This window comes from Gobio gobio, assembly GCF_949357685.1.
Source record: "Gobio gobio genome assembly, chromosome: 5".
NCBI lineage: Eukaryota > Metazoa > Chordata > Actinopteri > Cypriniformes > Gobionidae > Gobio > Gobio gobio.
Genome location: NC_137101.1, coordinates 32,349,629 through 32,410,576, shown reverse-complemented (window position 1 = coordinate 32,410,576; position 60,948 = coordinate 32,349,629). Strand labels below are relative to the sequence as shown.

Below are 60,948 nucleotides of genomic sequence, written 5' to 3'. Positions count from 1 at the left end.
AATAATAATAATAATAATAATAATAATAATAATAATAATAAATATATATATATATATATATATATATATATATATATATATATATATATATATATATATATATATATATATATATATATATATATATATATATATATATATATATATATATATATATATATATATATATATATATATATACACATTTTTTTATTATATTCAATGGGAAAAAAATGGGTCATAATTATTGCATAAATATTAATTGTAAATCATACAATTATCTCAAAACACCAAAAAAGAAAAGAAAAAATATTATTGAACAAAAATATAATTCATTGATTTTACTCAAATCTTTTTTATCTTAATCCCGCCCTCTGGGTCCTGAGTGTGACCCATAAATGAAGTACCCCAGAGGGTTAAATGCTCAAGCTCTATAAAGTCAGGTGGTTTCTGATTGGCTGCATATGTTTTATCATTCAATAGTTGGAAATAAATTGTTCTGAAAGTGATTCCAACGATACAATTTCTTTGTGTTGTTATCGTCATAGCTGTGGTGTGGACTTCCCTGTTCTCATGGAATTAGAACAATTAATACTTTTTTCATCCTTGGTATGAACTGCCCTTAACAACATAGAAAGTCTTCAGGTACCTTCACATGCTGTGGCTCTGAGAGGTCACCGCTTCATGAGGACAAAAACCAGCGTTTATACTCCTCTGGAGGTGCAGAACTTTATTCAGGCTTCCAGAAAGGCACTAAAATCAAAATGAGGGAGGCTAGATGAAACTCATGAGGAAATACACATGGTGGTCTGAGAGGATACAAACAGAACATTCCAGATACACAAACACAACAGCACACAGCTAGCTATAGCACTGAACATTTCAATTTAAGAGAGGTTGAGACGCTCTTATTTGAGTGCGTTTCATCCTTCATTGTACGGATTCTTCAGAGAGAACACAACCTCCAGCTACAGTTCATGCTTTAGTGTCTTCTCGTCATTCTGCTTCAATAAATATGATGAGGTGTGGTGGTCCCTTGAAGCCACTCTGACAGGACTGGTAAACTCCATCATGTCAAGGAGCAGCCAGGTTAAGACGATGACGTTCCCAATACTGTCATGGCTCTGTTCACAGTTCATCTTTGTAGAACCCCAACTTGGCATTGGACATCTCCTTCCGTAGCTGCATTACCTCCCAGAACATCTGCTCTGCTTGGAAAAACACAGCATCATGTACATATTAGAGGGGAAACCTTCAAAAGAACAAACATCTGCTTCTGCACATTTACTTTTACCACTTGCTGCATTTACATGGACCCTATTAATCCGATGGTAATCGGACTAGTAGCACAGAAAACTGGCCGATTCCGATACCGATTTCCGAATTATTATTATTTTTTTTTTTACACAATAAAAGAATGAAAGTATACATGAACAAGATGGTATTTAACAGGCTAAATTGGCTTTTGGCTAATAAAAACAAGTCCGCAATCTGAAATTAACGGGAAATTGAATTGGAAATGAAAAGGCTGAAAGGTGAAATTAAAGACAACTATTGCATATTCTGCAATCCAAACAAAGATGTTACTTAAATCAGCATTTGTTTTTAAATTCAGTGTAAAGAAAAAAAGTCTTTACCAGTGAAATTAAATAAAACGTATATAATTATAATATAAAGTAAAAGTATATAAAAAAAGTATATAATTGTTCCAAAATGTTAAATCAAATAATGTTTAGTGCAACGAAAAAAACTAAGATGCTACAGCAGGTGCTTTTTAAATCAAATTAAGTCAATGTAATTTTAAGGTAAAATAAAAATGATCATCCTATAGGCTACAGAACTGATAGTATTTCATTTCAAAAGTGCAAGCAGTGTATCTCGTCTCTTCCCTTAGTTCTCCAGTTTCTGTTTGTAAAACACAAGTGACATGTTCGCGAATGATTGCAATATAGGTGTATGTGCACGCGGGCGCACTTCCGGAAAAATCGGCAGAAAAATACAAAGAAAACCGGCCGGTTGCCGATCGCGCGCTAAAATCAAAAACCGGCCGGTTCCGATTTTTGGCCGGTCAACCGGCGCATCCCTAGAAAATGATACATTTAGTCCTGGTCCTGGTTAGTTCCTTTCACTGGAACTAAGGGGCCAAGCCCAACCCCTGAAAAACAACCCCACACCATAATCCCCCCATGGAAACCCCTTCCATGAAGCTCTCTACGCACCGTTCTTGAGTTAATCTGAAGGCCACATGAAATTTAGAGGTCTGTAGCTATTGACTCTGCAGAAAGTTGGCGACTTCTGTGCACTGTGCACCTCAGCATGCGCTGACCCCGCTCTGTCATTTTACATGGCCAACCACTTTGTGGCTGAGCTGGTGTTGTTCCCAATTGCTTCCATTTTGTTATAATACCACTAACAGTTGACAGTGGAATATTTAGTAGTGAGGGCATTTTATGAATAGACTTATTGCACAGGTGGCAACCTATTACAGTACCACGCTTTAATTCACTGAGCTCCTGAGAGCAACCCATTCTTTCACAGATGTTTGTAGAAGCGTCTGCATGCCTAGGTGCTTTATTTTATACATCTTCGGCCATGGAAGTGATTGGAACACCAGAATTCAATGATTTAGAGGGGTGTCCCAATACTTTTAGCAAGATAGTGTATATAGCTTCGAACCATGTTTATAACATTTACCAAGTCTATAAGACAGATAAATTATTATCTTACCATCTTGTTGTTTGACTAGTCCTTGGAGGATGTAACGGATGTAGGTGAAGAAGTTGCAGACAGATGTAATCTGAGGTAAGTAGAGAAGAAAAGTGAAAGTCATTCACATTCAAATCTCAGCACTACACATGGAAACAATGCGACGATAACATTCAAAGCGTAGAAACTGAACACTAAAATGCTAACTTATTAATTGTAAATTAATTTACAATATTTATCAAGACTGGATTATGTAAAATTAACATAAACATTTTCCAAACAAGGATGAAATGAGTTTCTCTGAGGTTTGTAGGCAGTTTTCTTTCTCAGTTGCAAAGTTGTGGGCAGATTTAGATGGTAATGTTTCCGCAGATTTTGCTATCTGTTTGTATCTCAGTGCATATATTAGTTAAACTTCCAACACAAGATTGTCTTTCACAAATTTCAGTACATTTATGAACCGCTTGTCCTATGTTGTCAGGGTTGGTTCAAATGAAGTGAGATGAGGATCTTTTTCCAAGCAGATGAAAATAAGAACAAATAAAGGCAGGAGAACTGGAGCACAGGATCGCAGAAAACCAATCCATGTCTTTATAACATTAATAATGGAAAACAAACTCGAACTGAAAGATACACAGACTAAATGACAGGTGAAACAAGGAGCAGGGGAGGTAATCAATGACCAAAGGAGTAACCATAGCAACAAATGAACAGGAGCTAAACAACGAAACACAAATAACTAAACTAAGCAGACTAAGGGACTGTTTACACAACGCCGTTTTAAACTAAAAACTGAAGTTCATGTCCATTTTCCTCATTGGAGGCTTTAATCTAGTCACTTTCTCAGAGGCCAAATCTGCTGAAACGAATGTAGATTTCACGGTTTCTTTGCCATTCTGACAGTAATTCTCCCCATTATCTCCATTCAGCTTGGTTCCTCAACCATAACTCCTTCCAGGACAGCCAGGAACCTCAGAGTTGTGATTGATGATCAGTTAAACTTCACTGACCACATTACTGTAAAAACCCGGTCCTGCAGATTTGCGTTATACAACATTAGGAAGATTAGACCCTTCCTATCAGAGCGGGCCACACAACTCCTGGTCCACGCTCTTGTTCTCTCCAGACTGGACTACAGTAATGCTCTTCTAGCGGGCCTTCCGGCATGCACAATCAAACCCTTGCAACTGATCCAGAATGCAGCGGCAAGGGTGGTCTTCAATGAGCCGAAGAAAGCGCACATCATGCCTTTATTCATCAGTCTGCACTGGCTGCCAATAGCCGCTCGCATCAAATTCAAGGCACTAGTGCTTGCCTACAAAGCAACCACAGGCTCTGCACCAATGTACCTAAACTCGCTTGTCAGATTGCTTCTATTGCTCTCCTCACTTGCAAGTCGCTTTGGATAAATGTAATTTTTTGCAATTGCTCTTTTTTCCCACTTGCTCAATTTGGTAAAATGGTCTGAAGTCAAATACATTTGACTTTGATATTCAAAACATTCATTCTATAACTACTGAAATATAAATATGCTTTAATTTGAATATTCAAAATAATAATAATAATAATAAATACATAACATCTGAACACCTACCAAATCTACCCAAGCATCAATATTTCACTAAACCCCAAGATGTGTTTCTCAAATCATTTAGACAGATGTTGTGAAGCCTATCCACCTTATTTTTAATGCAAGACTGGGAGCGGCCATTTGTAAATTAAACGCGTCTTGGATAACAAGCCAAAAATGTGATACTCACCCGATAGCGGCAAAACGGCGACACGTAGTAATAGTTGCTAGAATCACCAAACTTGATTCTGTGCTTGCAGGTTTTGGTTTGACCACACAGGGCACATTTCCTAAACAGCAGGAAAGAGATGGAAAGCAATTAGAAATATATTATAGCACAAACTTTATGGACATCTGAGGAGGGATTTACGACTATAACACCTGGGTGAATAACTAAATGAAGCACACACAAACAGTTCTGAGGCACAACTCCCTGAAACACAGACACAAGGGAAATCAGGACATAGAGGGCGACACGGGCCAGATCAGAAGGACTGAGGGTCCAATGAAAATTCACTTACACAAGAGTCTGTGTCATCCTGCCACAGGAAAAGCCCATCAGAAAAAGAAACAAAACCAACAAAAGAACACAAATACAGAAAAAAAAGAATGATGAATGAAAGTCATGCAGACAGACATGAAATAAAAAATAGCAACATTAGAGAAATTACATGTATTAAATGTAAATTAATATATAACGGAAAGAGAATATATTACATGCAAGTTTTTTTTGTTGCAATTTTAATTTACACATGATCAAAAGCTGTTTCCTCCTGCAGCATTAGTATCTGTCTGTGTTTTTTGTGTATTGTGTAGTTTCTGGTGAAGTTGCCCACTGTTCATGATAGGTCCTGTAAGGTCTGCGGTTTACCAGCATGCTCTGCAAGTTCTTCCTTTCCAGTTATTGTACTGTCTTGATGAATATACATTAATCTGTTCTGCAGTATCTTCAGGGTGGTACTGCATTACAAAATCATTACCTAAAAATTAAAAAAATACTATATAATTTTTTTAGAAAGGCTAAATGTCTTCTGAGCACAACAATATATATTTACATTTTATTTTAATATCACCATTAAATCAAAATGGAAAATTAGTTTTTTATAGAATATTGCAAGGTTTATTATAAATGATTTATCCGTGCACTAATTTTTTTTTTATACCCTCGTTTCTCTTTTTTCTCTAAATTCCCTTCTTTTTTTAATTCATGTGCCCTTGTAATCTTTAATCAAAATAACTCCCCCTTCCTCTTTCAGTGACATCTCTTCTCTAAGGATGTGTTTACTGGTGTGATGGTGGGACAAACTGTCCCTCACATGGCATCACGGGTAATTACACAAATTTGCACTGAGTAATATTAATTAACTACATGTACTTAAAAATGTAGTATTATTACTACAGTAGGTACATGTAATGAGTAATGTCACCTAAAAACAAAGTGTGACACGATAAATTAGTTAAAAAATAAAAGCCAACTATTAAAGTCCATAAAGGCAATTTAGAGATTTGTTTCTAAACGCATTATAAATTTTAGAAATGTATTGCTGAAACACGTTACAGAGACTGAACTATGAGTACTGAATTGTGGAGCCTAACATTTGGTCGTCACGTATGTCATCTCAAACTAGCGCACGACATCAAAGTCATCGTTCTCAGCCACTCCCTCTGTTTGCTGATTGGACCGGTTAAAATTTGACCGGAGAAAACCAGAGAATATACCGCGATACCAGACGAAGAACTGAAGGAAAATAAAAAGCGAGCGGAAGTACGTAGAAGGGGGCGGAGCCAGGCTATATTAGGCCTACCTGGTTGCGATAATTTACATAACAGCTATCCTTATTTAAATTTCCTAAAAACGATGATATCAAGAAGAGGTGGATACATTTTGTGAAGAGCCACCTTGATGGAGAGCTGAGGATCACCACTAACTACCGCGTCTTCAGTGAACATTTTACAAAAGATAGTTTTATAAAACTTTCATCTGAGACAACTGGGATTCACTGATAATCCACTGATACTGGTAAATGGGGCCAAACTGACTCTCTCGCCCCGGCCTTCATCCTCCCGTCCTGCCAACATCTGGTGTCATCATTGGCAGTACGTGCCCACCAATGGCAGCAGCTTTCCCACGAGAGGGAGTGGTTTCCGCGCTGACTGTGAACACGCCCCCAGCATTCGAGAGCAGAGAATACTGCAAATTTTTTCAAGATTTTGATAACTTATTTTATTTACTTGGCTTTGTTTATCATTTAAATTTGGCTGGGTGGTTCATAACACTTTTTCTGTGGTGTGACAAACTCAGAACACATATTTAATATGGCCGTTACAAGGACTTTATTCTAATTCTTAGTTATATTTAACGCCATTATTACATTCGTTGGATATTAGCATGATACATGGCTCATATTAGGAGTGTTGTGGATTTCTAAAACGACTTCCTCCACAGAATAATGGAGCGACGGGCCTCGTGTCAAGTGAAGTCACTCACTTAGGTCCTCCACACTCGACGGCAGACGCTTTGACCACCGGCAGCGGCTGGAATCCCACCGGCTCCACACTCAGTGTGTTCTGCTCCACCGCCTCCAGGATCGCCGATCCAAGCTGCAGATCACACAAACTATTCATTAGCCGTACACAAATCAAACTTCACATTTATAGGTTTCCTAAACTGCCCTGTCTCTTTCAGAATGTATTTGGAAGTCTGATTCAATTTACTGAGCCAGTTAATCTTACTCAACTAAAGGGAGTCCAAAAAAAAAAGAGATTTGTGCCATGAAATCTATATACTGAATGCGTTAAATAATGTTAAAGCTACACTATGTATTTTTTCGACGCTAGGGGTCGCTAACCTCTTCAAAACAATAACAAAGGCGTGGATTGATAAATGAGCCTGGAATCATGGAACTTGTCATCGTACCGATGGATCGAATAATGTTTATGGATGAGTGAATCCATTCATGTTTTTTAAAGCGTGATTACTAATAAGAGACAGATATCAGCGCCACATGGGAGTCCCGGGGACTTTCATTCTACCGAACTACCCGCGAATGCTAAATTACTACTTATACAGGTCAGTTTATTTGACGAATTCAAATTGTGAGGAAACGCAATGCTGTTTCATTTGGTCTATACTATCTAAACTGCATTTGAGCGTGTTGAAAGTTATAATGTTATTCTGTGTGTTAGTTTGTTGGCTGTATGAGATTAGCAGTAAGCTACATCAACATTAGAAAATCATACTGAAGATATTCTAATATTTCAGCGTGTTGAGCTACATGACATTGATCATTTTATGTACATTTGCTCACCTGTCTAATAAAGCACATGAAAGAACGTCATCTCTGTCAAGTCGAAAACGCCACATCTATACTGGTCCTCTTTTGATTTATTTTCTAACAAAGTCTGCTTGTCAATATCCATAATGTTTGAACGGTACTACAACAGCGTGCCGCTAGACAATGCGCAGTTGTCCACGTATGTTGCCATGGTTTCTACGGTAGTAAAAGTGGAAACCGAGGGTAACCTGGATTTGACGCCATTGATAGGCTCCTCCCTCACACACCCCAGTTCCTTGGTTAAAATCGCAATTTTCTCACGATTTACAAATAGTTGGAAACATGTGGGATATTGTAAGTACTCAACTAAACAAAATATATAATACTGGCCTAGTGTTTTTTGGATATTTTACTGCAAAAAACATACATATTGTGCCTTTGATGTTCTGGAGACCTGTGTGAGTATGTATGGTGGCATATGTGTCCACAATATCAAAAGTTTGAAACCCCTGGCTTAAGTGCAGTTATTTACTTTTCCATTAGTTACATGCAGTGTACTGAACTGCACTACTTTTTTAATTAAGTAGGTTAACTGTAGTGAGTTACTTCACAATATGGGCAGCATGTAGATTTGTAAACTACACTTTCATATAGCTGACATTCATGTTTTCAGCAATACATGAGTAGATTCAACCGCCAGAGAGCAGCTGTAGATCTCAGTTATGAGCCCAGATTCTGAACCATTAGCTGAGCTGCCATGATTGTTTAGTTCATTACAGCTAATCATTTATAGAAACTAATGTCCATAAAATAATAACAGTAGAAGGAGGTGTTCATAAGTCCAACAGAAGGATGACAGCAGAAGCATACCTCGCTTTTAGAAAATGTCAGACATGGGTAGATGTCTTCTCTGTATATGCGCTCGAGAAAGGAGCAGGTTCTTTCCAGGTTCGGCTCCTCTTTCCACACTTTGAACTCAGTGAAGAGCAGTGAATCCACCTAACAAATGCCCAAAACACACAGATACCATTTAATATCCACCATTATAACAACTTTTATAGTCTATTTCAGAACGCTGGATGAGAGGAAGATGATCAGCGAACTTTGAAGTAAGTTTCAGACTGTGCTTCACACAGCTATGGTATATTGTGTAGTCACACTTGATTTTCATTATATGAAAAACAATGCCAGTATGTAATATTTAAATATCTTCTTTTGTATTCCACAGAAGAAAGTAAGTTATACAGAGGTATGTTTCCCAAAGCACTGTTAGCCAACATTGAACTTAAGTTCTGTCAACGATTGGTGTTTCCCGAAATCATAGTTCAAACAAACATTTGCAAACAACAAGGCAAAGTTGTGAGGTTGAAATACAGCTCTCAACCTGTGGTTAAAAGTTTGTTAATATGATGTGGACTTCGTGGCAAAATGTAAACCATATTATCAATCAGAAATATATTAAAATTGGATATATATTACATTCAACTTTGCCTGTATACATAAAGTACACACGCATAAAGCAATATATACTTTACAGCAAATCTCAATATATGTGTGTGTGTGTATGTGTGTGTGTGTGTGTGTGTGGGGGGGGGGGGTCGGGTTATAGCATGTCTCAGTTGACTTGACTTCAATTGACTTGACTACTTTTCACTGTTTAAGCATGCCATGGTGTAACGTCTTCTCAAAAATGTTTAGCCTTGACCATTTAATTTTGAATAATTATTGGTTAATTTCTAAATGAGCGGTCATATCTAATATTCTGGAGAATGCTTTTCTATCCTCAACTGCTTTCATTTTTAAATACAATTAAATTTCAAATTTCAGTTGGGTTTCAAATTACAACATAAAACAGATTCTGCCCTCTTCATCTAACTATCGCATGACCTGTTGCTCTCTGCTGATTCAGGGAATTGTGCTAGTTTTGCTTGATCTTACCACAACAGTTGACACACAATATAGATCATGGAATTAAAGCATCCTATTTAATCAACGATATGTCATTTCGTTTAACTTCCAAACACAAATATAGATATTCTTTATAAATCCTGAGAGATTTCTGTCCCTCCATTTAAAGTTCATTCCTCTCAAACTTAAAAGATCCCAAAAAAAATTATAAAGGCATCGTAAAAATAACTAATCGAGTGTCTAAACCAAATCCAAGTCTTCTGAAGAAACACGATGGCTTTATATGATGAGCAGATTTACAACAACGCTGTAGCGAGTGAGAGCTGTGAGATCCGAGAGCGGTGTGACGCGCAGCTGGCGCTCATCATCATCAAATCAGCTAAAACATTTACAGTTTGAGAATGGTCATTTTGACACGCTTTCTTGCGATTAGAATTGTGACGGATTGCATTGATCATCTGAAGCGCACGCGCTGGAACAGCACTCCTCAAAGTCAAAGCGCAAACATCATTTAAATCACCAGATCACATTTGAATTTAGTAGTATGATTATGCAAAGCATTTTAGATGGTTTACTGTTATGTACAGAGCATTAATAGCGGGAGAGGCAGGACATAGCAAGCACCGTGAGAGTTGCGAGCACCGGGAGAATGCCGCCTGCATTGAAAGCGCGAATAATGCGTGAGAGAAAAAAATTTACCTTTCAGGAGTTTCAGTGACATTATAAATAAACAACTATATGTGAAGTTGAATATAATGTATAATAATGCAATGGGGGAATATTTGTGGGTCCTGATAATAATACACTAATAATATATTATTTTAATAGTAATAAAATGGTTAACAAAAAAACCCTCTTCTTTATTTTGGCTTAAAATATCGTATTGTGAGTTCAGTATCGCGATTTATATCAAATCGTGACCAAGTGTATCGTTACACCCCTAGAAATGACTCTTCTTCTGTTCCCAATGTTTATGGGGTTCCTCAAGGCTCCATTCTAAGTCCTATCTCGTTTTCCCTATATGCGCTACCCATAGTTTCTATTTGTCAAAAACACAATGTCACTTATCATTGTAATGCTGACGACACACAACTATCTTCCTTTGAAGGTCAATGGTAGTTCTGCATTAACCTCCTTGCTGGATTGTTTGAGTGACATCAAAATGTGGATAGCTTGTAAATCATGCTAAAACTGAAGCAAAGTTTGGATCTATCAGTTCAACCAAACATATAATAAACTATGCCCCCTCATTTCTAATTTAAATCATCAAGCATGGAATCTTCCTGTGATCTTTGATTCAGAACTAAAAAATGTTAAGCTCCTGGGGCCAGTTCCATAAACTAAGCCATTATGTTAAGACAGTGTCTTAAGATCTAGTACGAGCCACTAGCAGTTAGGCAAGTGGCATTCAGTCTTACTTTTCGTATCAAATTAGGCCAGTCTATGTTTTTATGTAACTGATTTAAAAAAATTATGAACAGTCTTAAAGAAAAAAAATGTATGTCTAACTTGTAAGACTAGTCTTAACGGTTTATGCAACCGGCCCCTGAACTCTGTGTTTAAAGCGGTTTTCTCCCAACTGAGGGCCATTGCAAAAATAAAACATTTCCTGTCTTTTAATGATCTTAAAATGGCTATACATGCCGTTTATTTAAATTAAGACTGGATTTTTGCAGTTATTTGTATTTGGGGCTTCCTTGTGTATCACAGAATCATCTTCAGTTATCAGTAGCTAGGTTAGTTACCAGGAAACAGGTTAGTGTTTCTCTAATGTTGAGTTTATGTTCCTAAAAGATATTGTTAAAGTAATTCATGGGAAAAATGTTTTTTAAAATGTGCTAAAGAAATAAATGTGAATGACTGAATGTAATTAAGCGATTAGTTCATAAATTGGACAGTGTGTTTGCTTTAGCGTGCAGTCATTTGGAAATGTTCTCATCTACGAGAGTGGAGTGTGGAGAGTGTTGCAACACACGAACATACACAAGCAGATACAGACCTCTTTACACTCACGAACAATGGGCTGCGTTACCGCAACCTCCTGCTGGCTGCCCAACATGGCGCTGCTCGTGCTCTTGTTGCGACCGTGGCCTTTCTTAAAGGGGGCTTTGGGTCCGGGGGGCATTTCCATACAGGGGGACGTGGGAGAGGTTGACAGGACCAGAGTCTTCAGAGCAGCCACCTCTGCCTGCAGAACATCGATCTTAACCCAGGAGAAAGAGAAGGACTGGTTAGATTACAAACTTGAGAGGGGTTTAATTTTAAGTATTTACAAAATATCACATCTCACAAACAGATTATTCACACAGAACATGTTTGGCATTTAAAAACGTGAAATGTGTGTGTGTGTGTGTGTGTGTGTGTTTTACACATGGTTCATCTAGTCGTATTTATAAATGTTGTTTATTTCAAACTCAAGTGTTTCCAAATGTGAAGCTGATTTTTGGATATGAGTTATGTTCAATGTGATTTCATTTTCAAAGCAAGTCACTAGATTATCGAACAAATTGACATTATCAGCAACAATAACTACATTGTAAAATATTAAAATCAGACTATTAAAATCAGAGTGATACTAGATTTTGGTCATAAGGACCAGCTTTAATGCTAGAGAATGTTAGAGATAAATAACTGCAGTTTAAGTTCAGTCATACTGTGAGCCATTTCTTCGCCATGGCAACAGTGACCAATTTTAACAGTTTAGTTATTAACAGATGTTAATTAGCTTTGTTTCTTTTCTGAGTTCACTGTGTTCTCTCATTTAGCTCATTGATTTGTAGTCATGTAGAAAGTGCTGTCTTAACATTTAGCCATAATAAAAAAAGTCATGTCAGCCTAACTCACCTTTCCCAGTGCCTCCTTCAGCTGTTTTTCCGCAGTGGCCTGCTTCAGGTTTGCCTCGTGCACCATCTTATGAGCCTCCTGTTTAGAACGTCACAGATCAAACTCAAACTCGTCTGTGAAAAACCTACACCAAGAGACACCTCAACCACAACAGACCAGATCAGAGGCACCTCGCAGAGCAGCGCTAGAGGGCAAGGACACTCAAGGACTTTGACTAATAGAAACAAACAAAGGAAAACAGAAAGAAAGACATGAAAAAGGAAAAGGATGAGGAAAGTATGGAATGCATTACAGAGGAGAGGAAATGAGACTTCAGAGCGGGTTACCTAATCACTCAGCACATCTGTAAAGATCTACATAATGTAGTTATGTCATATGTTGACCCTGTCCACATAATTAGAGGAACATCAGTTAAAGTATTTGGAGTTCGGCAATTCAGTATGATTCTTAAATAACTTTAGAAATAAGTCTGGGTATTGACACAGGTTTTACAATTTGATCCTAATCTCGATTTGAAATGTATATATATATTTATATTATATATTGTATATTGCAGAATCTATGAAAATGTGAATAATTTTAACAAAATAAGAGAGATCATACAAAATGCATTATTTTTTATTTAGTGCTCTCCTGAATAAGATATTTTACTTTTTTTTTTTACATATTAGTCCACAAGAAAAAAAAATAGCTGATAGATGTCTACATTTTTCTTATTTTGTTTTAAAAAAAAATGTTTCATTTAATATTGACGCTTGGAAGCAACAGAGGATACTTGCATGTTTCCCGGAGCATCAGTGAATGTTTTTAATAGTTGTGTTTGAGTCCCTCAACTGTCCTCTGTATGATTTTGAGATCCAACTTTTCACACTGTCACTGCTGGAATGGTTAAAATATGCAAAAGATGCTGGAAAACTGAAGAATTTGCAGGACCTGGAGGATTTTTCTGAAGAACATTGGGCAGTTTAACTGCTAAGGACAAACAAAGGACAAACCATCACAATACAAAAAAACTAAATTTTTTCAGATGATCTTTCAGATGATTCAGATTCAGCTTTTTTGTTTTGTTTTGTTTTTTTGCTTGTGGACTATATGTAAACATTTTTATGTAAAATATCTTATTCAGGACAGTGCTAAATAAAAAAATAACTAAATATTATTTTAATTTAACCAAAAATAAATTCACATTTCAAATAAAATTATTCACATTTTCACAGATTCTGCAAGAGGTTCACATACTTTTTCTTGCATTTGTATATATAAAGAGTTAAAATCTAGGAAATCCATATTTTCAGGCCAGTCCTATTTAGAAATGTGACCCTGGACCACAAAACCAGTCATAAGTCGCACATTTGTAGCAATTGCCAACAATACATTGTATGGGTCAAAATTATCAATTTTTCTTTAATGCCAAAAATCATTAGGATATTAAGTAAGATATTTAGTAAATTTCCTACCGTAAATATATCAAAAACGTATTATTATTAGTAATATGCCTTGCTAAGGACTTCATTTTGACAACTTTAAAGGCGATTTTCTCAATATTTTGATTTTTTTGCACCCTCAGATTACAGATTTTCAAATAGTTGTATCTCGGCCAAATATTGTCCTATCCTAAAAAAACATAAATCAATGGAAATCTTATTTATGATGTATACATTTTATTTATGATGTATAAAAATGTACCCTTATGACTGGTTATGTGGTCCAGGGTCACAAATATCAATTTTACTCAAAATGTATTTATGATAAAATAGACATTTTATAATTGAGTTTGTTTATTCACCGGATTGCTGAAAAAATAAAAAATAAACTCACCTTTGCTTTATTCTATAGCTCTTATCTGAATTACTCTGAATGATCTAAAGCAATGTGAAGTGGACCAACATCTACCATACTCTAGTTTTAATAGCACCCTAAAAGCAAATGTTGCAATAGTTTCAGCCAGATAACAATCTTAATATCAATTTCTGGGTTTGTACTGAAAGCTTGTCAAGAGCTGAAAACTGATTAAAGATTTGATGTGAACTGCTTTACAACCCTTATAGCACACACAGGTTGCAGAGGTGTATTCAATGGGTGTGTTTTTATGGATGATCTAATTTATGGGGCGCTTGCTATACTAGTTTTTAAAAGTTCCCTGTCAGATGTTAACTGTTTGGAGATTATTTTTATGACTGAGCTTATTTTAAGATGTTTATCATTTGTACACAAATATGAAACATTTGGCTTCTTTAGTTGGTGACCTAATATTCAGCAATATTATTGATTTCACTGCATTGACACTATTGGAAGAGTTCTGAACTGAGCTAGATGATGACATCACCGTTTTAAACAGAGCTGCTTTATAGCTGAACTGAACTCATGCCATAATCAATGGACTTTACACAGTTATTGAACGGAACTGAATCAACACTGAAAAAATTTCAGTTTAACAATGGCACTATTGTCTTTTTAGGGCTGCTTTCCAGCAGAATTTAACTTTGTTTGCATCATTGACTCATTATTTTCCTGTAAATGTTATCACTGTAAATCTGCTTTGAAACCATCTGTATTGCATAAAGCGCTATGTAAATTGAGGTGACTTGGCACTTAAAACATGGGCAATATATTGAATTAAATATTGGTATCATTTATATCTGATGGCAACATATTTAGGATGTTTGTGAATCTGGTTCTTTTTTTTTCTTAGAATTTAAAACTCTGATCAACACTCAAAAATGTCCACGAACATCCTCATGTGACAATAATTATGTAATAAGGACTTTTAATAAATATACACTACCAGCCAAAAAATGGGGGTCAATAGGATCAGTTTGAAAGAAATCAATATATATTATTATTATATTGAAATGGAAACAGTTATTTTAATGTAATAATATTTCACAATATTACTGTTTTTGATCAAAGTCTTGGTGAACAGAAGATACTTTTAAAACTATTAACGCAACATTTTTAACAGTAGTGTATATTTAGGTATATCACTGTTTATGACTTTGTATTGTTAAATATATTGTGCCTATGAATGAAAATGATTAAATATGATTCTTCCTTGTGTTGATTAATTTAAAACAAACTGTGGAAAAATGCCTTGATTATTTTATTCTTACTGTTTTACTTCTAACATTAAATATGTAAAATATACCCACCTTACCACAATACCTCAATTTACATTATAACACCTATAAGAAATTTCAGAGCAAATATATGAATATATAATGAATAAGTGTGGACAGAGTCTGATACACAGATGTGCCATCAATAGGTCTTGAATCATGTCTATTTGAGTTGACCCATCACAGTGCTGAATGTTCAGAGTAACTCCAGACGATCAAGTGCTCACAGACACACACAGATCTGCTCCGTTATTTGGCAAACAAACCTCAAAAAGGCTAGCAGTGAGTTCCTCCAGCTCCTGCCCCAGCTGGTCTCTCACTTTAGAAAGCCTCTCACACTCCTCGTCTTTTAACTTAAGCTCCTTCAGACACATGCAATGACATGAACAGAACACAAAAATGAAAAACAGAACAGAAAAACAGGGAATGTATGGCTCATTCTCTCATTTAGCCCATGGCATCAATGTAAAAGGGTGGATGATTCAGCACACATACACGCTAAGGTATTCTTTACAAACTTTTTTTTTTTTTACTGAAATTAGTCAAAATCTTTTTTGTTAATTGAAATAAAGCTGAAATAAACAAAATATATATCATTATTTGGTGAAATACTCAAATTATTGAAACTAAAACTAGAAACATTTAAAAAAAAGAAACCAATAATGACAAAAGCACAACAAAATGATTAACATGCAAACTTAATTAAAATAAAAAAACTGAAAATATAAAAATAACAGACTTCAGATGGATCCCAGCGTCCGAAAAAAGTGGATGATTTATTTATCATATGTTTGCTCAGAGCATTTAGTTTTGTAAACGAGGCACAGTGTAATGGAGAGTTTGCAAAGAAACTTTGTTGAAACATAAAGTAGCTGCATGATAAACCGTAAGTAAATTATTTCATAATGCTTTGACTGTAAATGACGGTTCCCTTTCGAGAGTACTCTCGTATTGCGTTTGCTAAACGCTATGGGGGGAAATTCCTTTCCTCGAGATATTGAAGCAAATTTTTATCCAAAAATACCATATACACGCAATGCAGCTGCACAGCTCTCAGCAGGAAGCAGCTGCGTGCTGATTGGCTGTGCCGCTGCAACTGCAGCAACCTATGGGACCGCGGGGCGGGACGGACCAATCAGGTCCTTCTAAATTCCCGCCACAAGGGGCAACAGAATTTGCATAGCCAAGGGTATATAAGACCCTGTCTCGCAAGGTTAGTCAGATTAATTCTTCTTCAGCGACTTGCCCTCGCTGAGCTCTGGATCGAAGCCTGCCGTCGACACGCACCCAGCGGAACTCTGCAGCCTGAGGACGTCGGATTCTCCGCCTTCAGCCTGCCTTCCAGCTGCGCCATCCGGCATATATCCTTTTATACCATTCTGTGTTTTTTACACATTCAAAAAGAGCCAAGACGTTGTTTCAAATGTCTCGTTCCTGCACCTCGTGCAGAGGTTTTCTCGCGGACGAGGAACGGCACATCATCTGCGTCTCATGTCTCGGACGAGACCACACGCAGATTGCACTCAACCAGGACGGCTGCCCGGAGTGCGACGAACTGGTGCTGCAGACCCTTCGGGCTCGGCTCGCCAGTTTCGATCCGAATCCCGTCCCTTGCTCTCAGCCTCTCGAGCCACGGAAAAAGAAACGTCGCGACCAGAGGTCCCCGGAGCGCTCTGACGAGCACACACCGGGCATGTCCCTGCGTGCCTCGCCATCGCCCGTAATGTTCGTCGAGGAACAGCACAGCTCCCCTCGTCTGGCGGCTGCTACTGTTTCCTTCGGCGGACCGGAGGAGGAAGAGGATGACAGCCTTTCCCTTGCTGCATCCGAAAGCGGGTGGTCGGATACCGTCTCGGAGCACGCCACTTCGACGCGGACTGCCAGCAGCGCCAGAACCTCAGTCGACGCTGAGCTTATGCGCCTGCTCACGAAGGCCGTGGACGACCTCGGCATTAACTGGTCTCAACCCGAGGAGCCCATGAGAAGCCGACTGGATGAGTGGTTTTCTGAGAACCGGCGTCAATCGACCACTCAGAGGCCCGCTCCCTTCTTCCCAGAAGTCCACGAGGAACTAGCAAAGTCGTGGAAGGCGCCATTTTCTTCTTGCGCCAAATCCTCTTTTTCTTCAGCGCTCTCGGTGGTCGATGGCGCTCAGAAAAAAGGATACCAAGCCCTTCCTCCCCTCGAGGAAGCCGTCGCTGCACACCTTTGCCCGCCCTCTGCCAGAGGATGGCAGTCAAAAGCTGTGCACCCTTCCAAAGCCTGCCGCACTACTTCCAGCCTCGCCGGTAGGGATGTGATGGTGAGGAAATTTTCCCACCGGTTAATTGATGTGTGACAACACCGGTAATACCGGTATCACCGGCGGAGGCTTTTAAATCACTAATTCTATCTAACCGAAAGTAACATGCACACGACCGCTCTGAACTGAAAACGCGCCAGTGCGCACACACCGTGAATGACAGCTCGTCTGTAAATGCGCGCTCTGTGAGGCCATGGGTGCGTCTCAATCAGTTCCCTAGTTCAGTAGTCAGGGCACTGATAAAGCATTGATCAGTCTATGATTGAGATGCACGCCATGAATGAATAACAGTTTGTCCGTAAAGCCTTGTTTATACTCAACGCGCCCGCACGAGCGCGAGGGTGCGCGCTGCAAAAATAAATGCGAGCAGTCAGCGTAGCGCAGAGGCTCGCACTGCGGAGCCAGGCGAAAGTAAACAATTTGCGCAGTCAGCGTAGTGCGGAGGCTCACACTGCGGAGCCAGGCGAAAGTAAACAATGCGCGCAGTCAGCGTAATGCGAAGGCTCACACTGCGGAGCCAGGCGAAAGTAAACAATGCACGCTCTGTGCGGCCGTGCACATTTTACTTTCGGTTTTGAATTAGCGCCAACTCGGCTGCGGGTTGTTTGAATTGTGGGTTCATTAGCCTATTATTTTTAATGAAAAACACAACAACAAAACAAATGACAAACCCCCCTAAATAGGCGCTTTTACGTTTCACTTTGAAACCAAATCTTCCGCGATCATCTCAGTCAGCTCCTCACTCTTAAATCTGATGAATGACTCCTGCCGCTGCCGAGACTCACGGTCGGATCCTGCTTTATTAAGCAGATACGTTCAGTTTTTATTTGTATTGTCTGTTCTCTAACTGAACTAAATTATTTTACTATAAAAAAATCAAAAAGACGGTGGGCGGTGCCACGGTGGGCAAGTGATGTAACCGGTGTTGAGTCTGGACACCGGTAACACCGACTATCGTAGCAAGCCTACTCGCCGGTCGAGCAAAAGTCTGCCATTGTGTCATTGTGAGTGGTGTTGAGCGGATTCTGACTAACTTAAACACATCTGATTGGCCATTGTGTCCACGCCATATATATATATATATATATATATATATATATATATATATATATATATATATATATATATATATATATATATATATATATATATACATACCTATATTCCGCATTCGACCTCCCCAGGCACGTCCACGCGCCGCCATTTTAGAACGGTCAACTCACGTCAACACTTCAGATGCTGTCAATCATCACTCGCATAAAAAACAACAGCCTCTGTAAAGCCCGGCGCGATTTTAATTCCCGAAGTAATTGGATAACCTTTCACAGGTGACAATGTGTTGGTTTGTGTTTTCATATTTTAAATAAATGTAAATAAATTTATAATTTTCCCTGTTCTTAAAAATGGTTAAAAATTTGTGATGTTGATAATTTTATGATGTTTTTTTAGGATGATTTTTGAGAAGCTTTCAGATAATACCTATGATTATTACTTAAAACATGGGTTGAATAAATAGGCTATATTGATGTTTATTAAACACATTACTAGCTAATTTATTACTATTTTTATAATTTATTTACTTTGATGGCTGACTGGATGATGTTTTATGATTTCTTTCCAATGAACTTGTTTATAATGAGTTCACTGCGTTCATTAAAAGCTGAGCAATGTGTCTGTACTCTGTAGGGTTCTCTGATGGTCAATATTAATGAGATTAAGAAAATGTAAAGATCTTTAACCAATATTTTTTCAGAATTATCTACCATTAATGATAAACGAAATCCTAACAGTCTGCTGTCATTGCAGTCTATTCAGTATATTGATGTATAGATATTCATTTTATACATGCTTGTCTATAACTACGGTTGCAGACGTACAGGCAACATTTGAATATTCACAAAGCGCGTTCACGCTTTGACCGTTCGAAAATGGCAGACGGCTAACGTATAGCGGCCCATAGAAACAGTCGCTAATGGGGCATCTACGTATACATATCTATGGTCTACACGCTCAACAGATATGTCTGTGATTGGCTACAAAGCTCAACGCAAAAAATTTTTTTTGTTGTAAATAGAAACTTTAGACAGTCGCCACAGAGCGCTTATACAAACACTCACAGGAGTGTTTTAAAGCAGCTGGCTATCAGCCGTTAACAGTACTGCGGAACAGGTATCGTCACATTAAATGATCGAACCAGTTAATACAATTCTTCAGAATCACTAGAAACTTCTAGGCAGGTGTGTATGAGGTAAACCTGAAAAATCTGGCACTCCAAGAGCGGGAGTGGACACCCCTGACTTTACCTGCTGCAAATTCTTGTTTGGTCGGAATAATGTGATTTTGACTAATTTGTCTTTGCACCTTTGAGTGACAGCTTTAAGTAACACTTGTGTGTTGAAATATAATGGTGTGTGTGTGTGTGTAGATGCAGAACACACTCTCAATCACTACAAGGAACTCATCAGACCAATATCTGTGTTCCTATCCTGGCAAAGCACGTTCTCCACATCACTTCTTTCGAAATGTCATCCAAAGTATATAAAAAGCATACATTTTCTCATAATATACTAGGGCTGGACGATTAATCGAAAAGTAAAAAGTAATCGAAATTCAGAACCTCTAACCGACTTAATTTTACCATGTTGGTTATTTTGGTTTTAGTCACGTGACTTTAACGGAAAGATTCAGGAGCAGTTATCTTTGTTTATACAATCTGGATGCTCAGAATTACCATGGTTATTGCATGTTTTACACAAATACAGGTAAGTTAATCGCCGTTCTTAAATGCGCTGCTACACGCACACACTGACGGCGTGCACAAGCTCTGAAGCCAGATCACTTTCACTTGCGTCCTCATGAAGTTTGTCAATTAAATGCATTTAAAGGCTTGCCAGATTGAACATTCAAGCGATTTTACACTATTCAAGAAAAACAATATGGCAAACATCTTCGTTCAGTGTTCGTTTTTTCTGTGACACAGAGAGCCGTGTTTTTTTTTGTGACTTTCACAGAGAGACGTATCGCGTCTCTGACAACGCGTGCGTGCCCTGAAGCCAGATTACTTTCACTTACGTCCTCACAAAGCTTTGTCAATTGTATGCGTTTTAAGGCCTGCCAGTTGAACATTGAAGCAATTTTAGACCATCGGATGTGTATTATGTTGAACTAATGGCTGATATATTGTGACACACGAACACTGATAAAGACAATAGCTCGCACATCACGTGAAGATCGCGCGCAGAGAGGAGCGCAGAAACTCATTGTCAACGCTGTCCTGGGATTCATCACTAAAGTAGCTTAGAAACTCAACCGTTACAGCATAGATTTGTCTACCTTTGAAGTAACTACAAACCACAGCTTCATAATTAATAGAGACGGTATGACTAATTCACAAACACAATCACTCTCTCATTAATGCATTCACATAAATGTAATGTAGGCCTACTGTGCTAATTTATCTGTAGCTGATGTACAACAAACAGAAATCTGTAAGAAATGTTACGACCCATAGACAATAACTGCTGAAAGTGAGCTGTTTCCTTCAAGAATTTAAAAAAATCACAAAGAAATGCACTTTTTCATTAGAAAAAAATATCCCACCTTTAATAGTTGAACATATTTACAGTACAAACCTTAAAGGTCCCATGGCATGACATTTTCATTTTATGAGGTATTTCAACATTATTATGAGTTCCCCTAGCCTGAATATTGTCCCCAAGTGGATAGAAATGTTGATCGGTGTAAAACCGAGTTCTGGCTGTCTTTCTCTGCCTTTGAGAAAATGACAGGCCAGACTAGCCAATCCTGAAGTCTCATGTTTTGACATCCAAACAGGAACGGTTACCTCCCATTCCTCCGCCCAGAGGATCTGGCACGCCCATGCAAACGCTCGAGAGATCATGGCTTGTGAACGAGTGAATGCTGGCAGTTTCTCAGTGTTTGGATGTACAAATGAAAACATAAGTCTTTTTTCAGTTCCTTCTGATCTGTGATCAGTGATTTCTTATGTGTAGCTAATTATTTATTATTCGTGCACACTAGGGCTGCTCGATTATGGAAAAAATCATAATCACGATTATTTTGGTCAATATTGAAATCACGATTATGTAACACGATTATTTCACATGACTTTGGGAATGTGTTGTATTTATTAAAAATACACCTTTCAGCAATTCAATTGAAATTGTAACATTTGTTGTACTTTTTGAACTATTAAAATAAATAATATAACATATATTCAAATCAAAGTATAAAAGTATTCACGTAAAAATGATAACCACAAATAAATAAGATCAACAATATGGTTCGGCTAGATTTGTTTTTCAGGTACGTCTAACATTAGTTTTCAGGTACAGAAATGTATCAAATGTAAAATAACATTGCATATTTGACTGTATAAATTAAAGATTAATCCTATGAAACATACAAAAGCTATTCAATCCGGATCGGATATGCGTCGTCTTTATCGACTGTATAAAGTTCACTTAAGGCATATTCAGACTATGTCTGCTAGGATACTCATCAAGATGGACATGTTGACATATGTTTTGTGTGAGTTTGTCCGTTCAAGAGCAAGACTTGAAAGAGAACTCAATATTTGCGCGCTGAGAGACGCGTGCGCGCTCTCGGATGAGCGCACAGAGACACATTTTCTCACAGCGTGCGCGGCTTCTCATTCGCGTCTTCTGGCACTAAACCCGGGGGATGACGGTGAAAACGACTGGTCATATTCAAACATACGGCAGCACTCGCATGCATTGAACAAAGTTTACAAATTATTTGAAAAATATGAGGGGAAAAAAGGACGTTTACACGGCACCCCTGCTCTCGTCAGTTTTTGTTTCTTTATTAGATTGTCATAGGTCACTCTGTTTAATTTTCAAGTGGTTAAACAAATTCGTGGTGTTCCCTTGCGTTGCAGCCACTACCATGTAGCAAATCTTGCACGTAGCATGTTGAGCCAAACTATTCCCAGACAACGGAGTTGGTTTTGCCTTTTTTGCTCACCAAACGCTGCTGTAACTGCCCTCCTTCTGCCATCTTTACTCGCGCCGAGTTTTTAAATTCCAGCGGATGATATGCACAGGAGACTCACGATCTGAGAAAGTTTGTGGCTTCGGGAGGGGCGGATGAGCGCGTGCGCGTTTCATTCAGAACGCAAGACAAAATAAGAGTGTTCTTGCAAAACTGAACATGGCAAAATAATCGTTTTTTCTCGATTGTACTATTTTGGTGATCGTTGGGAGGCAAAATCGAAATCGAAATCGAAATTCGATGAATTGCACAGCCCTAGTGCACACACTGCGGCTTCTCTCTCTCCCGACAGAACGGTGTTTTCATGTTTTCTATCTTGTGAGTCAGTGTTTTTGTACGTCCTCGTCGCGTCTATCTGTTCTACATACAGTCGTGAGTTTCTGCTCAACATCAGCAGAGTCACATCTTTAGAGATAAACGCACGCCGAAGCTCGGGCTGCACTGGCCGGTCGGCCTTCAACATCCCTGACCCCAGTACTGCATCTGGCCCACAGCGGAGGCACCAAACGCGGCGCGAGATTAAGCAGAAGGGGGTAAACGTGAGCATATCCGGGCTAGGCTAGCCAGCTATCCCCACAATAAACTGGATTACATTTGATTACTGCTGTTGTGTCTTTGTTTGCACTGTGTACTCAATGCGCGTCACTGGCGCTTATATGATTGGAACATATCTAAAAATAATGCTATAATCAACACTTACTAACTCGTTCATCTCGACAGCTGTAATGGTAACTTACATTGCAAGTGTTACAAAGTTGGTAGAATAATGATGAAGATGGACTCGGTGTGACTGGGACTCGTGTTTATTCAGAACTCTCAGATACAAACACAATAAACTCGCGCTGACTCTCATAACTCAGTAGTTACTATAAATAACTTTGTTAGCAATCGCTCAGTCTCTGGTACATTAGTGATGTCCGGTTCGCAAACTAATCATTCTTTTGAGCCGGTTCTTTTTAGTGAACCGAATCAGTTCACCAAATCGGACTGAATCGTTCTAAAGGGTTCGCGTCTCGAGTCAGCGCTGATTCATAATTTACTAAAGTTACTAACTTTCTGACATGAGTGACAGCCCCTCCGACTAGAAATAAACTAATAACCTGAAGTATATTCTAGTAACTACAACAGTTCACTGAACTGAGATGTGCTGAGAACTGATGTGAAGTGAACTCAGGTCCATCCGTCTCTCTGGCAGCAGCTCGTGCCTTGTAGACCTCGTTTAACCACGCCCCCTCCGCTCATTTCAAATGCAAAGATGTCAGCCAATCACAACAGTGGCCGTTTTTACATAAGTCTCACAGCAGACACACCTCTTGAAACAGGGCATTCAGCCACAGGGCAAACATCAGTATTGAAAAAATGCCTTTTATTTCTAAATTATGACATTTTAAGATATACTAACAATCATACTAACAATATAAGTACACCTCAGGAAACATTATAAAATAATAGAAAAATGCCATGCCATGGGACCTTTAATCGTTCATTAATCGTAATCGAGGTCAAATGTTCAATTAATCGAGATTTTGATTTTAGATCAAATTGTACCAGCCCTAAAATATACTGAAACTTTTTTGATAAAGTTTCGGTCTCTTTAAACCTCTCCTTTCTGAGAGCCTACTCTGATGGCCCAGTCTGTTCTGATTAGTCTACGGCTTACAGTGCGTGTCAGAAACTAAATGTCCATTATTCTATCTAAATTTCAGCTCTGGCGGCTTCCTCAGCACTTGATACAAAGTAATACGAACAGTAACGAAGCTATTGATATTCCCACATCAATTCAAGCCCGAGTCCTCATTCTTTGGAAGTGCATGAAAAGTAGATTTGCTTACGCTGCACAGAACACAGTGTCTTCTCGAAATAACGATAACATGAACAAAACTCTTCCAGGCCTCAGCTACAACTACAGTTTTTGAGATGTTATTATTAGAGCTAATGAAGAATATATGTGGGCATTTTGCAAATTTTGTTACAGACTTCCATAAGATCGAGCAAGAACAAAGACTGGAATAACTGACAACTCTTATCAAGCAGATTAGAATCAGTTCTTTCGTTTGAGAGACAATAACTCAATTTATAATGCACTTTGATCGTTGAAACATGGCAGACTCTTCAGAGTATGAAAAATTGCTTATGATGTTAAGTCATTTTGCAAATGAATAAATGTAGATCAGTGAGTGTGAATGGCGTTTGTTTACTGTCTCACCCGTTGTGCTTTGGCGAGCTCCTCCTTCAGCTTCTCGTTGCCTTTCTCTCGGACCTCCATAACTGACGGACTTCTGAGACGGGACAGACTGTCTGTGCTGAGGCACAAAACCTCCTCTCCATCAGCTGACGGGACGTTGCCATCCTCCACAATGGCTGCAGGGTCATTTCCACTGTGGAGACAAACATCAATTTAGTTCGGTCTAAAAGTGCATTTGGGTAGTTGACATATAGGCAGTAAATGGAATTTTTTGGTAAAACACCATTTTTGAAGAAAAAAATACATATATTTATGTAGTGTGAAGTCTGATGTTTGAGAAAATATAAGGGGTCACTAACTTTATCAATACTTTTACTGAACTGTACCGTAAATGTGTCCTATGGTGTGATATAGTAAAAACTAAGACAAAAAAAAAGTCTTAATAATATACAAATAGCATGAGAGAGATGTATCTTCATTGTTTGGCACTTATTTTCAATACTAAATATTGTTCAAATATTTCATTTTTGAATCACCAAGAAGTGTCAATTTGAGTGATGATTTAAATACATGTAATGCTCTTAAATTTAACACAGTGGCCAAAATGTTTGTATGAATAAATGCAAGGCTAAGCAAACATGCTTTATATAAAAAACCTACTGGAGCTTCTGTTGTACACGCCGTGTTTGGCTCTGCACCTGCATCTGCACGTTCAAGTCTTACCTGCCATTGAGGGCGTCCTCTGCACCCAGGTGTCGGGGGGCCGAATACACGGGCTGGGTGGGCAGCTGGTCGGCTCGGAAAGCATTGGCTGCATTCTGGCCGGAGGACAGCGAGTGTGTGCGGTACAGTGTGCTAGGGGGAGCGTTGTGCTTTGGTGGACTCGGGTCGATAACGCCATGAAGATCTGGAGTGGTGGGTGACGCCAGGTTCACCTCATGGAAACCTTCGAGCGGTTCACTGGCCATAGCCACAAATATCTTCATACAATACTCTGTCAAAACATCAGGAGGACATACAACTGAATTACTAGACCAAATAAAAGCAAAATCCAATGTCTATGACCAGAACCATCTCATTAGGATTCGCAAAATTACATATTTTTAAAACTGGGTAGCTAAATAGCCCTGAAAACCTTTTTAAGGTCTTGTTAAACTTGTACCTGTTAAACGGGTATTGTACGCCAAAAAATGAAAATTGGAATACTATGGAAGTCAATGGGTCCCAACTGTTTGGTCACTGACATTCTTCAAAATATCTTTTTTTGTGTTCAGCACAAGAAACAAATTCATACAGGTTTGGAGCAACTTGAGGGTTGAGTAAATGATGATAGAATGTTAATTTTTGGGTGACCTATTAAAGGGGTGATTAGTTTAATAAATGCTGTAAAAATATATTGCTCATTGTTTGTAAATGCATTAACTCATGTAAACAAATGAGTCCTTATTGTAAAGAGTTACCAATAAAATAGTGTTAAATATATGTTGGACAAATCGCTAAAGACATGAACATCAGCATAATTTATATTAAGAGATAATAAACTGTAAGGACACATTGTTTTGATAGTACGGAAATGTGGACGTACCATCGTGATGAAATTATGTTTAAAGCTTTAGAACATAAGTCAACAGGAAGAGCAGAACGAATAAAACCACGTAAACCACATCTGATTCCTGATTTATCTTCACCTACAGACACACAAAACAAGAACACAAGCCACATATGAATAAACGGTCAGTAAATCCCTGAAATAACAGAAGAATTATGAGCAAAATCTGAGGGTAAATTACAATGAACCTTCATATTTCAAGGGTCAGTTCACCCAAAAATTCAGTCATTTACTCACCCTCCCGTTGGTCCAAACCCATAAGACTGTCGTTTATATTCAAAACACAAAACACAATATTTTTTATTAAACTAGATTTCTGTTTCTTCATTGAAAGTCCATTCCACCAAAAAGTTCATAAAGACAGTCTTAATCCATATAAATCAAGTGGTTTAATACAAGTCTTCTGAGGAGACATGATCACATTATATTCATTTAATTTAGGATTTTATTTATATATACACTGATCAATACACAGAGCACATCAAATATGGCAAATTAAAGTAAGAGTGTCTCACGTGAACAAACTTCATTGCTTGTTTGAACTTCCATTTATCATATTTGATGCGCTCTGTGCATGTGCATCGATCAAAGTTTATATGTGAATAAAAGCCTACAATAAATTTGTTCTTATAAAGCGACCGTGTCTCTTAGGGAAAACTTGGATTAAACTGCTCAATTCATATGAATTACTAGTGTCTTCATGAACTTTCTGAAGCATTAAAGTTTTGGTGGAATGGACTTTCAATGAAGGGATAGAAATCTCTCATATTGCATTAAAATATCGTCATATGTGTTTCAAAGTTGAGGGAACGTCTTACTGGTTTGGGACGACATGAGTTTAAGTAAATGATGACAGGATTTTCACTTGGTTGAACTATACTTTCCATAACATAATACAAGTGTAAGCAGAAATGACTCCAAACTGAACACAGATGTGTGTTACTAGTTGAATGTTTGATTGTGTCAGAGAATATGATGTGGTTAATGTTTTGTACAAAAAATGCAAGTAACATTTAAGCTACACAGCCATGATACACATTGAAGAATGCTAATGATGTAGTGAAGAAAACTCTTTTATTTGTGCTTCTTTTAGATTCTGGACATTCATCAGCCAACTTTATGAGGTTCATCCTGGGCCGCTTTTAAACTGTACTGAAGGAGGAACACTTCATGACGCTTCACCAGGTAAGATCAGTAAAGTTGGAAAGATCATGAGAAACATCAGACATCCAGTGAGCAAAACATTTTGCTTATCAATATACTGTATGTCATGAATGACTAAACTCAACGTTTAGATGACATTCTGTGGAGGAGGCCTATCTAGGCATAAGCGGGTGTGTTGTGCTCATGAACGCTGTAATAAATTGAACAGATACCTGATAAGCTAGAGCTGCTCGTCATTAAATATTGAGTCCTGCTGCTCCTGGAAGCGCTCCAACTTACCTACACTAGCTCTTACTTTCACCAGTGGAAAAAATAACTAGATATCTGTTGCACGAGTGTTTATAACCAGGGGTGCACACAACTTTTTTGGTCTGGTTCTCAAGGGAGCGACTGGAGATGCAGCTTGGTACCAAGCCTGCCGCACTCGTGTTAAAGGGGTGGTAAAACACGATTTCACTTTTCTAACTTTAGCTAGTGTGTAATGTTGCTGTTTGAGCATAAACAACATCTGCAAAGTTACAACGTTCAAAGGGACTACAGACATTCCTCCAGGGCTGCTGACATCACCAGCCCCAATATTTACATAAACCCCGAGTCCGAGAATATTAAATTCCATTTTGTATTGCTGTGGGGAAGAGTTGTTGTGGTATAGTTAGTAGGCTGCCGACGAAACACTGTTATTTTCATCCGGATTGCAGGTCCACTTTGTTCAGCCTTCCTAGGAGTAGGGACGGGGGTGCATTGCAGTGCGTTTAACATACAACATGTTATGTGTGTATGAGACAGGGGGGAACAGGTCGCATTTGCAGCAGATATATGCTGCCCATCATAAATCAAAGCACGAGACACACAGGGGTCGGAGGAGAAGACCAGAAAATGTGACATAATGGACAATATTCGTCTGTATTTGCAATACACGAGCCGCGGTTCAGCTGCACGAGACAAACACTGCCAGTGTGAATGCACAACGGCTCCCAATGCACATTTCACGGAGGAAAGCTTCCACAATCTTCGCGGCCTGAAAGATGGATTTAAAAACAGAAGCTGTTTACGGGCCACGACCTGTAAGTATGATTTATTTTTCGTCAATGTGTTTTCCTGTAATAGGTTAATTGTACGTTGTAGCAAGGAAGTAAACAAATGACAACGCTGTTTGGCTCTGCAAACCAGTTTGTTAAATGCTCATTCATACTTAACGTTATCCGGCAAACACCTAACGTTACAAACTTTTTTTAAATCTCAACAGCGAACTTGGAATTAGTGTAAATTATTCTTTGATTAGAGCTTTTATGTATTGTTTATCTACAGGCATGCTGTGTTGCATGGTTGGTTCTGTGTTTGATTTGGCTACTATAGTAAAGCCAAAGTTTAGTGTTCGTTTTGGGTTAATAGTTCTTGCGACAGATATTTGGCTATAATCGTTCTAAAAATACAAAAGTAACAGTGCCATTCAGTAGCGATCACTATAGATCCGCAGTCTTTACTCCTGAGGACTGAACAGGTTGAACAGGTTCTGCTCGATCATCTTCACTAAAATTGTCTGGGTCCGATTCAGGCTCAAATTAGTATGGTTTTATTGACGCCATTGTTTCTAATACTACCCAAAGCACAGTCTACCGGTAAAGGTAAGGGGCGTGACGTTTCCGACAAACGTGCACTAGGCGGTAAGCGAATCACAACTCACTGGGCCAGCTAACCAATCTGAGCCCATTGCGTATTTTTGAGGGACCGGCTTCATAGAACCCGGAAACCATCAGACCGTTTTTACAAGGAGGGACAGAGCAGTGTAGAATAAAGGTAAAATATATGAAAAAAAAAATTTAAAACGAAGCATGAACCCATGTTACAGTGCACCCCACAAACACAATCAAGCCTTCGAAAGAATGTATTTTACCACCCCTTTAAAAACTGAAGCCAAAGAGTCTCAAATCGCCCCCCAGGTGTTTGGTCCTAGTATAGCTCATAACCCCCGCCCCTCCATGTATTTTAATGGACACGAGACTAACTAAATAATCAAATTACACTTCAAATTATTTTTTTCCCAAAGATGGCTTCTGTCCTTTTAGTCAGTTTTTATCAAAATGATTTCAATTTAAGTGTTCGTTTTTTAAAGTGAAGTAGTCACTGAGGCACTAGCAGACTTTTATCTGGATTTTAATTTCTACATTTCCATAACTGTTTATTAAGGTAGTGAAGACGCGTCGTCCTTATTTTTTTTACGGTCTATGCTTGGTACTCACACTTTACACTTATCCTACAAGCTTTCATCATCACTTTCCCCCTGACTCCTCTCCTCACTATCTTCTTTTCTCTTAAACATGGTAGATGATGATGGTAGTCCTGCTTCTTTCTCCCTTGTTTGCATCCACAAGTCAACAGCTGGCTTTGGGTCAAAAGTTGATATTTGTGTCAAGTTAAACCAAACTTTTATCTTCTGCAATTGTGAAGCACAATCAAGTAAAAATCGGTGTGCGGCGTAAATGATCAGGCAGTCTATTAGTGAGAGTGCTTTTCTTCCGGTTTTCTTCAAAACAAAAAGTTGCATCGAATGACGTAAGAGTGCTCCGGCCCAGAACGTTAAGTGCAATGTGAGTGCAGGCCAGTGGGGGAAAGGGGACAATCGCGCCAGGGAAAGGTACAAGACAACTGTGCCTAGTGTGAGTAAACCCTAAGCAGTTTATGATGCTGAAAATTCAGCCTTGATCACAGGAATACGTTGGCGTCACGTAGTAAACGTGAAACATGCACAAATACAGTGTCTGTTTCACATCCATCTTTCGTGATTTGATTTTCAATCTAATCTGTAACATTAACATTGACAACTGTGTGTGAAACATACTCAGCTGTTTTGGAGCAAGATAGCAACATAGGTTGCAGAGTACAGACTGTGTTTATGTATTGTCACGGGGTGGCATTAGTTCATCTTCTTGAGTAACCAGAGTCATATGAACAAAATCACTTCCATCCAACTGCACAATAGAGGAGACTATCACTCCAGCAGACAGACACACAGACAGTATGTGTGCTCCTGAGACTAAACTACTGCTGACTGTGACAGTCTGCAGCTCAATACAGTGGTGGCCAAAATTATTAGAACACCTGACAGATCTGAAAATATTGACCTTTTTGCCTCCAAATTTAATTTCGTAATGTTCATGGAACATGCGGAAGGTTGCTCTGACCATCAAATATCAGATGAAGTGAGTCGTACTGTTTTTATCCACTTTTAACTATAATATTTGGCATGTCCACCTTTTGCAGCAATTACAGCAACACATCTCTCTGGCATAGTGTCAATATATTTCCTCTGAGAACTTCAACACTAATGTTATCCCATGCCTTCTGCAACTGAATCCAAAGGCTTTCCTTTTAATGTACAATAGATCTGTCCAGTTTATTTTCCAACTCGCCCCAAATGTGCTCAATGGGGTTTAGGTCTGGACTTTGAGGGGGCCAGTCCATCATTTTCAATGTTCCAGCAGATTCCTTCCGTCGCCGGTAGTTCCGGCAATAGTTAAAAGAATGTTTCAGGTCATTGTCCTCTTGGAAAATAAATCCAGGCCCAATAAGACGACTCCCAGATGCCAAGTGTTCTAATCATTTTGGCCACCACTGTATATGTAGCTTAAAAAATCAAGTTTGTAATCTTCTGTCTATGTGGTGTTTTTAATATGCTTAACCATGCGGAAATTCATAAGTCAACACCATTGCAGAGTATTTTCTCCTTAAAACTGCAGGGGGAAAAAAGAGGGGGGAAAACGTGTTTTGAAATCGCTAGTGTTTCTTATAACTAATCTTTAAACATGTTTTACACCAAACAATAGGCCTACTTTAGTTGGGAACTATATATAGATATTACCTTGATAAAAACTGTATTTTTGAAAAGAAGGCAGAGAAGGAAATGTTGCGACTGGTAAGACTCATTTACGGTTTTGGGGAAAGTTACTTTTCAAAGTAATGCATTACAATATTGCGTCACTCCCTAAAAAAGTAACTAATTGCGTTACTAGGGATGCTCATATTGACCGTTTAACCGTTAACCGAAAGTAACAATTTTGACCGATTAATATCAGTTAAACGGTTTAAAATGTATTTTTTATTTTTATGTTTTTGTTTTTTTTGCTGTAAAACAACCTCTCAAGCCTTGTTTATACTTTTGTCTGGCTCCACAGTGTGAGCCTCTGATGACTGCATGCGCGCCTTGTCCGTTTGGGGATGCTCGCCATTGTGCTATTCTTTGAAACGATAGAGGGCGACTCGGAGTAATTGTTCTATAAACCATCAGGAAACAGTGGCAAGAAGAGCATACGTGACAATGTTTACTTTAGTAAACTTTACCAAAACCACACTATGAAAAGCCTTCAGCAAGACTTCAGATTGCACTGATGCCCCGGGAATACAGAGATAACGCCTCACTTGAGTGGCTTTGCCTTTCATTTGCTTTCCACCAGTCAGGAGCTTGTACTGCTGCTGTATTTTAATACAGCGTAGCATATTTTGCAAGTAACTTCGTCGCCCTTTCTGTCAAAATGGTCCCACACAGTAGGCCTACTACTTTTCCATTGGTTCATTTAGCGAAATATATCTGTGTAGGCAGGTGTGGTTGCGCCCTTTGAGTTAAAGCTACACTATGTAACTTTTCCGTCCACTAGAGGTCGCCTGTTCAAAACAAAGGCGTAGTTTGATGACGCCACGTTTGAGCGCAGAATCTCGGGACATGTGGTCTTCACCTCACAGCCGGTGGGAAACAGTCAGGATAGGACTCGGGCAGAAATCATGTTCATGGATGCGATTATTAACATTACTGTAGTGAAGCAGAGCAGGAGCGAGTGTTGTGGAGCTGAGCAAGGCCGCAGGAGCGATTGAAGAGCGGGACTGTTATTATGTTATAGTCGCCGGCGGGACTTTTATTATGACACAGTTGCCGGCGGCACTTCCTCTTCTCCAGTGCTGAGTGTGAGGTAACGCAGCTCTGTTTATCGTATTAGATATATCTGAGTGTGTTGAAAAGGAAGTTATGACGTTCGCTCGGCGGCTGCTATGACACTTGTTCACAATGCAGTGAGAGTAAAGTGTTTCACTGAATAAAACCGGAGACCGAGGGTGACGCAGATATGACGCAATCGACAGGCGACTCCCTCAAACGCATAGCTCACACGTCCCGGCTCCTTGGTTAAAATAGCAATTTTCTCACGATTAACAAATAGTTGAAAACATTTGGGATATTCTAAGTACTCAACTGAACAAAATATATAACACTGGCCTAGTGATTTCTGGATGTTTTACTGCAAAAATCCTACATAGTTCACCTTTAACAAATATAACATTTTTTCTTTAACCATGCAGCAAAAAAAAAAAAAACCTTAAAAATAAAAAAAAAACCTGGTCAAAATTCTTACTTTCAGTTTACAGTTAAACGGTCAATATGAGCATCCCTAAACCTCAAATAGCAATAAAAAAGCTTATATTTCAGATCGGACCAGCCAATAAGCATGCAGACCTAAGCTCGCTTCTCAGTACACTGAATACTTATATGGCAACCGGAGCTTCCAACGACAGCTGCAGTGACGCAATGACTTTAGCATGTTTGTTCTCTAGGAATCAAACCCATGACCCTGGCGTTGTGAGCACCATACTCAACAGGAACCACCCATAACCTCATAACACCCATGCATCGTGTGGTGGACAGCTTTGCACAAAACTGCATTAAATAAAGGATGGAGGAGCTGTGATGAAATGTAAGACTTGTTTGATTCTCTGCTGCCAAATCACATGAACTTCCTCATAAACAGCTTTGGTAAGAAAACATCTCCTAGGAAAAGGCCTGAGGTTCTGCAGGTCTGTCTGAACGTCTCCATCAGTAACAGCACTGAGGATCTGATATGTGTATTTTTGAATACACTTGGACAGTTAACACATTTGAGCTACATTAGCTTAGTCTTCTATGGGAGACGCAGTAGATGACACTAATAGCAATGGTTATAATAGGTGCACAATGACGCCAGTCACCAGCACATGGATCAGGTATCCGCCTGACCTGAAGGCATTCGACCCCCACATGCTGTTTACTACATAGGGCTCATTGTTTTAAGACAGGACGAAGAGTGGCTGAACAAATTCCCTCGGGAGCACCCCAGCAGACACTGCTAGTACACTACAGTATAGAGCAAGTATGCTGCATACACACTGTCATTAGGGCTATATTAAGCTTTCAGAGCGAGATGGACCAGAAGTGCTGGATGCAGAAACAACTCCATATTATTACATAAACACACACCTGCTATCTTTATATGGGCGTGTTTGAACGTAGAGTGGGATTAAGGCCTGAAAACAAACTGTCATGTTATTATATTTATGCTTTCAACAAACCCTGATGAGTAAGACATTGCAATTAAAGCCATGCAAGTGTGTTCCTCAACGCCATGTCATAGACATAAACTCCTTATGAATAATGCATCACAAAGCCTCATTAACACAATGACATAATACGTTGGATTAGGCGTTGATGCAATACATAAAAGCAAGAATGGTTGTTAAAAGCGCAAGATGGCTGTCTAATGTAAGTACACTCACATGTCCTGAAGGGATTGTGTGTCTGTCATGTATCCCGCTCCTCCTTTCAAGAAAATACACGAATATAATTAATATTAATACATTAACGCTTGCACGGTCACACAGTTCGCGCTTTTCCTCTCATAAGGCATGTCTTTCTCGTAATAAGCTAGTCCTCGGTTAAAGACAGTAACCAGGGCCAGACAAAGACACAACAGAGCCACCGGCTGCCACCATCCTGCTTCATGATTGTGCTGTAGTGTTCAGACAGTGTTCAATTTACGATTCCTACTATTGCGACGGTTTCTTCATGAATATTAATTAGGTCGCGCTGACGTTTCTCAGGTACGTTCAGTACGTTCATTTGGGATCCAGGCACGTGATCTAATTAATATTCATAATGTAGTATTACGCTTCGTTTATTCGTCAGCTGTCCAGCGCCCGCCTACCAACGCCTGCCTTTCAGCCAATCAGAAAGGCCTATTGATCGAAGATGAAGTTACCTAATTAATATTTCACGAGCCAAGCGGTTGCCATAGTACGACTGTTCATCCAACTATCCTGTCAGATTAGGCGGAGGCTCAGACCGGCTCACGCAAGCGCTGTTAAATCGCTTCTGTAAAACTTGTATTTAACTTGTATGTTTTAATACACAAAAAAACAATGCAACGTCCAAATTAATGTAGAAACAACTTAAATACAGTATATTTGAAATATGTGTTGTAATGGCATCTTTTTATGAAGCCTGGTATCACTTATACTAAAACTGCTTCTGATGTCTCTGAAATTTAAAAATTGTTAAATAATGAAATTGTTTAAAAAAATTAACATTAATGAGACATTCAACATTTTACAGTATAAATAAAACCTATATCAATTCCAAGTGAACTTAAAACAATCTTCACACAAACCAATTATAATAAATGTCTGGGGGTCAATTGGAACATTTGAAACTTGTGTGAGAAAAGGTTACACAAACGAGGGTTTGTTACAGTAATATTATTTTAGATTTTTTTTTTTAATATATTATTTTCTGAATTCTACAGTTTGTCTTGGGTTAGTTTAATAATATAGCCTAAGCATCATTGATAACCCCTTGTTATAAATAAAAATTATTAGTAATTCTCTCTAATTGGCCTGATTAGCTAAGCCCTCTAAAAACACAAAACAAGCAGGACCGTATCCACCATTCACATTGAGGGGGACACATACCGCCCCAATATGTAATAACTTTTTTTTAAACAAACGTAATAACACATGCTTTATTGATGTTTTTAATGTAAAATTGTGCAGTTTAAGGGGGATTTATGTTTTTTTTATTTTTTTATTATTAGCCTCAATTTGTAATTTAAATATATGCTTTTATATAAAATGGCAACATTTTATGTAAAATCCAATTTAAAAAAAAAAAATCTACGCTTCTTATTTTTATTCATGGTGATAACATGAAAATACATTCATTTATTGGTCAAGACTCTTGACTCATCCTGCATCATCATCCAGTACAGTTAACCAGACACATCATCACAGACATGGATACATCCTGGTCCCCCAAACACATATTTTAACACATGAATTGGCCTTGCCTGCCACAGCCAACCATTTAATGTAGTTTAGGGGAGAATACAGTAAGATGAGCCTTTTTTTTATTTTTTATTTTTTTACTTATGTGGTCCTCAAGATAAGATAAAATAAGGCAGAAGTATAATGAAAGTACCTGAAGTAATTTCAGGATGCACTCTCAGAAAAAAATGTACAGTGGAGGTACAATTTTGTTCCTTGGGGAACAAAATGTATAACTGTACCTTTAAAGGTACACAAGTGGTCCTTAGGGTGCAATTAAACCATTGGCAGGCAATTCGGTCCTAGTGAGTCGCTGTCCTGCAGAGTTTGGCTCCAACCCTGAAAGACATCTATAGAAGCTCTTATTGAGAATTAACAGAGGTTTAGATGTTGGTTTTATTGAAAATATTTGTGTTTACTTTTTATGAGTTTGTGGTTTTTGTTACAGTTAACAAAACACATAATCTGTTCAAATCAAAAGAAGCCATAAACAGAAATTGTCATGAAGAAAAATGTTTGACTAAACTCATCACGACTAAAAATATTCATAAATAATATTCACCAACAATACTTTCTTTCCACAGATCAGGCATTCAGAATTTGGATTCTTAAATACATTTAAAGAATATCAAGAATATGAATCTCAACATATGAATATCAACAATGGTGACATATTTAATGCTGCAATGCATACTGGGAGCCATGAGTTTTATACTGTGGTAGCTTAGTAGGGTTGGAGCTAAACTCTGTAGGACATCAGCTTTCTAGGACCGAACTTGCCTACCCCTGACTTAGAGGTACAAAAATCACCCCGTTGACGGCCACTTGTACCTTAAAAGGTCAAATTTGTTGTGTGTTTGCTATCATTTTATATGAGCAGAATACATCTATGACAAAGGGTTGTAAAAAATATGGCTTCTTATAAAAAGTATACCCCAGGTTAGGGGTAAGTTGATCCAAGTCAGTGGTTAAATTGCACAATCTGGGTGTAAATCTAATTGACCATCTAAAACCATCTAATTAAATCTGAATCAAACCAAGGTGCAGTTGTAAAGATAATTTACCTCTTTTAAAAAACACCTTAAATAATGAAATTTCTGTTTACAAATAGTCATATTTCTTTTCTTAAAGCTAATTTAATCAACATAAAACCAACCAAGTGATGTTAAAATGCCAATATCTAATTGTTTGCATTTCTGAAAACAATATGTTGAACACCAAAGTTTTAACCTTCCCAAAAACAGAGTTTGTTGAGTAAAATTAAATAAAAATTTAATAAAATAAAAACTGAATTAGAATGAATTAATAAATATCATTGTAACTAATAAACATTTTAGTCAAAAGGTTCTTGGCATGGTAGTTTTTCTGCAATGTTGAACATGTTAGGTCATTAGGGACTACAGGTGGAAAGATATATGATTAAGCATCTTCTTATCAGAGAAGGATTTGGTGTAATTATTGTTCCTATCAAATAAACTCCAAAAAAAATTTTTTTTTAAAGAAAATGATAAACTAAACCAGTTGTGTAACATTACATTGAATTTATACCAGTTTATACTTCAGAGATTTAACTCAACTACAGTGCCTTATGGTGGGGTAAGTAAAAACGCTAGCTTAATTTACCCCACAGCATTTGGACCACTTTGCCCCATAGCTGCCATTTTGAATTAAACTAGCTAGTTTACCAATTCAGGTTAATATTTAGCTGAATGACTTGCATGTTTTATACATTGCTATATAAAGAATAATAAATATTTTAGACCTGGACAAATTTGCATTGATGCAACAGCCATTACATCTGTTATGCAAAAATTTTACTTTGACAAGACAAAAATAGTTTTAAAGTAAATTGGTGTCTTCCACTCCTCCCATGTGCTTCTCATTTTCACAGTCTGGTAGAAATTATGGGTTGTTTAAAAATATATGGTCACATGACAATAAAAGTGTACAGTTACCACCCCTGCACATATAATATCTGATATTTGACCAGAATATTGACTTTCCTAATAATTATTCCCACGCTGTAAACAACCAGTAATGCAGAGAATAGTGTTGAATGTAGGGAATGAGGTCATAGTGATATCAGACCAGAAGAGGGTGCCATGGACCACTGTGGCGATGATCCACAAAATGGCAGTATCCGAAATCGCACACTCTTAGATAACTATTTTTAATAAGTACTTTGCGACCGTTAAAAATTTTTTCTTGATAGTATGAATGAAATCTGGGCATACTAATTTTTTTTATTTTGTCATTATCTTGTGACCTAGTGCCAGTTGTGTCAGTATACAGCCATTCACAAGTTCTCTCCTGTGGCCTAATGGGATAGTAAAGTGTCGATTGGATGCGGACTTAAAAATCTCAACAGAAGTAGTAACTCTTTGCCTACTGTTTTGTGAATTCATAGTACTATTTTTACATTCTGTTTTTCACATTTAAATGTATTCATTTAGCAGATGCTTTTATCCAAAGCGACTTACAATTCAGGAATACAACAAGCGGTTCATCTAAAGATGCAATAAACACGAGAAGTGCTAGTCATTCAAAGTTTCAGCATTGTTCAGGATAGTACAAGCTATACTGTATATACTGTATATAGTTATCATTAAAGTTATCTTTATAGTTATCGTTCTTTGTGTGAATGGATCTTTGTATGAATCAGCATATTGATTAATCTTAGAGTTCACAGTAAAACTGTAAAGAACAAAAAAAAAACAAAAAAAAAACAAGACATTTAAAATTTACAGTATATAATCAGTGGCAGTGTGCAAGTATCTAACATTATTTACATTGGTACATAATCATATTTCTATGCTTGTGTCACCATTGACCTATACATGAAAGAACAGAGTCACACTTGATTTTACTAAATATAATCAAAGCATTGATATGACTATAAATAGATGCTCTTGCTGTTAAAGAAGTTACAGACCTGCCACTTTGTGTCACCTTGTAAAGAGTACACAATTCCTGTAGAAATTACAGTAACTTACTGGCAGCAGTTTGCCAGAAACTTACTGTAAACTACTTACAGGAAAAATACTGTTTTACTATTTACAGTACCATTTAGCTTGCTGTAATTTATAATTACAGTATGGTATATTTTTACTGTAAAACATACAGTAATTGTATTAATTTACTGTAATTCATTGTCTACTTTTTCTATATACAGTAAAAATGGACAATTACTGTATTTCAACAGGTCCCCGTAAATAACAGTAAAAAGAAGCAATGACAACTGTTTAATTTTTTTTAATTCTTTTTAATCGTTCAATTGAAAAAAGTTCAGCTTTCTGATAGCCTGCAGCTGTTACAAACGTACGTGCAGGCAGGCAATGAGCTCACGGAGACGAGGATAAACAGGAGACAGGAACTTTAATAACAAACTTGGGAACACACTTAACACGTCCAACATGAAACGAGAACCGACAAACACTGAGGGCAAACTGAGGCTTTAAATACACAGAGCAAATGAGGATAACTAGGAGCAGGTGATGGACGAGGCACAGGTGAAAGACACAACTGATTAACCAAACTGGGGAGAATCAGAGTAACAGAATCTTAATCAAAACACACAAGACAGGCCATACATGTAACATATCGCCCCCTCCCGGAAAGGCGCGTCCTCATGCCGTAAACAAGAACAACTGAGGAGGGAGGGGGCTTTGGAGCACCCGGGGTGGAACCGGGGAACCAGAGGGCAGCGGCTGAACCGGAGGGACCGAGGACAAAGGCGAAGCTGAAGGGAAGGCGGAGCCAGACGAAGCCGCAGGAGAAGGCAGGTCGACGACTGACCAAGGCGGAGCCGGAGAGACGAGGGAGCCCGGAGTAGGGATGGGCGATATCTTATCGTTTGCGATATACCGGTAAAAATTCTCCCCACGATAAGAATTTGCCTTCCCGCGATAATAACGATAAAGCCTAGTTGATGGCGCGACCCATCCGCATAGTGCCACCGCTGGCCGTCTCTTGATGCCCTAAACGTTATTACTTTATGATGGCCGCGGTGGCTGCGTTCGTCACTCATAGCTGAACGGGGGTTGGAGAGAGAATTTCTTGTCGTGCCCTCGCAGCACTTGGTGCTCTACGCGCAGTGCTTGATAGGAGCTGCGGCACTGAATCCGCATCTCACGTGCAGAACGAAAACAACTATGGTGGAAGCTGCGGAAGTGTTCATAGCTAAACGAGGGGCTACCTGAGGGCAATCTGAACCATACAGATGTATTTTCACTCGCTGAGCACTTGGACTGAGCACTTAAGATATTTGCTCTTTCTCAATCGATCGGTAAAGCATAGTATTTCAGTTCATCTCAATGAATGCGCAGTGTATATGACGCACATTAAACACTAGTGTGAGGCGCGCGACTGAGAGCGCTCAGTGTTTCACACACACTCAAAGAGAGAGCGAGAGAGTCTTATACCAAACAGAATTGACGTGCTACATGTAAACAATATCCTTTGTTGCATTGTCCTGTAAAGTAATGGCGTTTATTTGGAATTATTCAGCCTTTCGTGAACAGGAAGAAAGGAATGCACAAACGGGAATCTCATTGGCTGGCGCGCACCTATTACTGTGCCTGTTTTGATTTCAGCAAATCAGTTGGAATGAACGCTGACAACGTGATTAATATTCATGAACCCAGAAGCTCATTATTCCTTAGTGCAGTTTATTTTTATTAGTAGAATAATTTGTGGTATTATAATATTATCAACTCAAATTACTGAAGTTCTATCATTAAATCATTATTTTCAACTTTTTTGTAATCTGAATACATTTTTGGGATAATTACTTTTGCTGTTTCTGCTATTTTTACCACTGTTTGCACCATGTATGAATAAATACAGAATCGGTTTACATGTAAAACTTTTCATTGATTTAAAAATTATTTTTGTTTGTATTGTGTGACGTTTTTTAGCACAGTTGCACTATTTAAACATTTCCTGCACTTTTACAGAAGACAATTATATCTGCAACTTTTCAATTTCTGAAAAGGCTGGTGTGGAATTTTACATAAAAAAATTATTAAAAAATTAAAACATGGGGAATGATACTACATTTATCGTCATTGATATCGTTATCGCAATAAATACTAGAAAATATCGGGATACATTTTTAAGTCCATATCGCCCATCCCTAGCCCGGAGAAGCCGTATGACCGCTGGTTTCCGGTGGAGCCGAGGGAGGGAGGAGCCAAGGGGGCACTGAAGTGTCGACGGGCCGAGGCAGAGCAGGGGGCACAGAGGCTGAAGGCGGAGACAGAGTAGCCTCAGTGGCGGACAGAGCTGGTGGCCTGAAGACACTACGCGTTTCAACACAGCGTGTGGGTGGAGCAGAGGGGCGGATGGGCAGCAGCGAAGGGAGCACTGAGGAATGGACCGACTGAGGAGGTGGGAGAGAGAGGCTGGGTGGGAATTCTTGAAACTCTGGAGATACTGGGGGCGCTGGAGACTCGGAGAACACATGAGATACAGGGGGCACTGGAGAGACCGAGGCCGCTGGAGAGACAGAGGGCACAGGAAAAAAGTCAATCAGGTTCACCTCAAAAACCTTCCTCAGCTCTTCAATGTAGCTGCCAGCAACTTCCTGCAACTCGACCACAGCGGTGGTGTTGTGGGCGGGGCTTTCCTCCCAGCCCTCGAACTCCACAATAACTCCCTCTGCGATGTACGGCGTTGCCAGCTCATGCACACCTGGTCAGACCTTGTGGGTGGTCCGGGCTCCGAGGCGATGACACACTCTGTCCTTGCCCTCGGTACGAGCTGGTCATTTGCAGTTGGCCAGTCCCCACGGTTTGCAGGGGGCTCATGCAACTTCTCCGTTGCGTCACTCGCTGGTGGTGGTTGGCTGGTCTCTGGCAGTGGTGGAGTGGGCCTGGTAACGCTGTCCTCCTCAGTGGGGCCGATGATAAATGGTGAGTGGTTATTTACTAGTACCCACTCCACGATTGCGGCAAAATCTTCCGTTGGTTCCGGGCAGCCTCCCTGCTCCAGGCAGAGAAGCTGAACTTCGGGAAGGGCCATGGGAAAGACGGGGAAAACTCAAACAAAACAAAGGAGAAAACGCTGCAAAAAAACCCTAAAAAAAATAAACAGGAGACAGGAACTTTAATAACAAACTCAGGAACACATTTAACACGTCCAACATGAAATGAGAGCCAACAAACACTGAGGGTTTAAATACACAGAGCAAATGAGTATAACAAGGAGCAGGTGATGGACGAGGCACAGGTGAAAGACACAACTGATTAACCAAACTGGGGAGAAACAGAGGCCCTGTCCCAAATGGCACACTTCATGTGCACTTTCGGTCTTGTGGACTTACAATGGACGATGCGTGCACGTGTCCGTTAAGTCCACGAAACCGCAGGGTGTCCCATTTGTCATTTTAGGTTTCAGAAGGGTGCTCGCAAGCGCCCCCTTAGAGGTCGATATGCGCCCTCGATGAGCACTTCTGCCGAGCCCGCACTGGTGCGAGCTACACAGCAGACTTCTTCCCGGCAGTCAAAGCGGCGTTACGTTGTGAAAGTGCAGACTCAGAGGAAGACCGTGATGGTTTAGGGTGCCATTTGGGACAGGGCCAGAGTAACAGAATCTTAATCAAAACACACAAGACAGGGCATACATGTAACAGCAGCAACTTTTAGCAAAAACTTGAAATTCAAAAGCTCTCAAGTCCAATGGATTTACAAAAGTCCTTTGCACTACAGAGTAGACCAAAGGCTGTACAGTAAAAAAAAGTCTACAAATAATAATAAAACAGAACAAGAAGACAAAGATCAATAATAAAATCCAGAAAACAACATTGAAGTAGAAAAAAGTTTTTGCTCTTAATTATGGAAGATTGTTTCCACCACAGAGTAAAAAATAAAAAAAGGTAATTGTGACCTTTTCTCACAATTCAGACTTTTTTCCCCCTCGCAATTCTGACTTTATAACTCGCAATTGCAAGGAAAAAAAGTCTGAATTTTGAGATAAAAAGTCGCTATTATCTTTTAAATTTCTTATTCCGTGGCGGAAACAAGCTTCCATACTTAGTAGCTTAATAGTTTTGCCAGCTCAAATCCAGAAACTCCTTAAAGGTCCTGTTCTTCGTGATCCCATTTTTCAAACTTTAGTTAGTGTGTAATGTTGCTGTTAGAGCATTTATAATACCTGTAAAATTATAAAGCTCAAAGTTCAATGCCAAGCGAGATATTTTATTTAACAGAAGTTCCCTTTCAAAGCCTACAGCGAACGGCTGGTTAGGACTACATCCTGGTATTTCCTGCTTTAATTACGTCAGTAGAGCAGTATGTCGACTAACCTCCGCCCACAAGAACGCGCAAAAAAGGGGGCGTGGTCTTGTTGCTCCCGCGTGGAGAATAGGAAGTGTTGCGTTCGTATAGTTTGTTTGTTGCCATGTCGTCGAGACGCTGTTATTTTCATCCCGGAGTCAAGTCACCTTTGTTTGGCTTTCCCAGGGACGCTGTACTTAGAGATCATTGAGCGCATGCATCCCCGTTATGGTGAGAGGCGTGACCTTTCCGGTAATGTGCACTCTGCGTGCCCTAAGCTGCTGTCGAATCACAACACGGGAACCGCTGGCACAATCAGAACTCGTTACGTATTTCTGAAGGAGGGACTTCATAGAACGGAAATCTTTCAAGCCGTTTTGAGGACAGTGAAAACAGCAGTATACAGATAAGTAAATTGTGTGAAAAATACTGTGTTTTTTTACACGCGAAACATGAACACATGTTATATTGCACACTGTAAACACAATCAAAGCTTCAAAAAAACACGAAAAACGGGACCTTTAATGAAGGAAGAACCATGAGGGTTCAGGCCAGAGTTCTTCCTTTGCACCATCTTCTTACTTCTTTTGCTGAACTTGACCTTTAAGGAGCACTTGTTGTTGTCGGGGTTAATCCTCAAAGTGAACCTTTACATAAAATAAAGAATTCGTAAAATCATTTGATGTGAAAAACGTTTTAAACATTGGTTAAGACAAATGAAAATTGTGTCATTTACTCACTTATATTGTTTCAAACCCATAAGACTGGTTCATTTTCAGGAATTGGAAATGGAACTGGAATTGCAATCAGGTGCGGGAGCAGTGTCGGCGCTGTGGTGGGCCATTCGAGGGCCGTGCCCCCCCTAGCGGTCATTGATGCCCCTCCTACCACAGGCCATGGCGTGTGGCCCAAAAAATATCCCTTTTGGTTATTCTTTTAATAACAGTAGCCGCGTCCATTACAGATTTGCGCAAAAACTTTTGCAATTATTTTCTAAATTTCAATAAAAAACTATTGCGAAATGACTTTCCATTAAACGATGTTATGTGACAAAAAATTTTTTTTCCTCTGTTGTCTTTTATGAGTTTAATAACGAACACGTTGTCTTCTGTCTGCGTCGGGAATGATCGATACGGTGACGCGCATCTGCCACATCATAGGCTATATATTATTTTTTCCACTATTTTTTCTTTTTTTTTCTTTTCAATTTTGTTGTAATAACGAGATATGTCATTAAAATAGACTGTGAAGTTTGGATTTTCCCCTTAGGCATAGTGTAACTTAAAGGGGGGGGGGGGGGGGGGGGCGAGGCGGGTTCAGCCTTCTGGCCCCTTTAAGAAAGCGTACAATAAGCTCGCTTTTCCCCAGTGATTGTCCTGCGACCTGAGCGTGATAAGCTGCTTTGGCGGCAACATATACTTTGAGCGTGGAGGGGGAACGACCCGCGTCCATTAGCTCTTGAAGGAAGGCGAGCACCTCTGCCACCTCGCACGAGTGTGCGTCAAGGTTTCGTGCTGTACACCAGTTAGAGAATACCGACCATTTCAGTGCATTGAGCTGCCTGGTTGCGGGGGCTCTAGCTTCAGAAATTGTATTCAGAACTCTTTCAGAAAGGTTCGCGGGTATTGGTTGATGGGCCATACGTGGAGGGCCCACAGTTCGGGACGGGGATGCCAGATTTTCCCTCTTGCCTGCGTGAGGAAGTCTTTCCTCAGCGGAATCGGCCATGGGGCTGTGTCTGACATGAGAGTCAGTTCGGAGACCCATTTCTGATTTTTCCACAACGGGGCTATTATGTAAAAGCACTGTGGATTCGGTTTCCCTGATCTTTTTGATGGTCTGTGGCAACATCGCGATCGGAAGAAAAGCATACAGAGGGAGTTTGGGCCAGGCATGGGCCAGCGCATCTCTGCGTTTGGAGAAAAATATTGGGCAGTGAGCATTGTCTTCTGAGGCGAAAAGATCTACTTTCGCTTCGCCGAAGGTGCTCCAAATCAACTGAATTGTCTGCGGGTGAAGAGACCACTCCCCGGGGGGAATACCACCTCTGGATAGCATATCCGGACCCTGATTCAGGATACCTGGCACGTGAGCCGCTCTCAGGAAGCTCAGGTAGTGCTCTGCCCATAAAAGGAGGTGTTTCGCCATGGAATGTAGAGAGCCTGATTTCAGACCGCCCTGGCGATTTATATAGGATACCACTGACATGTTGTCTGTTCGGACCAGGACGTGGTGACCCTTTATGTACGGAAGGAAAGCTCTCAGCGATAGGATGACCGCTTTCATCTCTAGACAGTTTATGTGCAGCCTTTTCCCTGAAGTTGCCCGCTGGCCAGAGACTGGCTTGCCCTCGTGCAGGGAGCCCCAACCTAGGTTGGACGCATTTGTCGAGACCACTTTCCGTTTCGTAACTGTACCCATCATAACACCTGTCTGATACCAGGTGGTCGCCTTCCAAGGAGCCAGAGCTTTGACACAGCTGTGGTTCACTTTGATGTGAAACTGGCCTGATCGCCATGCGCGAGCCGGAACGCGGGAATTCAGCCAGCGTTGAAGGGGGCGCATGTGTAATAGACCCAGTTTGAGTACTGCCGATGCCGAGGCCATAAGACCTAGCATCCTCTGAAAACGTTTGAAAGGAACGTACACGACAGCTTTGAATGACGGCGCCATGCTCTAAATAGAGAGGGCACGCTGTGACGTAAGCCGCGCCCTCATCTGTATTGAGTCTATGACTGTACCCAGAAAAGATACATTCTGGGTGGGAGACATTGAGCTCTTGGCGATATTGATCCTGAGCCCCAAACATTCTAGATGGTTGAGGAGCCAGGACTTGAGTATCGTCAACTGTGCCCGTGATTGGGCTATGACAAGCCAATCGTCGAGGTAGTTGAGTATCCGCATGCCTTTCAGCCTCAGTGGGGCTATGGCTGCGTCCATGCACATCGTAAAAGTGCAAGGCGCCAGGGATAACCTGAATGGCAGGACTATGTATTGATAAGCCTGACCCTTGAAGGCAAATCTCAAGAATGGCCTGTGACGGGGTGCTATCTGAATGTGAATGTTGGCATCTTTCAGGTCGACTGTGAAAAACCAATCCCCCGGGCGAATGTGCGCGAGGATTTGTTTCACTGTCAGCATCTTGAACGAGCGAGTCATGAGCACTTTGTTCAGATGTCTGAGATCTAGGATGGGCCTGAGGCCGCCATCCTTTTTTTGGGACGAGAAAGTAGCAACTGTAAAAGCCTGACTCGCTTTGTGTTGGGTGCACGGTTTCCACCGCTCCCTTTTCTAACAGTTTCGATACCTCGGCGCAGAGCACGTGACTCACGCTGCTTTTCACTGAGGTTTCGACCACGACACGAAAGCGCGGGGGTCTGCGAGCGAACTGTAGCGAGTAACCTCGTTTTATTATGTTCAACACCCAATTTGATATACCTGGAATGGCCTGCCAGGCCTGGGCCCGTGAAGCCAGGGGTTGAAATCGAATCGGGGGCGGGCCGCTTAGTGATAGGGACCCGGTAACCCGTTTGTTTTGTGCTTGTAACACTGTGGGGATAGTGTTTATGTTTGGCGGCGTGCACTGTGTAGTGGGCGCGCGCATTACATTTGTGGCACAGGACAGCGCGTGAGCTGTGTGGGAGGTGCTTGAGTTTAGGGGTGCATACTGTGAAGTGGGCACATTGTCTACAGAGAAAAAGCTCTTTATGAGATTTATTTGGGTCGCCGTGAAAACGGCGTTTGTGTGCAGACGAGCACTTTTGATAACTGCAGAAACGCCAGTCACCTGTCTGTAGGGAACTGTGAGGCCGAGAGTGTGTGGTGGGGGTCCGGCCGAGGTGGGACCTGGCCACCTTCTCTTCCCTCTTACGGCTAGGACGGCTTCGGTGGCTCGAGTCTCAACGCAGCTTTGGGTCGAGGTCCCCGAGGCTCAGGCTGCCTGTTGCGGCTTGCAGAGCGTGAGCTTTGCCGATTCCTGAATGCTGAGCGCGGCCGTGTGGTCGGCGGCGGCGCCTTGGCGGGTTGAGGGGGCGGTGCTTTGTGACGGCCAGAGGAAGAGCTGGAGTGTTTAGGCAGAAAGTGTTTCATGGCTTGCAACGCTTTCTGAGCCTCCGTAAAGCGCTCGGTGAAGCCAAAGACCGCCGGACCGAACAAACCGGAGGAGGAAATGGGAGCATTCAGAAAGGAGGCTTTGTCGGTGTCCTTCATCTCCGTAAGGTTAAGCCATAAGTGGCGTTCCAGAACGGTCAGGTTGGCCATAGTCCTTCCGATAGCCTGCGCGTTGGATTTGGTAGCGCGTAGGGCTAGATCAGTGGCGCTGCGCAGGTCCTTCAGAGTCTCAGAGTCAGGAACAGACTCGTCCAGAGAGCGGAGGAGTTTGGCCTGATAAACTTGAAGGACAGCCATGGTGTGGAGCGCTGAAGCAGCTTGGCCAGCGGAGGCATATGCTCGACTGGCGAAAGCTGAAGTGGTGCGGCACGGTTTGGAGGGGTGTTGAGCCTTGGCCTGCCATCCCCTGGAGGAGGGCGGGCAGAGGTGCTCAGCAACGGCCTCTTCAAGGGGAGGAAAATCTTCATATCCTTTTTCCTTAGCGCCGTCGACAGAAGAGAGCGCTGGGGAAAACGAGGATTTAGCACGAGTTAAGTAAGGGGCTTTCCAAGCCTTCGTGAGCTCGTCATATACCTCCGGGAAGAAGGGGGCGGGCTTTTGAGGGGAGGAAAGGCGACGGCTTTGCAGGAACCATTCGTCCAGCCTACTCCGTGTTGTCTCCTGGGGGTGGGACCACTCGAGCCCGAGGTCTCACACGGCCTTAGTGAGCACACGGACCAGCTCTGAATCAAAGCTGGCTTTAGAGCTCATGGCGGTCTGCGTCGAAGCGGAGGGCTCTGAGTCTGACCACTCTCTGCCTGATGCAGCCAAAGAAAGGCTGTCCTCCTCCTCCTCTTCCGCTGCTGGTCCACCGAAGGAGACAGAACAGGCCGCTGCGAGGGAGGGGCGCTGTTCCTCTTGGGTGAACTTCACCGGCGAGAGCGAGGCCCGTGGAGAGTTACTCGGCGTGCAGTTGCTTGATCGCTCAGGTGGCCTCTGGTCGCGGCGTTTCTTCTTGCGCGGTCCGAGAGGCGCGAGCGGGGCGGGGACATCGAAGCTGGCGAGGCGAGCCCTCAGGGTCTGAAGCGCCATCTTGTCGCACTCGGGGCAGCCGTCCTTGGAGTGCTAATTCATAAAAATATGCTAATTCTAGCGACCTTGTTCGGCGGGATTTTCTAGCGACCCCTATTGGTTCGCTCTCTCAGCCGCCTCGCCATAGGTTCCTGCAGTTGCCGCAGCACAGCCAATCAGCGCGCAGCTCACGCTGTTCTATCTGCTGTGCAGCCGCACTGCGTTTTACATAGACACTTTATAGAATAAAGTTTTTGCTTCATATTCTCGAGAAAAGGAGTTTTCCCATAACTCAATACGAGAGACCTCTCGAAAGGGACCATTTTTACCGTTTTCTTTTATCTTAAATTGTACTAAAAACTCTGTAAAATTACAAACAATATATGTAAAATTAACAATTCAGCTGTTATTTGAAATATTATACCATTAATGACAAATTTTTATATAGAATTTTTATTTTTCTGTTTTCTTACATCACATTCAAATGTATGTAAAACTACAAAAATAATGTCTATAATAATTTGCAAAATCACCACCAGATGACACAAAGTGACAGTTGGCACCATTGCTCACACTTTAAAAAAAGAAAAGAATATCGTAAAAAAAAAAAAAATTATTGACAGTCTAATGACTGCCAACTGAAAACTGTACAATTTATGTAAATATCCCAATTTAGACAAAGAGCAACAAGTTTTACACAAATATTCATGAAACAAATTATTACGATCAAACACCTTCACTGTAAATTTTCTTTTACAAAAAACGATTAAATGACTGGCAGCAGCAGAACATTAAACACAAACATTTCTCAAGATCTCAGCCTCTTATATATTTTTAATATATATATTTTATACATTATTATATTTGTATTATTAAAGCTCTTATTGAGAACTAACAGAGCTTTAGGTTTTATTGAAAATAATAACGTTTAATGTCACCATTATGGTGATTAGAGTTTGCTTTAGTGGGGCTCTTGACACTTGACTTTTTAACATTATTTTTTTGTTCTGGCTGTTGTAACTGTGTTCTTAAAGCACTTTTGTTATGGCAAAACATGCAAGAGAAAATAAGATCAGATGAAGTTGGCTACACATTGGTAGTAGTGGCCTGATTAAGTGATCTCACCGAGAGTCAAATCTAAAAGTATATATTAGCTGGTAAATTCACTTTATTTACAACAGCATTGTGATGTTATGCCATCAGTGTTATGACAATCAGATATTCTATTTAGGCTCTGTTTACACCTTGTTTTAAGATGCGTTTTGGTTGACTGAATCAAGTGGTTGACAAGGCATCTCGGTTTTGATTATCTTTCTGAATATGACCCAGATGCAGTCTTTGACAAAAACTTTATTTTCTCAGCTTTTTGCTCAAAATTTTTATTTTTTATTTTTATTAAACTTACCAACATTCAAGTTGCATGTTCAGATAATATATATATAAAAAAAAAAAAAAAAAAAAAAAAAAAAAAAATATATATATATATATATATATATATATATATATATATATATATATATATATATATAATCAAAAATGCTGGCGTGGCTAGCAACTTTTTTAAAAACCGCTGGCGGGGAAAGATTAAATATAAAAGGTGTAAACAGGGCTTTAGACACAGAGACACTAAGGCCACATCCTCACGAAGCCAGAGCTTTCCCTATCCGATCGTTTTTTTCCTCTCATCTCAAGAAATATCTGCATACACACTGATACAACTCAAAACGATGTAGTATACATGACAGGCACTGTAATTCTGCCACAGAAATACACTAACACGGAGAAGAAGAGTTGTGGCTCAAAGGGGTACAGCAACAGTCGGAAGTGAGGCAAAATCTCACAATAAAATAAAATAAATGTGCTACCTACCAGATTGTGTTTTATTTACGCCTACACCTACCCCAACCCTAAACCTAACCTTACAATAATGCAAATACAGTAATTAAATGACGAAATATTGATGTAGCTGTATCCCTTCAAGGCTGAATCCAAAATCGCCCCCTATACCCTTAAATAGGGCATTATAAACCATAGTGGACGTTATTGAGTGCACTTATTCTATCCCACATTGCACCGCAATAACGAGTGTACAGCCGATGTACACACAACGGCTGTCCGAATTCACTCACTCATTTTCATTCACTCCTTCAAGTGAACTGTATTAGTGGACTAATGTAGGAATAGTGAGTGAGGGTTTAGGGGGCAATTTCGGATTCAGCCCTAGTCTTTACCATGCGGGACGTGGTGTGATGACATCACCGTTTCACAAAATATATACATTGGCTGTACACACGAAAATGCAAGGGCTTCGGTTTCAGGCTCCTAAAAAGCTGGATCCGTCTAGACGAAACGCTGATATGATACAACATTTTTACGTATTCAGCTAAACGCGTCGCCGTGTGGACGGGGCCTGAGAAACAGCATATAAATATCAACAATGGTGACAATCAACAAAAAGCTTTGTTTATCTGAATATTAGACTCTGATTAGACTATGGACAAGACCACGAAACTAAATGACTATATCATCACCAATAATTAGCCAACTCTTCTGATCACATTTTCTCTTGCCACAACAAATGTGGTTTAAAACAGTTGTGAAGTGAAGATGCTGTGATCTTGAGAGATTTGTTAGTGTTTAATATTCTGTTGGGATTGAAAGGGTTTCTTTTGTCTGAGCTTTATTGGTCACCATTGTGGTAAAGAGTAGAATCGGTGTTTCAGTCCAGGATGGGCCAGAAAACATTGATAATATACTGCACGTTGCTTTATTTAAAGGCAGCAACTGTATAGTCATTAACACAGTGATGTCTATATACATTAGCATGCATGTGTGCTATTATTAGCTAACAGTTAACTGCAAGAGATTTGCATTGTACACTGAAAATGTTTGATCATAATAATTCAGGAAATACCTGTAAAATAAGTGTTTTTATGTAAAACATGAAAATGTAATGAACATTTCTGTCAACTTCTTTTGCGTGGTAGGATATTTTTACATAAATTTTAAGTTTTTTTGTTAGGCAGTCATTTGACCATTGTTTAAGTATTTTTTTGTAGTTTTTATACAGGGTGGCAAGGTGGCACACTGTTTTACATTCGAAATAGAAACTGAATTGATGGATAAACAACAACAACAACATACTCCTAGAAACGCAATACATTTTATCACTTATAACTTCTAAATAGAAACAGCGTAGAGAGTGAAAAAGGATAAATTTTTTCTTGTGTGCATGGGTTGACTGGCTGTGTTCTTGCATGCTATCAAATGGAGTACACTCTAAAAGGCTATGAGTTCGGCTGTACAGATACGCTAAGCATTTGCATTCAATCTGACGCATACTTTGACCTTTACTACAATTTTTTTTGTAAAGCTGAGTTAGTGTGCATTATGTAAATTAAATAAACTTGACTAATTAATAAGCTAAAAAACACCTAGGATCGGCAGTGAGAGAATGTTTAGCATTTACTCAACACACAGCTGGAACCAACTTCCAGTGTCACCAGATGAGCCCCAACAGTATCCATCTTAAATTCCAGGCTGACAACATACACCGATCAGGCATAACATTATTACCACCTTTTTAATATTGCGTTGGTCTCCCTTTTGCTGCCAAAACAGCCCTGACCCATCGAGGCATGGACTCCCCACTAGACCTCTGAAGGTGTGCTGTGGTATCTGACACCAAGATGTTAGATGATGCGAGGTGGGGCCTCCATGGATCGGACCTCTTTGTTCAGCACATCCCACAGATGCTCGATTGGATTGAGATCTGGGGAATTTGGAGGCTAACTCAACACCTCACACCACAACTCGTTGTTGTGCTCCTCAAACTGGTTCTCAAAAATAGTTCATTGCTGAACCACTTTTGCTTTGTGGTAGGGTGCATTATCCTGCTGAAAGAGGCCCCAGCCACCAGGAATACCGTTTCCATGAAACAACAATGCTTAGGTAGGTGGTACGTGTCAAATTAACATCCACATGGATGGCAGGACCCAAGGTTTCCCAGCAGAACATTGCCCGAAAGCATCACTGCCTCCGCCAGCTTGCCTTCTTCCCATAGTGCATCCTGGTGCCATGTGTTCCCCAAGTAAGGGACGCACACGCACCCGCCCATCTACGTGATGTAAAAGAAAACATGATTCATCAGACCAGGCCACCTTCTTCCATTGCTCCGTGGTCCAGTTGGTGCTTTCGGTGGTGGACAGGGGTCAGCATGGGCACCCTGACTGGTCTGCAACCTCATACGCTATGCAACCTCATACGCAACAAACTGTGATGCACTATTCTGACACCTTTCTATCAGAACCAGCATTAACTTCATGAGCAATTTGAGCTACAGTAGCTCGTCTGTTTGATTGGACCACACGGGCCAGCCTTCCCCACATGGATCAATGAGCCATGGCCATGACTCTGTCGCCGGTTCACCACTGTTCCTTCCTTGAACCACTTTTGATAGATACTGACCACTGCAGACCGGGAACACCCCACAAGAGCTGCAGTTTTTTTAGATGCTCTGACCCAGTCATCTAGCCCTTGTCAAACTCGCTCAAATCCTTACGCTTGCCCATTTTTCCTACTTCTAACACATCAACTGAGGACAAAACGTTCACTTGCTGCTTAATATATCCCACCCACTAACAGGTGCCGTGATGAAGAGGTAATCAGTGTTATTCACTTCACCTGGTCATAATGTTATGCCTGATTGGTGTATGTTTACCTGTGCATTCTCTCACTAAAGTTTAATCGAATAATGCAGTTCAATGTTTATTATTTCATTCAGTTCATGTTCTAATGTTTACAATCTTTCCTTTATATTTTGGTAATTCACAGCAAGAAAGAAGTTTTATATTTTGATTCTGAGATATCAATACTTGGAATGGAGTGATGTCTCAGTTAGAGGGTGTCTACCGCAACCACTAAATATTTTAAACTATCGCAAAAGAGATGGTGAGGTGTGGCTGCAAAAGTTCATATGTACATGGAAAAATAAAAAAGCCTCAATGCAACGTATACTGAGGTGAAGGATGTAGATATTCATGAAGGTGGACAATCAGATTTGCCCCACATTTTGCTGCGAGGTGAACACAGACTTAATTTCACACAGACACGTATTTTCTGGTGCCATTTTAAATTGCTGGGCCATTTAAAACTCCTTCCACACAAGGAACACGAATAGGGTCTCAATTCTGCATGACTTTTCAAGTGTATCTGTAAGTGTGATGGCAAAATAAACTTTTTATTACACTGATCACAATTAAATCTCCTTCCTCCAGAGTGAATGCGCAGGTGATTATTGAAGTTGCTACTTTTTCCAAATGTCTTGCCACACTCAGAACACTGTAATTTCTTTCCGGAATGAGTTTGCAAATGACGTTTCAGATCTTTTTGATATGCGAAACTCGTTTCGCACTCAAGACACGTGAACGGCTTCTCTCCAGTGTGAACTCTTATGTGAGTCTTAAGATTTCCTTTAAGTGTGAAACTCTTTCCACATTGAGGGCAGGTGAAAGGCTTCTCTCCAGTGTGAACTCTTATGTGAACCTCAAGGTTTGCTTTGTTTGTGCAACTCTTTCCACAGTGATGGCACATAAAAGGCTTCTCTCCGGTGTGAGTTATTACATGATTCTTAAGGTGATTCCTGTCTGGGAAACTCATTCCACACTGCAGACATATTAAACAGTTCTCTCTTGAGTGAATCCTCATGTGGTAATTAAGATTTCCTTTACGTGTGAAACTCTTTCCACATTGACCACATATGAACGGCCTCTCTCCAGTGTGACTTCTCACATGGGCATTAAGTGTTGCTGTATATGTGAAACTTTTTCCGCACTGATGGCATGTATAAGGCTTCTCTCCAGTGTGAAGTCTCATGTGAATCTTAAGGCTTACTTTATGACTGAAACTCTTTTCACAGGAAGGGCATTTGAAAGGCTTCTCTCTGCTGTGAATTCTCATATGAGCCTTAAGATTTTTATTGAATTTGAAACCCCTTCCACACTGCTGGCATTTGAAAGGCTTCTCTCCAGAGTGAATTATCACATGCCTGTTAAGGCATTTCATGTCTGGGAAACTCTTTCCACACTGATGACATATATAACAGTCTTCTCTTGAGTGAATCTTCATGTGGCAATTTAGGGTTATTTTACGTGTGAAACATTTTCCACACTGAACACATATGAATGGCTTCTCTCCAGTGTGAACTCTCATGTGAGTCTTAAGATTTCCTTTTAGTGAGAAGCTCTTCCCACACACTTTGCAGGGGAAAGGGTTTTCTCCGGTGTGACTTCCCACGTGGGAATCGAGTGATGCTTTATATGTAAAACTCATTCCGCAATGAGGGCAAGTGTAAGGCTTCTCTCCCGTGTGAAGTCTCATATGAGTCTTGAGGCTTACTTTATGACTGAAAATCTTTCCACAATGATGACATATTAAAACATTCTCTCTTGAGTGAATCCTCATGTGGTAATTAAGGGTTACTTTACGTGTAAAACTCTTTCCACACTGATCACATGTGAACGGCTTCACACCTTTGTGAATATTCATGTGATACCTAAGGTTTGGTTCTGCTGTGAAGCTCTTTCCACACTGTTGGCAGGTGTAAGGCTTCTCTCCAGTGTGAATTCTCATGTGGCTTTTAAGGTTTCCTTTTTGAGTGAAACGTTTTCCACACTGTTGGCAGCTGAACGGCTTCTCTCCAGTGTGAATTCTCATGTGGACTTCAAGATTTTGTTTTTGATTGAAACTCTTTCCACATTGACAGCAGGTAAAACAACTGTTAGTGTCAGTCTTCTGAGCTCTTTTTGACTTCTTTCTGACCTCTTCTGAAGTATTTTCAGTCTCTATGGATTTTTCTCCAGTCATGAAATCATGATGTTTCTCATACTGATCTTTTTCTTCCATCAGTTCTTCACTTTCTTCTTTCAGTACTATCAGGTCTAAAGCAAAAAGACAAATAAAAGTCAACACATTAGTTTAATAGCATAAAGAATTAAAACCAACACAAAAGCATCAAAACAATCCTTTAACATAAAATCTTGTAGAAGAAACCATGTCTTCCATGTCAGGGTTTGGTCAGTGACTGTAAAACAATTGTAAGATCCCATGAGGTTGACCTCAGAACTCTCTTTAGGCACTATCAGTATGCATCCTAAAGAAACTGAGATACCAAGGAATTGTACCAAATTTGGCCCTCCGATTAAGAGAGACGATTGGATCACTTCAATAATTGCCAATGCAACCAAGAACCAGATGTACAAGGACAGTAAACCAATAGGTGTGTTGACTTTGGCTGGAACCGATCTGTGAGAAGAAGTCCAAAATGTTCTGCTTCCTCTAGCGACGCAGAAAGTCATCTCTCATCAGTGTATTTGGCTAAGCGTAAAACAGCTCTGTCATCAGCTTGTGGTACTTACGGCATACGACACAGTGATGTGGCGTCAGACAAAATTTCAAACCACTCTAAGGTTCTGGTTCTGTAAGGCAGAGTTGATACAGCGATGTCTTTCTAAGATGTGAATGGAACCAAGCTTTTAACTTTATAAATGAATTATATGTTTTATATACTGTCTTCTAGTCAGAATAGGAAATTTCAAGATACGGGTCCAAAAATGTCTTCATTTTCTTTACATTTATAACATCATATAGTTTAACAATAACATGAGCAAGAGTACTGTTTTTCCGAATATCAGAACAATTGCAAACGTGACTGATTTCATACAACAGTTAAAAAAAAAGTTAATATTAAATTACATTTTATACACAACATTGATGTTTTCACTCTATTTGAAATGACCATGAAAACAGTTCTAAACAGAACAGAACTGTTGCACTTCCCTGAGCAACACAGCAGTGTTTCGCTTTGTTCTGTGTTTTTGATTCAGCTCAATGATTCAATGAGCCATTCATGAATGAATCAGCCGGTTTGAATGAAGTGGTTGAATTAATGATTTAGTAACTCAATCATTAAGACTTACTGACACCTATGCGCCTATAGAAAGATTATTGAAAAACTATGCGCCTATAGACTGAACACCTAATATGCATGTGCAATTGTGCATGACATTTTTTACACTTTTACAAATTCGCGTTTTTGTAGTTTACAGAGATGATAAAGGTAGTTTTCAAAAACTTGCACTTTTAAACTCGTTTTCAAAAGTGAGCTGTGTTTTTATACAAGCAATATAACACTTATACCTCTATATCAGCACTTCTGTGATTCAGTCATAGACACAAGGCCGCAGGCAGTGTGTCATAGGTAATGACACACTGATATAAAGCCATGATATAAAGCCTATATCTCATGACTACAAATGTGATATTGCTTTCATACAACAGTTAGATGGAACAAGTATTTAAATAAATAAAAAACAACCACGTGAATCTAGTTGTTTACAGTAAAATGGCTGTGCGTTACTTATCTGCTGTCAAAACTATATGCTAATTGTCAAAAACCTTTGACGATAGTGATCCTGACAGAAGTATGTTAGTTAGTATGATAATATTTTGTTTGTCAACTAAGTCTTTATGACCCTCTGTTTATTATGAGATTCTGAGAATTGTTATTGTAGCCTCTATGCACATTGCAAAAATGGTTAATATAGCATTAATAGCATCCCATTCCAAAAACCATTTATTTATAATGCATATTATTTGTCTGGTCATGTGATCTCAACATGTCTGTACACATAAGGCAACTCACTCCATGTCAAATAAAACTACTTTAATTAGGCCATAGGGCTAGCCTGGCGTGGCCATACTCAATTCTAGTCAGAATATGAGTCTGGTACCGCTCCATTGAGCTTTGATTATGGGGCGTGTTTCAACCGAGCCAGGAAAGACCTCAATTGGATAGACCCACAACCAATCAGAGCAACGGAGCGACGCGTAACGTTAGTTGTCAAATGTCAACAGAACTCAACTGCACTGTGTTACCAAGTCCGTGTTTTTCTCCATGTCCGCGGGTTGAAGCGACCCCAATTATATGATTATATAAACCCAGGAATGCGAATTTTAGCAGGCAACCTTGCCAAAATAACATATTTTGCCAACCCCCCGGAAACCCCCCGGAAAGTTATCGTTTTGAGTAGCAATTGTGCGCGACATTGCAAAAACACTTGGAAACCCTGTCTGCACGCACGCTGGATTAAGTAACGTTACAAGAAAAAGATGAGTGTAAACGATCTTTGCCAGTAATAAAATAATTTAAGGATACACAGAGTACTTACCAACACGATCATCGTTTCTGAGAGAAATAGTGAAGGTAAATTCATATACGAACAAGTTCTCCGTTTAGGATAAGAGCAAATTCAACCCAACCGCCTTCGATGACGTGGATGATTACGTTACTGTTGATCATCTGTCCATCATCGTCTAAAGCCCGCCCTGACAATTTCATTGGTCCGAACAGTTTCTGTTCGGGCATAATTCCTCCTCTATGGAGCGAGTCCAGACCGAATTGCCCGAGCAAAATTTTTTGTGGGCGGGGCTAAATTCGGCTGGCATCCAGGCTACCATAGGGCTGCATGATTAATCAAAATTAAACCACACACAATTTGGCCAAGGCTGCAATTTTTATGCAGCGATTATCAGTGAAGCACGGCTCTGTGATCAATAATAAATGCTGCACTATCTGAAAGCCAGAGGGCGCTCTCGTGCAGAAACGCCATGGCTAAATATGCCCCACAGAAGTAAGATAATGCATGTCAATCCAGGAAATCCCAATGGGCATCACACTATCTGTAACTGAATAAACAGAAGATTGAAACTTTGATTAAACATGACTAATAAACACACGACTACGACAATATATGTTTTATCTGAGTTCTTCAAGCCTTCTCTGGTATTTTCATGATAATAAAATATATTTATACTTCAATGCTAATCGACAGCGTTTATCACCGGAATACTAAGAAATAATGTTGTGTGCCTTATTCTGTGTATAAACCGAACATCTCACAGAAGGATGCTCAACTGTCGTTATGAAGTGAGTTTGGAATAAAAACAAGGTATTAACTGTTGTCTTTTGTTGGACAAGAGGTTCTTGAATGCTTCTCCTGTTTGGAAAGGTGTTTGACAGAAGCACAGAGCAGTGCTTCATTGACAAGCTACGCATAAAAAAAATAATAATAATAATCACAGCCTTTGCAATTTAATAATCTCAATAAGCGGTTTAAGCGTAATTTCAGGTTAATTGTGATTACTCAATCATGCAGCCCTATTAGGCCACTCAAATGACATTCTTCAGAAATAGAATTCATTTCTGAAGAGGGAAACATTTTAATAAGCATCAAATGACTGAGTTCATCTTTGAGAATGAAACCAACCTGTTTGTTCATCACTATCTTCATGTTTCACACTGAAGGCTTCTTCAATCTTCATGTCGTCACTCTCCTCTTTAATAAACGCCATCTTTATAATAGGGTCACGTGGATCTCAGCTGCTTCACCAGGAGTTTTTCCTGTGTGTTTGAACACTCTGTCATATTTAAGATGAGAATAATTAAAGGGATAGTTCACCAAAAAATGAAAATGACCCCATGATTTACTCACCCTCAAGGCATCTTAGGTGTATATGACATTCTTCTTTCAGATGAATACAATATTCGTTATATTTAAAAATGTCCTGGCTAATCCAAGCTTTATAATGGCAGTGAATGGGAGCCCAACATTTTAAGACTAAAAAGTGCATCCATCCATTGTAAAAAATAATCCACATTGTTCCGGGGGGATAATAAAGGCCTTCTGAAGAAAAATATCCATATTTAACACGTTATAAAGTAAAATATCTAGCTTCCGCCAGACCACCTTCCGTATTCAACTTATGAAAAAAGCGCAAATGTTTTGTTTTTAAAGGGTAACTAAACCCCTGCTCAGAGCTTAACTCCACCCATTGGCAATTTTCAAAAAATGCTGGAAAAGTGGGCAGAGCCCGGCGGACACAGAAGGGACGAACCGAAGGCGGGGCTGAGCGGAGGGCGTGCACCTGAGACCCGCAGTGACGGATTGATTGACAGCTGTCTGACTCGCGAGTCGCAAAGATGGAGAATGACTGGAGTGACGCCAGCCTTGCAACAGAGCGGTCATTTCTCCCACTCCTTCACCTGAAGTGGAGGAGGGTGGATTGTCTGTTACAGACACAAACCCGGAGCCTTATCACTGCGAGCCGCTGCTCAAACTGCGTTAACTCCCGATGCCGACGATGCTAGTGAAGCAGCCGCGGAAGAGAACTGACCTAATCTATCTGCGTCCGCGGCAAACACTTGCGTGTCAGGGTTTGAAAGCGCGTCTCATGTATGAAAATTATCTGTACACATGACGGGCGGCAATAATATCGCAAGAAAAGCCTGACGTGTACTGACAACTGCATTAGTTAACCGTATTTTCTTCAATACAATGTTAAAGCAAGTGTCAAGTCAGTTTCATTCATAATGTTTCTACTTCATGTAATATGACAGTTCATACTGGAGTGAAGCCGTTCTCATCATGTGATTGGGGGAAACATTTCTGAGGGCGTGGTGAGCTTGTGCTAGGGGCGCGGATAGTGAGCCGTTGGAGGTACCATCCTACGTCACGATGTACCACAACGTCCAATAGGAAAATTCAACTGCAGTAGCTACCGTTCAACCTTAAGAGGGCAGCACTTTGACGGTTTTACACCATATTTTATAGAATTAAAACACTTTATACTCAAATGTCAAAACATTTACTCGAATCAATGAACAGCATTAATAAAGCCCCAGTATTACAGATCATTAACTAAAAAAAGTTGGTTTAGGGTTTAGTTACCCTTTAAGTGTTTTGAACTGCGAGAAGCGTTACACTTTCTGAGTAATTTGAGTACGGACGGCGGTCAGGTGGAAGCTAGATATTTTACTTTATAAAGTTTTAAATGTGGATATTTTTCTTGCAAAAATGCATCTCTTTGCTGTAGAAGGCCTTTATTAAGCCCAATTTATACTTCTTGATCTACTGTACGTCGTAGGCTACACGTGCAACACACAGCCTACAACGTACAGTAGATGACCCTGATATGCACCTCTCCAAAAATGTAACAACCCGTCAATTCTACGCGGACCACTGTGAATGGTCTGCCAGAACCCCTCCCTCAGGGGCACACATGCTCCCTCTGCATGTGTAAACGCGTTGCAGCGGACAAGCACGCAGAAGTATAAATGAAAATTGACGCGGGCTGCAGGTCCGAATAAATCAGAAGTATAAATCATCTTTTAGTCCCCCGGAGACGTGTGGATTACTTTTATAATGGATGGATGCAATTTTTGGGGCTCCCATTCACTGCCATTATAAAGCTTGGATTAGTTTTAATGTAACTGATTGTATTCGTCTAAAAAAAGAATGTCTTACACACCCAAGATGGCTTGAGGGTGAGTAAATCATGGGGACATTTTCATTTTTGGGTGAACTAACCCTTTAAGAGAAAGAAAAATAAATCCAAACTAAATATATTGGTGCGTCTCAAGCAGCTCCTAGTTCAGTAGTCATAGCACTGGCAAGGGAGTCAGTCAGAGGGATAGTTGATTGTCTTGAATGGTCTGATTATACAAGCCCCCCCCAAAAAACTCCCAAAACGAGCACTTCAAATCAATAAAAGACAACAAATTATACAGGCTTTCACATTTATTTAAATGGTTATTTAATGATTTGTACATACATTTAAAATATTACATTTTCATGAAAATATTTTCAACT

The 60,948-nt window shown here is 39.9% G+C and overlaps 1 protein-coding gene across 8 annotated transcripts; it reads right to left on the bottom strand.

The window, feature by feature from the left end:
- Positions 1-684: 684 nt before the first annotated feature.
- rab3ip (RAB3A interacting protein (rabin3)) lies at positions 685-34,556 on the bottom strand. 8 transcript variants are annotated; one of them, XM_079816600.1, is made up of 13 exons: positions 34,266-34,556; positions 26,505-26,607; positions 25,643-25,913; positions 24,941-25,112; positions 15,665-15,760; positions 12,283-12,360; positions 11,438-11,641; positions 8,401-8,529; positions 6,744-6,856; positions 4,777-4,794; positions 4,446-4,545; positions 2,707-2,776; positions 685-1,190 (listed from the first exon to the last, which is right to left on the bottom strand). In XM_079816600.1, the coding sequence occupies exons 3-13, from the start codon at positions 25,903-25,905 to the stop codon at positions 1,108-1,110; spliced, it is 1,326 nt and encodes a 441-aa protein (XP_079672726.1). In that variant the 5' UTR covers positions 25,906-25,913; positions 26,505-26,607; positions 34,266-34,556; the 3' UTR covers positions 685-1,107. The 8 variants fall into 8 exon arrangements, with proteins under 8 accessions (XP_079672726.1, XP_079672728.1, XP_079672731.1 ...); XM_079816601.1 differs by having other exon boundaries at positions 686-1,187; XM_079816602.1 differs by lacking the exon at positions 4,777-4,794.
- Between the last annotated feature and the right edge of the window lie 26,392 nt (positions 34,557-60,948).

Excerpts from the sequence above, each read along its gene's own strand:
- rab3ip (XM_079816600.1), bottom strand. The coding sequence starts at position 25,905 with ATGAAGATATTTGTGGCTATGGCCAGTGAACCGCTCGAAGGTTTCCAT. Across the intron at positions 11,642-12,282 it reads TGAAGGAGGCACTGGGAAAG|ATCGATGTTCTGCAGGCAGA; the intron begins GTGAGTTAGGCT and ends TCCTGGGTTAAG. Across the intron at positions 2,777-4,445 it reads CGCCGTTTTGCCGCTATCGG|ATTACATCTGTCTGCAACTT; the intron begins GTGAGTATCACA and ends TACTTACCTCAG.